Genomic DNA, 72,089 nt, shown 5'->3' with positions numbered 1-72,089 from the left:
AACGAAAAAGCAGAATATTTGGGCCCATTTTTTTTTGCGAAATTTACTGCTCAGTTGAACTTATGATCCACACATACAATTGAAAAATAGAAATAATATTGCATGCAATATCTTCGAATGTGTCAATTACTTGTTTACGTATAAAGTAAAAATCTCTCAGCGTAATGAGAGCAATAGATATGTGATATGACATTGACCAACCTTTATTTTTCTCGGTAACATCTGAAGATAAAGTGACTCTGGAAAAGGCAACATGAATGGGCGGGGAAGGAGCCTCAGTATATCGGTCGGTATCAACAGAGCATGTTTTCCAGATATACCATCACAACCGGAGTCAATCTTTATCTGCTCATATCTCAGTGACCATTCGCGGAGATTCAAGTCAATCTTTTGACAGCTGAGAAATTTTGTACTCGAAAACGGAACGGCAACATTTGTTTTGGTTTTCTTCGATATTAAGGTCAGCATCTGCTGTATATTTTGTCGGGAAGATATCCGCATAGAATCAGGAATGAACAGAACATACTTCGTCTTTATATATGTCAAAGGATCCAACTCTCTCGAGTTTGCTAGTAGATTAACCTCCAAATTTACAACTTTTACATTTTTCAGTGTTGTATTAGGAACTGTAAATTCAAACGTAGGATACGGCGGGTTTTCGGAGATTATTACAATTTGTATATTGGGTATCAGCGATAAAATAGACTGTAAAGTCAAAGCTACGTCATTTTCAAAACTTTCAAATTGTCTCATGACTATTGTTATCATTTTCGTTATATGTCTGTTGGGAACCTTGCTCGGTTGAGCTGGCGGCATCATAGTTATTGGTGTTATCGGTTTCTCTTGCCATGGGTAGTAAAGTCTCCACAGGATACATATTATTGTAATATTTAAAATAGCAATTATCAAAGCGTAGCGACGGCGGCACTTTGTTACTCGAAGTCGCATTCTTGAAATGACTCGATGGCGATATCATTTGATTTCAATTAAAAACAAGATTCTCCTACAAATATAAACTCAAATAAATTTATAAACTTTATAAACAACAGTCTGAAACAATATAATAAACGCTAGTCTCGGCTTTTGACATTATCATAGATATACAGATAATATTTTGACAGTTCATCGAAATGTTGCCATTTTTTCTATGTTGATTAGTACAACAACGTTGAAAAAATATAGTACATAATACGTACTGAAAAGATAACTAAAATAAGATCCATTTACCTGGAACACCCAATGTTAAAACTCTGACTTTTTGGGTGCGTTCGTTTGTGCAAAATTAGTGCACGTTTGTGGACGATTTTTTTTCGTTTGTGCACCTATAATAACCGAAAAATTCCAATTTCAAATTGGGTGTTCCAGCTAAACGTTGGATCACCCAATTTTTTTTGACTGCGTTCGTTTATGCACGCGTTTTCTTCATTTGTGCACACACATTATTTAACTTTGACATTTGTGAATCTCTAGGTACCTACATTAATCTACATTTTTTTAACATTTTTACCAATGTGTGTAGTTACTAAACTACTCTCCAGATGTTTTTTTTTAAATTTATTATAGGTGGTTGGGCCATTTATATTCCCATTCCACTCCTTATCTCTTCACCTACCTCTTAATCCCCAGTGTTATTGTTACCAGACAATGAAAAATCAATTACGGGTCATGAGAGACGATGTTACAAAGAACATTCAGTTACATCTCGATAGCGGGCTTCTAATAGCTTTCCTTCGCTTAAGTGATTGACTCAATAGATACAGACTCATTCAGAATCTATCATCATCATTCATACACCCCAACATATAATCCATAAAACTGTGTCACAAAGTGCGTGAGTGTACGAACCGGGTGACCCAAAACAACAATACCGCGCGAGCGAAAGTTGAAACCAGACCACGGAGCCATCATACATCGTCACAAAGGTCAGTGTCTGGCATTCTGTTCCATCGCCCCCACCCCTAGATCCGATCTCTCCGGTCTGCGTACTATGTACGATATAGTACACCCAGAATACTATAATTTGGAATATCGGAAAAAATATGTAAAAAGTACTAAAATTTCAATAAATTGGTGGAAAGTACTAGGTATAATTCCGCAATATAAGAAGATTTGGAGAACTTGGAAAAAAAAAATTCTCGAAAAATGTGAAAAAACCCCATGGCTGGTTTAAAATGAAATTTCTTGAATTCTTCGTTATGGATTTTTGATTGAAAGAGGTACCTAAATAAAAAGAGGCTCGGACTTTCTCAAATTCTCCATTTTTTTTCTGAGACACATAAAACCGATACATTTTCAACAAATGACATCGCGTACTATATTTTGTCCCCAATAATATTGGAGGCTCTGTACTATAACTCCACTTTGGAAATATGGTAACACTGATGCAATACAATAATAATTATAGTCGATAGTACAGCATTTTACCAAACGTCAGTTGTCTGTGTCAACAATAAATAATAGTAAAATCGGGAAACTAAACTACGATAATATTAATGATATTATCATCATTGACTCACGTTTTACGTAACTATTTCACTGGACAGCTTAATATATTGGTTACGTTTATGTAGTATGCTTGCACCTAAGGGCGGTTTGCACTAAGTTTGCGGATTCATAAAGTTAACCAACAATACCACAATGGCATCGATACAAGAGCGTTTACAAATGAAGCGCGTGCCTTTAGACACCTGGAGTACGCGCGAGCAATTATGCCTTGCCTCTTCAGTGGTAAGAAGCGGTGATCAAAACTGGATGTCGGTTTCCAGGGCTCTAAAATCCCTCGGCGATCCCAGCAGGCCAGCGGATTGGTTTTCTCAGAAGAATTGCGCCATACAGTACGGATCTCTGCTAGAGCATGTCGAGACACCCAAAAGGAAGAAGCGAACTACTGAAGGAGTGGCTGAAACTCCTCAAGAGAGCATTTTGAAAAAATTAACACAGGAGCGAATAGCGGAGCTGCAGAAACTTATGACAGAAGCCAGTCATAACTACGCGAAAATTAAGGTTTGTTTTTAATAGAAGTATTTCTTGTATTACTATTACTACATTGTACGAATTCAAGATTATATAGTAACAGCCTCCTTTTATGACAGCACCCATCTGGACATTCTCCGCGCAGTATTGGTTTTAAAACCGACTCGCTGCGCATTTTGGTTTACGTTTACGCCGGATTCTTAGAATTCATTCCTCTACCTTATATACGAGGGTAGTCCCAGAAGTACCCGACTTGATGTATAGATGGCAGTTGTTTCAAAATAATGACTATCCTAGAAAGTACCAAGCTTAAGTTTGAAGTTTGACAACGCCACGTTGTTCAGTATTTGTTTGACAGCCATCAATAGTGAATACTCTCAGTGAATTTGTAAACATGGAAAAAAATTGGTCATCGTTATGTGATACAATACTTTCATTAGAAAGGTTTCAGTCCAACCAATATCAAAGCGGAGCTAGATTCTACTTTGGGGGTGTCTGCTCCTTCGTTTACAACAGTAAAATATTGGGTTTGTTTGTAAAGTTTGAACGAGGCCGTATGAACTGCCAAGACGAACATCGCAGTGGTTGACCAAATGAGGTGACCACGCCAGAAATGGTGAAGAAAATCCACAAAATGGTATTGGTCAACTGAAAGTGCGCGAGCTAGCAGACATGATAGGCATTTCAAAAAGTATTGTACATCGCATATTGACTGAAAATTTGGACATGAGAAAACTGTGCGCAAGATAGGTGCCGCGATTACTCACAATGGAACAAAAAAAGAGTCGTGAGGATGTTTCAATCGAGTGTTTGGCGAAGGTTCACCAGTTTTTGCGTTGATTCATAACCATGGATGAAACATGGGTCCATCACTTCACATCTGAGACGAAGGAACAGTTAAAACAATGGACTGAAAGGGGAGAATTGGCTTCAAAGAAGGCGAGGACAGTTCCATCTGCAGGCAAGGTCATGGCATCAGTTTTTTGGGATGCACGTGGGGTAATTTTCATTGATTATCTTCAGAAAGGAAAAACAATCCGTGTATTATGCGAACTTATTGCAGCGTTTGGGTCATGGCGTCAGTTTTTTGGGATGCGCGTGAGGTAATTTTCATTGACTATCTTCAGAAAGGAAAACAATCAACAGCGTATTATGCAAACTTATTGCAGCGTTTGAGTGATGAAATCAAGAATAAACGGCCGCTTTTAGCGAAAAAGGAAGTTTTGTTTCAAGACAATGCACCAGTTCACGCACCATATTCGCCAGATTTAGTCCCCTCGGATTATTTTCTGTTTCCAAACTTGAAAAAATGGCTCGATGGTTACACATTTGCCAACAATGAAGAGGTGGAGTCTGCGGTTGATGGCTAATTTGAGGAGCTCGACGATTCTCACTATAAACAGGGTATCGAAGCTATTGAACGTCGCTGGGAAAAGTGTATCAAACTAAAAGGAGACTATGTAGAGAAATAAATATATTTTTTCCCAAATTTTTTGTATTTTCTTTGTTAGGTCAGTACTTCTGGGACTACCCTCGTATATGCCATGCTAGCATGAGGGTAATTTAATTTTGAATCCCATTCAAGATCTTTGTCTACCGATATATCATTTTTTCAAATTCCGCTTGTGGTCGGCATCTTAGCCTAATGATTATTTCGAAAAATGAATGTCTCGAGATTCGACATTGGCGAGACGAGATTTCTCGATATTGTGATATATTATAGCAGTTAAACCTCTTTATTACAAATTCTTCATATATTATAGTCTATATATTCAGGAAGAAGTGAAAGAACTGCTGTCATATGATAACACACCCACAAGCGAGGTTAGACTAAGAGCAATGGGCACCGCTCTAGAGACAGAGAGAAGAGGGAGGGAGAGAGAGGCTGCTAAGAGGGCGCACTGGCTGAAAGAGAGAGAAGAAAGACGAGCTCTGCTGGAGAGAGCATGGAGGCGTCCGGACACTGAATCCCCTCACCCTTCACCTCTGCTCACTTCTCTGCTGCAGAGTCCTGCCCCAATGCATCATATACCCACCCCGGGTGAGTGCCTAATCAAACCTGAGTTTGTTTATATTTTAATTCTTTTTGAGATAATTAAAAGCAAAAATTTGAGAAAATAATACTACACTATGGAGTGTGATATAGAAAAAAAAATAATTAAAGATATATCTCATGGCCGAGTAGTCTCCCTAGGTAGTGCTATTGTGATTCAGGAAACCAATTTAGGATAAATGTGGACATGGTGAAATTATCCACCACGGTATTGTACCTCTTACTTTAAATTATGTCATTTGCCTCTGGCTGTACGTTGGTAATATTCCTAATCATTTGAAAGCGGTACAAGGCTCCGAGAATGACACGATCTCTGATCGTTCAATACCACACGGGTTGGTCATGGTTTGACTTGTAACAGATTTAAAATCAGAAATAGGTTTTGTGCATGCGCTAAACGTCAGCAGGCCATCCACAACAGTGGGAACAAGCACTTTATTGTATGTATTGAAAATTAAAAATAAATAAATGAATTTAATGCCAATCCTATGGTTTCAATAAACCCCCTTAAAAAAGTTCATTAGTCTCATTTTATTTTGCCCAAATGACACCCTTATGTTGCATTGGATTTTTCAGAAGCCACAAGTCCTTCATCAGGTGCCCCGACCCTTTCCCTGTTGCTAGAAAAATCAACACCGCCAATACTGACACCCAGCGACGAACCGCCTCTCCTCACGCCCATCTCCAAAAAGAAAGTCTCCAAAAAGTCAGAACTTCAGCTGATAGAGAAGATCAAGTCAGATCTGGTTCAAGAGTTGGAGCAGAAATTCAACGGAGGAGCAATGCCTTCCGAGTCCAACATGTTGGGTATTATTCCAACTCTTCATAATCCTTCAACGCCAGCCATGCATTCAGTCAAAGATGCTCCCAATGAGAACCCCAAATCGGCAGACAAAGGAGATTTCTACGATATCGAATTCAAACAAGAAGACGTTTACGCTTTCTCAGATATTGATTTAGATATTCCACCTGTATCTTCAATGCACAAATCTTCCCTCGGCAGAGCACTTCATGCTGATAAGAATCTATTTAACAAACGAGAGCTGGCATCAAATATTTCTTCTCTGGACGATGTCGCGTCACCGCCTGCCGCCGATTCTGAAGTTTTGAATTCCTTGCTTTCTCTTCTGAGCCCAGCGGAGAACTTAAACCCTGAGGCAGCTATAGCCATTGAGAATGTGAATGAAGCAGGTCAAATTGGCGATGTTAACCTTCGTATGGATGAAATAGCGGCAGTAACATCCTCAACAAATGAAAGGTTAGTAAATGATTTCATTTGGTTATTTCTTATATATCAGGAAAAGATCCTCACTGATCGAATCACATGGTAACTAGACAAAACAGAACGCGAATAAACAGAACATGAAGAAACAGAACAGCCATGGGAAAAATAAAACATTTATTTTTGCCGTATCTATTTATTAATTAAATACTTATAAACCTAAGTTTATAAATGAAATATATGATATACATATTTAATATATATTATAATCGCTGCATGTTGACCATTCGGCGTAAAAACCTCAATTTATCTGCTTGCTTTTGGTAATCATCCACAACTCCACAGAATTAATAAACTCATTATTTCGTTATACCTAGTCTCCCAAGCATTTTTAACATATTAGATTGTTTAAGATGAGATATACCTAGCTTGCCGGCAACACCCGTTTAATTGTGGCTTTCCAGCTGTCACCGGCTATATTGCGCTATATGCAATATTGCTAGCCAAACGACATTGACAAAGGCCAAGTGGGTGGTGGACAAAAACATAGTAGGACAGTTTTACACAATATTTATTTAGCAGCAAAAAGTACATACAACACATATAAGTCAATAGTCACAAAAAAAATAAAGAAAGGTCAAGGCGAAAAGTCAATACAAAATAGCCGCACAAACTTTATGAGAATACCTCTCCCTGACACTAAAGTTATACCAGCGGTAACTGACTGTGGTATAACCATAGATAACAGACGTATATATATGTTACACCGAATGTGCGAAATTGACTATTACATGAAATGGGCAAAATTTTGGCTAATTCATGTAATAGTCAAGCCTGTTGCCTTATTCATGAATTAGGTAATTTTTCTGCTGAGTACATGAATTCGCCACGGTATGGAATTCTTGAACTGTCAACATGACAAGAAAAAGTAAATTTAATACGGATGGTTTTATTAGTTATAATTGGACATAATATAATATTATTATTATTAGGTTAGGTTAGGTTTTGTAATTCTGAATGAAATTATTCAACTGAATGTCCATTTTGAGGCTAGCTATCAAGTGTCAACAAACTATCACAAACATTCAATCGACCATTGCACAATTGATACCCAAGCACGAATCAAATTGCGAAAATACTTTTCAATAAAATTCTTCCGTTATCATATTATTGATTGGTATATTTTTATATTATAATCAATCTCATTTGACACATTTGTTTAGTTGCAAAAAACACCACGGAGCGCGATCATCTATTTTGACCATAGATAATATAAATGTACATTTTGACCAATGCATGAGAATTGATACATTTAGTTTCTTTGCAAAAAATACCACCGTAGCGCTACTATCTAATTTGTCCAAGACATGAAGTAGGCAGAAAAATTACTGCCGATTTCACGCACTCTCCAGATATTTTGTCTAATTCATGAATAAGGCAACGGGCTTGCATTTTTCATGATTTAGGCAAAATTTTGCCCATTTCATGTAAGATTCGTAATTTCCATACAAGAAGATGCCCCTTATAATTGGCACCATCTATTGGCGTGACTAGAAGTTTTGACTATGACAGAACCATAGATCCGAACCCAAAAAAGTATTAAATACTTTTAATAATACTTAAAATAATTTAATACAATTTCGTGTATATAATTATAAATTTTATAATTATAAAAACGAAATTGTGACAAATATGAATAAAAGTCGATATTTCAATTCAGATAGGTACATTTTATTGCAATGATAATCATATTGACAAATTATGAACAATAATATAAATTTATGAGGACATAATTATGTAATAATAATAATAATAATAGTAACGCACTCCCACCATGGAAATTATTTGTCAGCACTTCCTGTCAGATTGATGACTTCATTAATTATTTCATTTTGTGTTTCATTATAAATTTTCATCGTTTGCTGTTATTCTCGCATTCAAAACCCCATGATCGACAACATATTGATGTAGATTCTGAAACAATAAGTTTAAAATGTACTTAAATATAAAATGACAATGGTCGCCATTTACACTTTTGTAAGAATGCGCAAATATAATATAGATATTTTATATAGGTAGGTACGTAATTTACTCAAACTTAATCTTTTTTATATACCTATTCATTTTTTATGTAAATTACAATAGGTGGGTACTATCATTATTTCGATGCCACGACTGCAAAGAAATTTCAAGGGGCATACAAGCGTATAATACCTATAAACATAATATAATAAAAGTAGACTTACCCATTAACTTATTTTATCAGCCATCGGATTGCAAAACCTTTTTATCAATACGGTTTAAAAACGCCGAACAGCAATATTATTCTGACAGTTGACATTATGTCAACTCAAAAAATAATGCAAGACTGCTTTTGTTTTGAAAATATCATGTAGAATTGACATGAAATTTGAAAAGATTGATGGAAAGCTCGAATGTTGATAGGCTGGACCATGGGTGAGCTCTGATTGGTCATTGAAATGGCCTCGTATCATGCGACTTCGTGTGTGACCGTGCTATCATCTATTCTGAAAACTGAGTATTAGGTGGTCACGTTCGCTGTATGGAACTTTCACCCCCCTGGGTATAACGCAACACTGATTCTAACTAATCAAGAAAACTGTCAGCGTCAAAGGTCAGTTTGTGATTGAATTGAGAATGAGACAAAAACAAGCCAGTGTTGTTAAATGAAGTCATTTTTTTTAAATCATTAGGTAATAAATTATTAATCTTTTAACCTTGCCTTTGCGTCTCATAATAATGGTCAGCATGTCATTAAGTGATATGCACGTCATAGGTTCACCATCCTTGCTTCGGTTAAATGCTATTTCTCTCAGCCATGTAATGGCATAGGTTACATATACGTCTTGATTAAATAGGTAACATTTTTATAACCAAAATAAATGAATTGCTGATATCCATAATATATTACAGTGACAATCCTGCTCAATCCTATGACAGCAAGGAAAATATCCTCACTGAGATTCAAATACAGAATCAGCTAATTGATATCAAAGTGGAAAATCCTGAGCCCACCGGGGAAGAGGAAGACAGTGACGGAGAGATGAATCAAAAGGTTTCCGATCTCAAGAAAGATCTGGAAGCCAAGAAATCACATGAAAATCTCTATTTACCTGAAAGTGAAGAAGGATTCCAAAAGCCTGTGGAAGCTGCAACCCTTCATACAAACACCCAGGTCAGTAACTGCTATTATTGATACTGAAAATAATCAACCTCTAATCTGTTTTATTTTTTATTGGCTCTACAATCCAATGTGAATCTTGGCCGCCCTGACAGATCTTTTTGTACAAGAAATGAATGTCAGCCACTTGCTTAACCTATTAGGTCCATGCTCCAGATCCAACCACATATTTAAAAACAACATGTTACTCATGTCTATCAGCGGACACTTTACTATTCCGTATATCGTCGCTTAAGAAACAACACCGCGGAAGTCAATTAATTAAAATTTTCAGGGGCAAACAAAAACCGTCTCAAAAAATTGAAAATTGATACCTTTTAACTTATTTTTTTTTTGTGTTTAGTTAAAAAAATGTTTTTTTTTTTACTTAACTGGTAAAAATTTTAATTAATTGACTTCCGCGGTGTTGTTTCTTAAGCGACGATATCATGTTCCACTAGTCTATTTTTTTACAACGTTTTTATTAGCTCGTATTCTTGTTTGTTCGGTGGTTGTTTATCCAGTACAAATCTTGCAATTGATTTTTAACTAACTTCCCGACTAGTTAGACATTTGAAACTTTTAGAATATAATATCTATATATATATACGATGCCAATCCATTCTTTTAATACTTTTAGCCATCTTTAAGTAGAATTGAATTCATTTTCATTTAATTCTGTTTTGTACGAAAAGTTATTTCAGAAAAAATTCGTAATCCAATCCACTATTATTGGTTGCTAAGGGGGTGGTCCTAGCAACTAAATTATTAATATATACGTGCGTTACTATGGAAATCAAAATGAAATGTCAAAATGACATTTCAGTATTCTATATTTGTTTGTTTGTTTGTTTTTTATTTACTTCATATCAAGTACAAGTTTGAGCATATTGAGCATAATAATTCAACAGAAAATTTTAAAACGTTGTATATCAAAAGTTCTTTTTATCTTGTGATTATTTTCTTATTATGTTACATAGATAAATGATTCAGTTACCTCCAACTTAATTTAATTTTGTAGGAATTCGAAAAACTTGACAGCAAAAACAACCAAGAACTTGTGGAAAAACAAAGTACAGCCCCTGTACAAGTTACGACAGAGCAAAACGCCACTGTAGGTAACGCAGAAATTTACGACGACACTCCAATTGAAGTGATCAAAGAAGATAAGCCTGGGAAGACCAAACGTGACTATTCTCGTAAGAAAACAGAAAAGGACGACAGAGCTCCGTCTCCGCCTAGTGAGGTGGAAGGTGTCGTGTCAAATAAATCGGAATGCAGTGATGAAATCGGGTCTGACAATTCACAAGGGTCCGCTGACAAAAAAGTCCTGAGTAGAAGATTTCGAAATGAAGGTATTGTAGTGGCTAATGTCATAGACAATACATTGCCACAAGTTTATATTTCAACTACATTTATTAGAGAATTCTTTAAATTCTTTATTCAGCAGATGTTTATCATTACAATGCCTATTTTATCATTGAAATAAATATCAACCACAATTAAACGATAGTAGAACTTCAATGACACCCAAAATAGTCTTCTAGATCTAATGCCACACTATGCCAAATGTGATTTAGCATACAAGATGCTACTCAAAACAAAAATAGTAACTTTGTAACATTGTTCTGGAAAAAATATTTTAGATTGCAATGCTCAATTTTCCTCTTTTCTGGTGGATCTCAATCTCTAAATCTGGATAATAATGCTGTGATTACATTATGATGCACGTCTCGTACTGTCACAGTAAGCTGCCGCGCCGCTATGGGATAATAGTGTGTAATGTCGTTTTTCTTGGTATTTAAAATGTTATCAGATTGATGCTCCCATCCCATAACACATTTTGAACCTTCAAACGAACATTGTCAGTAACCAAAATCTGCAGAAATCATCAGAACAACAATGAGGTCACCTCACGCGTACCACACTGCATCGAATGTTTTTTTATAATTTCTTACATGCTTACACATTTTGGACTCGTGTCAAAATCGCGTGTTTTTAGTGGTTGGTACTATGTATTTTCTGTAAGAATGTTGTCTATTATCTATGGTCTGCAGGTTGGGTTCTTTTCAAAATATTATCTATGGATGTCATGTCGCGTGTAATTTTAATGTACGCACACGTAGAAACAGTTAAATTAATTGAAATTAGCATGAATGATTAATGATAATTTAAATTACTAATACATTATAGTTGGCACTCTTCATAAGTGTCATTCTTCAGTGAATTTACAGAGATGGTGATGGTTCAAAATATTCTGCAAAATGACGAAACCATAGACTAAATTTGTCGCACTTTAGAGTCTTTCTGTATTATGATTATAATATCAAATATACAGAACTATGTACATAGTTTTCTTATGTTTTTATGCTGTAGATTAGACTTTACAAGAGAAATATATTTAAAAAAAACATGATTTTGAAAAACCTAACAAACATACTTGCATATTAGAAAAAAAGTTGAATCTAGTGGGACTCATACTCACATCTTTCATTTTCCGGGTGAGTGCTTCCGCCTCTAAGCTAGCAATCCATCTATGATTAATGTGAACTATTTTTTATAAATACGTTTTAATTGAGGTACCTACTTCAAATTCAACCAATCCACTCCGTGATAAAGTGAATGAAATGAGTTTCTGAGGTTTCTCAAAATTAAGAAATATAATATAAAATAATAATTATTGTTTCAGTCAGCGGGTCTCGCTCAGAAAGCCCTGCAACTCCTTTGGACTCACTTCCGGGAAGCCCTGCCCCTCCATCGACACCTCCCCTCATTGCCCTGAACTCTTCCCTCGCTCCTTCTACATCTACTCCCTCCAACCCCTCGCCAGCCCCTACCGAACAGGAACGAGAACATCGTTTATGGAAGAAATCTATTATTCTGGCCTATAACAGGTGAACATATCATTTGCTCATTCATAAAATCGATTAACAACATATGACAATAAGGCGACAACTATAAATTGAGGTGCGGCAGTGGTACAATGTGAGTATTGTGAGATATTAGTACTCCAAACCATTGCACCACAAGTTATAGTTGTTGGTCTCTGTCATAATATTTTTAATGGGGATGATAAAGTATGTATGATCAGTAATTTTACATAGAGAAATAGAAATTATTGTAATCGAGCGTTCTAAAATTGAATTCTTAATGGTGATTATAATTAATACATATTAATGATATGTAATAAAAACTGATTTGAAAGTTTAACTGCACGGTAGCCAATCAAAAATGGCTTTTCTGATGATACGAGGTAGGTCTCGTAGGTCTTGTGTACCAAGCAAAGATGTTGAAAAAATAACTCATATTCATACATAATAATATGCAGATACAACTCTTATATTTTGAAAGTAAAGCTGTAGAAGGCTGATGGTTAAGTTGTTAAAATCATTTGAAGCAAGATTCACACTTGTACTATATAATATATTTGCCAGGGCCACAGTGAGATAAAAATGGTGTGCATTAACGTTTGAAGCCTAAAAAAAGTTCATTATAAAATGACCATTATTATTTCGATCAACAATCACTTCCTGTATCACCCCCGGGTGTAGGATATAATGTACTCAGAATAAGTCGCTCTGTATCAAAGCGGGGGTCGTGAACCTTTTTATGCTGAGGTGCTATAAAACTAAAAAATTATTTGTAATGGGGTGGCGTGCCAAGGGTTTTTTCAAATTAGAAAAAGCATTTTTAGTTTCAACCAAATGCTTTCCATTCAGAATCTCTCCTGAGTAAAAACCAAAAAAAAGGTTTCACTCCGTAAAATTTATTTTTACCTCTGAATTGTTTCTGTTTGGAATGTTCGTTTTCAGCTTTCTTTCAGAAAAGATCAGTTTTTTCACCAGAAATAAATATGTGTCCTGAATCCAAGTTGACTATGCATACACTTTTGCCTTGTGCGAGTCTCATTGGTTCCCTTTAAAATTCCGGTTAAAATTGTAGAATTCTTTAGCATGCCAAACATGCCACACGTGCCATAGGTTGGCCACCACTGTAAAATAGACCGACGCATTCTTAATTATTTATACATATTATTTCCTGTATTATAATAAGTAAATTCTATTTCAGTATAAAAAAAAACGGTACAGTTCGGTTATGAGGAATTCAGCGGAAAACACATTTTTAAAATACCCGATATACTGGATTATTTGTTAGTTTGGGTTGGTTTAGGTTAGGTTAGGTTTACCTAACAAATAATCCAGTATATCGGCTATTTTCAAAATGTGTTTGCCGCTGTATTCCTCATAACCGAACTGTACCAAAAAAACATAGCTGTGATTAGTACTCATTTTTCCCGCATACCTGCGAGTAGTAAAAGGCTTGAAACTCAAGGCTTGGCGTTTGCTGAATCTATTCAGTGTATAAAATCTGCCGAATGAACTCCGCATTGCCAGAGGTATTCCGGCGTAAACTTAGAGAAAAGTTTGAAAACATTTTGAACAATAACGCAGGCTTTGAACTTTTGTGTCAAATTGATAGTTTTATTAATGGAACTTTTGCCAGAAACAATAAGTGCTAACATAGCACCCAAATTCAAATACTGCTCAGTTACCTCAGTGGATGTGGAACGGTCCTTTTCCACTTATAAAAATATTAGTGATCGGAGACACAATCTTACTATCAAACATTTGGAACAGTACCTGATTGTTAACATTTACAAGAGCAACAGAATGTTAAATAATTGTTAATTAATAATTATCGTCGATTTGATTTTGATTATAATTATAATATACTCTTAACTCTCAATTTGTGTCACTTGTTTTCGTCATGTAATGTGTTTTGTTTTATTTATTTTGGTCATCAGGTTGAACACTTTGAAGTATGCCTCGCTCTTCCACCGCCCAATCACCGATGACCAAGCGCCAGGATATAGTGAAGCCGTTCGGAAGCCCATTGACCTATCGACCATACGAAGAAATATTGACCAGGGATCCATCAGGTATGAAATTTTTCATTTACTGAACACGTGTGCTTGTACGTACCCGAATAATGACCGCACTGCTAGATTCATGAACTCACGGGGTGTTTTACGTGGGCGAAGTCGCGCGAAGCATTCGTTGATAAAGGTCTTTAATTTTTGGACAGTACTCGTACATGCAGTTTTGTAAATCTTTCGACGTAATCGGTTTTTTATTTAGCACTAAACTTAAAATTCTGAAGAAAAATTGACAAAAGTATATTTTGTTTATTGAAATTTGAACCTCTCTGTCTCGCTTTAAATATTCTGGTTTTCTTTTCTGTCTTTTAAATCATATAAAGCATCTTTTTTTATATATGTTCAAAAAATCAAATGATTTAAACATATACTTTTTGAGTTATCAGTATTTGATCATTGGAAGTCAATTTAGTATTTTATATACAAAAATTAAGTCAGTCACCAATGGGTTAAGAGAGTGATATCTTATATATGTATGTAAAAATATAATAAAGGCATGTTGAGTGATGTTTTAAAACAATGCAAGTAGTACAGAGTTCACTTGCATGTTATCAAGAGTAGCTGCCACTACTAGTTGTACTATTTTTCAATCCGTATCTTCTCTATTTACAGAACTACTTCGGAGTTTCAGCATGACGTACTCCTCATGTTCTCCAATGCGTTGATGTACAACAGAACCGATCACCGAGTGTACACCATGGCGCAGGACACAATGCGTGACGCCTGCCAGCAACTGGACCTCCTGCTGCAAGCGCAAGGCTACGCCACCAATCAGAACATGGGCATGGGCCTGGGGCTCTCCACTTCGCGAGGCGCCCGCCCTCTCAGACCTCTGGTTCCATCGGCAGGCAGCGCGACGGCCACTAAACGGAAGCGGGGCGGTGGTGCTTCTAGCGGAGATACTCCTGCCTCTAAAAAACGAAAGCCTGACGACGTATGATTTGATTCGTATGCCCAAAGTTTACAATGAATAAGTTTTTACCAATAAATATTTTAAAACTATGTTCGGTTTTTTATTATTGTAATAATAATAATGTAATGTCATTATAGCAAATGAATTGGTGGGACGGGGCTACTTGACTGTGAATGGTGAGTCATATTGCTAAATTTCAGTAGAGACTAATTAATTAGTGACGGAAACAAATTTTTGACAAAATTGTCACACTTTCTAAGAAGTTTGACCGTATTATGGATGGTAGATTGATACAGAGGTAATAGTTAATATTTAGAAGCTATTCACTGTATTAATGCTATTTATTATTAATTTTTAAACATATTAATTAAATTCATTATACGGCAATTGGCAAATAAAAATATTCGGTCTGAGAAATTATTGTACACCCGATCCTCTTTTTGCACGGGGAAGAACGTTCCAAAGATTACCGTGTAAAAAAAGATAAGGTGCCCATACAAAAATAGTAGATAGATTCCATTACTTAAAATCAACTCAAAATACGAAATTCTTGAAACCAAAAGTAAATATACTTACATACAAATAAAAATACATAGTTTTCGATTTAAATTAAATTTAGCATAGAGAAATATATTCATTCAGTGTCGCTACTTGACAATAAACATGCCCGTTTACTGCTGACGTTGACGCCGAAGCACGCGGCGCGTGTCTTGTATCGAACCCGAAGTGACTGACTTGTGGCATCATGTGTGTATGTTTGGGTGGCATCCGGTGACAACAAATGTATGCACCAGTGGCGTGCGGTCCATTGCAACGCAATTTTTTGATAAATATATACAGACATACTTATTTTTATTATTTTTTTTTTTTAAACCGTGTTAAGGCAAAAAAATCAGTGTAAATAAAAAATAATCGGTACTTTTTTAAACAGTGTTATTTCGAAATCTTGCAAAAAGAGGATCGGGTGTATTTCAACAAAAATTAGAGTCCGCATAGTATTTTGTTGTAAATATTATGTTTATATAAAAAATCCAATGAATTCTTAAAATATTTTTGGCCATGTATTTGAGAATTTCAGATCGGAGTCGAAAGCTTTTTTATTTACCATTTACAGTGTAAAAAAATTTGCCCGAAATGTAACAAAATATTAGGTAGGTACCTCTTCCGACTAAAATTTTTCTTGGCTCGCCAATTTTATAGTCTAATTCTAAATTACAGTATTTCACACCAAATTATAATTAATAAGTACTTTTATTAGTGCACTATGTATACCTTTTTTATATCATACGATGAACATAATAGGCATTTGAACAGTATCTTCAAAAGTGACTTCCTATTGTGTCCTATTGAGCATAAATTACTTAACCAATATGTGCTACCGTGCTATGTATGTATATAAAACATGGACCCTTAATAAATGTAAGAGTTAGAATTACGTGACATGAAAAGGTTTATGTTGGGCATAATGCGGAAAGACCACAAAAGAAACAGATAGATAAGTAGACAGACAAGAGTAGGTACGCAATATGTTAGAGGTCATTAAGCAGATGAAATGGCAATGGCAAATGCCATCGTACAGTGGTACCTACCCAAGTGATACTAAACAACCACAGGAACGCCCTAAAACCTGCTGTATAAACAGACTCATAAAGTTTGATGGATATAGGTGGCAGCGAAGAACTAGAGACAGAAGATTGGAAGAAGCTATAGGGAGGTCAATTCAGCAATGGATTGACCCCGACTGATGATAATGATGAGATAATAAGTGCGCAGACCAAAATTATAGTAAAAAATACCATACAGAACGGCAGGCAGCATTGGGCCAAGGTTCAATTTGTTGAAGAATTAGTATGATTTTAAGCAGGCATATGACAGCATAGATCGAGGAAAACTATTCACTGTCCTTCTGGACTTTGAAATCCCACCGAAACTAGTCAGGCTTGTTAGAATTGCACTGCAGGTCATACTCCCAGGTGAAGGTGAATGGCCAACTGACGGAGGGCTTTGAAGTATCTCGGGGTCTAAAACAAGGAGACGGATTGGCTCCCATGCTGTTAATTATATACAATATTACAAAAGAGAACGAGGAACTGGAAGAAATAAAAGCCCGAATAACCACTGCAAATAAATCGTACTTCTCATTGCTGCCCATATTCAAATCCAGAAATGTCCACAGAAAAACTAAGATCCGGCTCTATAAAACCGTCATACGCACAGTCGTTGCATACGGGTGTGAGTCATGGATGCTAAATATGAAGCGCCTAGTTTCAAAAGCCCCTAAGACGGTTTTCATAAAATTTTCAGTTAGATATATATTTTAGAGATATGTTTTTGTCCACTATATCGTCGCTATAGGATTTGTTTCCCGAATAGACCAAATGTCAATTTTACAGGAGACGAAAAACAAATTTCATTGTCGTACATTTAAATATCAGTATATGTATCAATCATTTTTTCTACACTGTATGATTGCAACATTATCTAAGACTAGATTCCAAGAATAATATACTGGTATAAATCATTAAATGCACAGAAAATGCATTTTATTTACAAGTACTCACTGTGGATATTCGGGAATTTTTTAGTGCTCTCTCAGAATAATGGATATTCCGGACAAAACAAGGACGTTCGGGATTTAAGACCGTAGTGTATTGCTGCACGGCCAGCGGATTACTGAGTGGTCAAAAAGTACGCGCCTCAAATGTTATATTTATTTACACAATAATTGTTAATAGTTACTTCTACTATTTAAATACTTAATGATCGTAATTACCCATGTTCGTATGTAATAATAACATACGGCAATCGCTTTTTCGGTTTTTTTCGGATTAAGTAATAAAATAGTTTTTAAGTACTTAATAAACAATTTTTTTATTGAACGAATAATTCACAAGATTTAAGAATGTACCATTCTAATAATTGAACACACATAAAAAATCACTTCTGAGAAAATATATGATAACCAATAGAAAATATCTTTTTGAAAAAAATAAGACACCTGGCAGGAATCGACCCTGCATCTCCTGGGTTTACGCCCCAGTCCACGAATTATCCACTATGCTACGAGGTGACATACTTATGACGACAAACTTTAACTATTGGCCTTTTAATACCTGCTCATCAGCATTCTTCAAAATCAAGCGACTATCGGCGATCGGTGTTTTTTTATTAAATAAAAGTAGGTACCTACTACTTCAATTACTAACCGACGTCACAGATTTCTCCAATATTTTATGATGGTACTTACTCATACTTGCTAACAATTTTATATTAATACTTTTTCCAAAAAAAATCTATGTATAAATATTTGTATATTATTATATCTATATATCTCTATAATTAACAATTAAACTTTTTACAAACCACCAAATAATACTATATATTTACTATTGTAAGGAATAACAACACAAAATAATAGCATGTATAAATTAATTACCATTGGATGCTAATATTGGGTAGGTACCAATATCCAAAGTAAGTATACCTAAATATTCACCAAATAAATAGTTACTAACATACATATTAAATTAAATTAACTATCAACGCATTCAAAAATAAATAATAGCATCGCCTTTATTTTCATAGAAATACCTAGATTAAAAGTGAAGATCTTGGCATAAAAACAGCAAATGTCACAAAACACTTTTTTTTCAGGAGAGGGTAAAAACATAATATCTTGGTTGTCAAAAGAAATTTTATTAATTTGACAATGAGAAATTATAGAGAAACCGTATATGCACTATATAAATGTAAAAAAAATATTAAATTTATTTCGGTTAAATAGATATTTAAAAAAGGCGTGTATTTTTGAAGTAAGTATTAATAGACAATTTTGAAAAGTTTTTAAATTTCAAGTGTCAGAATTTTTAATCATTGGTAAGTATTTATTTCGAAGTGTCAGAATAAGGACGCCAGTTTTAATGTGAAGGGTAAAATAATGTTTAAGCAAGTAATAATATTAAAATATCGGTTGTAAAACTAAATAATCATTATTTAAATTACGCGTGTCAGTAGATAAAACATATATTCATTATAATTATGATAATTTGACAAGTAAACAATTTTATATGGGACGCATAGCAATTTAGGGTTACCATCCTTGCACGTAAAGGATGTTTGTCTATGCTCGCACGCAAAATTCATGAATATTCGGAACAAATAACCATTATTTTGATTATTAAAAGAACACCAACTAAGAAGTAATCGAAGTGCTGCAAAAAGAGCTATAATTATATGAGCGCATCACACATAGAGGACAGAAGATAACCTCAATTCTGATAACTTTAAATCCAAAATATAATAATTTAGTGATGTTTGACGGTTTATAAATATTATGAAAATTAAAAATATACCTATTAAACTATTATTATCTAATTGAAATAACCTGTTTTATAAACTAATTCTATTATGAATAATTTGTCTTCAGTTGAAAATACGTGCAAAATAACTAAGTAGGTAGGTAGTAGCTTAAAGTTAATTGATAGTTAATGGACTATTTCAACCTATATCAATATACTTACTTAAATATTTTTAAAGAAAGTGATATAGAAAAAAATACCTCACTTTAAGGTTAAATTTGATTAAAATGTTATACGGTGAAATATTATTCATTCAACCAAATTTTTCATACCTTTTGAATAAGATTAAAATAGGTAAGTACTTAATATGATTGATCAAACTAAATCGATAATCGAATGAGTTAATGTGATATTAGTATTAATTCAAAAAAAAATATAACCACTTTCGGGTTTGTATGTCGATTATACAATAATTTTATTACTAAAAATCTTTTAGGTAACGAACCTATTTATTGTCGAGACAATGGAGACATACCTATTACCTATTCCATCAAAATTATGGAAATCGATAAATTATACTAAATAATTTTATTTACAAAATACAAGGAATGTTCATTGATCGACAATGGCTAGGCATTTTTTGCTGTGGGGAAATATTGATATATTTTTATAAAATTTACAATAACCTGGTCACACCGTTCACCGTTGACATGTTTACAAGACAAGTGTCCCTTCAAGTTGCCGTGTATTTTTTTTTCGTAAACAACTGAAGTCTGCCGTATTCTTTACTCTTATGTCAAAAATAAGCCTTTAATAAACACATCTGGTGTACCTACCTACCTGTTTTCTAATTTTTTTTTAAATGTTGAAAAATATAATATAATACACACTTACTAGGCATACAACATAATTCTATAATGAAGCATGTATTTTCAATAGTCTTTAACCCAGTGTAGATACCTACTGAAAACAGTTTCTAATAAACATTAATAATTGATTACAAACTAATTTTGTTGTACCCAGAACATAGAACCAACAGTTACAGCTGATGGCTAGAACGATTTTTTTAAGAAACCTGCTCAGAAGATCCATATTGAATTGCGGAGCCACTTCTTTAGATACATTCATTATAATATACTTAAAGAAAAAATACTATTCTAGATTTTTAGTGCTGAGAAGTCAATTGTCATCTGTCAAGGTACTACATAATCGTAGACGATTATGGTTTTAGTCTATGATACAGCATCAACTCGAATATTAGTCTATACTCTATGGTATAACCCTGGTTGGAATGACAGAGAAGAATACTATCTTATTAAATTAAAAAAACGGCCAATTAAATTATTTCTGCCCAAATTTTAATCTATTCTGACACACAAATATGTATACTTAACATTAAACATTTTAATAATTCCCTGTGCTTATTTAAATACTTTCTCATAAATTATTTGAATACTTACCATTGAGCATTTTTTACTTCCTACTGATTTTAAATTATTCCCAAAAATTTATAAAATACTTTTATTATGATACTTCCTATTTTTGAATATTTATACTTACCGAATAATTAGAAGCCTTTAAAAAAGAATGAGTGTGACATTTGCTGTTTTTACACAATTTTTGGACATTTGTTGTTTTTATTGCAAAATTGAAAAGATCGAAATGTAAATAGTATGACTAAAACTATAATTTTATTAAATAAAATAAAGAATATATATTTCTGTTATTTTTTAATCATAATACAACTTTTAATAAGGTTTGGACATATTATTTACCTATTAACAAACGACTTCAATGTTTCTAAAAAATCAAGAATTAAATATTTGAAAAAATGTTTTAATCATGTGCGGGTTAATAAGCTTCATATTATTATTATTGATTTAATTTAATAAAACACATTTTTTAGTATCTACTTATTCCACCTTTAATAAATAAATCTGGACCGGTTTCGTCCGCCTCTATTTTTCTGCCAACTGTTTTCAACAGTTGAAAATGTCCTTCTAAGGCGGATGAAACCTATCCAGTGGGTCTATTCTATACTTATCGAACACTTAAGTAATAAATAGTATCAAACTTAGGGTAGGTTTGTATCAAAATATTAGCACTTATTGTAACAATTACACGAAGCTGGTTTTTATTGTTGCAATAAGTGCGATATTTTAACAGCAGCAAGATAGGTGCTGTTAAAATATAGCACTTATTGCAACAATAAAAACCAGCTTCGTGTAATTGTTACAATAAGTGCTAATATTTTGATACAAACCTACCCTAAGTTTGATAATATTTATCACTTTATCACTTTAGCGGTCGATAAGTATAGAATAGACCCACAGATTTATTTATTGAAAGTGGAATAAGTACTAAAAAAATGTGTTATATTAAATTAAATCATTAAAATGGATTTCCACCATGAATTGATAGTTAACACGAAAAAAGAAAACCGATTAGCTTCGTCTGACACCTTCACTATCAGCAAATTAAACGATACATTTATTGGGTTTTGTAAATATTTAGCTAATTTTAAAATATTTTTTTATTTAGCTCCTTTCAATGGAACTAATCCACCATAATATGTTGTTTTAAATACAATCGTGACTTGCATTTGATTTTTATTCACTAGGTACCTACCTACATTGAATCTATCCCACATCCTAGAGAGAAACTGAAATGTTCGCAAAGCACTTCTTCCTTACTAGCCTGGTCTATTTTGTACATTATAACTAGCCAACAAATTTTTAACCTATATTTCATATTAAAAAAATCTTTTTCTCCGGTCTCTTTAGATTTTATAGTGAAGGGCCCGGAATTTTCCTTATTACATCCAACTGAACAATAATGAAAGTCATCGTTATTTGGTAAAAACTTGCATGGTTTTGTTAATTTTTCTCTTTCGAGACGTTTCAGATGTCTATGCTAGTAATATCCATGATAAAATATAAAAACAATTATAAGAAAATGTTATAAAAAGCAATAATTAAACGAATCAAGGATAATTTGACAGCTCAGACACTAAATTGTATGGAATGTATACTAACATTACTAACGCTGCCTGGTGATAAAAGTGTAGAACTACTGGACCTTTGCTGTTTTCACACAAAATTGCCTGGACTATTGCGGTTTTTAGAAAAGTGGCATATTTTTGAGAGCAGATTTGAGGGACTTATGTTTTTTTTTTTAAATATATCTGTGCACAGTTGTATGTAATCATACACAGGGAATATAGAAATGCAATAAAATGAAAATGTAAAAAAGTGGACATTTGATGTTTTTATGCCAAGATCTCAAGTAAAATAAAGACAAACAAAGTTTGATCAAAAAATAATTTCAAATAATAATTATTTTTTACGTCATAGTAGTTGCTGGGTCACACTGTAGAATTCATATAACCGTTGCGATTTTGTGTCATTTATCAAAATAAAATGCAGTTATTTAGGTTAAAATACTCACTTCCATAACTCTACTGTAAGTTCAGGTTGAAATGGTGATGTATCAGCTATGAATGATCTCTTCAAATTTGATGAATTCACTATTAAAACAATAGTAACTTTACAAACAATATCAATAACACGAAATTTAAAAGAGGACTCCGGACGGCCGAAAAATATGAAAGTGGGCGTGATTGTTTTAGAGCTAGACAGCGTGAATGTGGGAGCGAGATGCACGGCGTCAGCGCGGTTTGATTGGCTAAAAGTCATATTCGGGAAATAAAAACTCAGCCAGAGATCTATTTCGACCGAAATTAACTTGGATATTCAGGTACGAATAGTTGGACATTCGGGAGAACCCCACGGAGTAACTGTAACTTAACATGGCGTATTCGGGTTTTTTTAAAATATCTCTGTTCCTAGATAAAAATAAATTGTTTTTATAAATGATTTCGGTAGAGTGTGATAAAAGAAATTGAACTGCATTAAAATGTCGATTTCGACAAAAATGGATATTCGGGAAACAAATCCTATAGCGACGATATGTTGGACAAAGTTATAGTTTCAAAAAAAAACCTAAGACCCTCAATATTTATTATCAAAAATTAGGCTTAATTTCAAAACCCCCTAAACAGTTTTTGTGTGACTTTCAAATCCCCCTAAAATGAATAAACCAATCAGCGGCTGCTCTGATGGTCATGTGATACGGATTTCAATATGTCTGCCTGAACAAAATTAAAGTGACTTCGTGTTGCTCGCTCTGTAGGTTAATAGTATTTTTCGATATTTATAATGAATGTTGAACTGATTAATGATTCGAAACGTAAGCCAAAAAGGTCAAAGAAGCGTTTAGAAAGTAAATAAATATGGGAAGTCAATATCGAACGCCAAAAACGGCAAGTGAATATTGACAATTTCTGCGTGTTATTTGTCCAATAATACAGTGGTGTCTCATCATATTGTCCTTATTGTTGATTATAAAATTACTTGATTTAAAATAATTACAGTTTACCATTGAAAACGTTAAATATGTACCTATTGACTAAATACTTTTTTCACATATTTTATTAATTATCAGTACCGGTTTTACCAACTTATTATTTTCTATACAAATATTTAAAAATGCATAATAACAAAATATAAAGTAGGGACGGGACAGCCACAAACTAGAATATAAACAGTTACATGTACACTATACCTATACCATTCATCCGATTACGATAAAACTTTGGTGAGTTATTGTGTGCACATCTGCCAAGGTTTCTGAATTAGAAAAATCAGCTTCTTCTTCTTCATTCTATTTTCTTTTATTCGTATGGTTCCTATACCATTCATCCGATTGCAATGAAACTTTCGTCAGTTGTTGTGTGCACACCCGCAAAGATTTTTGAATTAGTACAACCATCTTCTTCTTTTATTCTATCTCCTTCTATTCGTATGCATTGCTATACCATTCATCCGATTGCGATGAAACTTTCGTCAGTTGCTGTGCTCACACCCGCGAAGGTTTATGAATTAGTACAACCATCTTCTTCTTCTATTTTATCTTCTTCTATTTGTATGCGTTTCTATACCATTCATCCGATTGCAGTAAAACTTTCGTCAGTTTCTGTGCTCACACCCGCGAAGGTTTCTGAATGATGGTTGTACTAATTCAGAAACCTTTGCGGGCGTCCGCACAACAAGTCACCAAAGTTTCACTGAAATCGGATTAATGGTATAAGAACGAATACAAATAGAAGAAGGTAGAATAAAAGAAGAATAAGAAAAAGATGATAATTGTGACGTTAAAAAACAAACGTGGCCATCTCCAGTCACTGACTTTTTTGAGATTTTTGGTTGGTATGACTGCTTGTGTTGTTTTATATAATAATATTCACTTCAGACATGTCTATCTTCTTATTTTCTGCTTAAAAAATCAAAATAAAAGTTGTGATTTTTTTCAAACTTAGTCATCTCCATTGACTTTTTATATCAAACGTGGTCACATTCGTCTTAGCCAATCACGACGTAGCACTTTTTCAGAATGGCCAATCATGTCGTGGCATTTTATCAATATGGCTCCCATCAGCAAAAAGTTTTCTCTGTATATAAGATGTGCTCTTCAAGTTTTTAAGCGAAATAATTGTCAAAGAATGGAAAATAATCCAAATAAAGTTTGAAATAGTGTCTCCAGATAATGCACGAAAGTTTACCAGATCAAATTATATCATTAAACGTACAAAGAAGACTGAAAAACGGTAAGTAAATTTTGATTTTCAAACGTTTTACGACAGTTAGCATCTTAGAACCTCAGGGCTGTGCCTTGGCTGTTCATATTTTAAGTTCAGTTTTAAAGCTGCATAATATCGTGGTAACTGGTTCAGTCATCTATATTTTTTTATATATTTTTATTCAAAAATATTGTTATGTTTGCTTAGTTACCTATTTAATTCTAATATCATAAAACTCAAAATAAATTCATAAACACAATTATTATTTTCAAATTATTAAGTGTTAGTTGTAAATATGAAATAAGTTATACATTTATATTGTTGTTTTTTTCGGGTGCCGGACGAAATCCCGAAGGCCGAAATCCCGAAAAATAAAAATATATAAACAGTAATAATTTTCAACCAGCGGCACCCCAATAGGCGGCGCTTTTCCTCGATTGTATAATTTAACAAGATAATTAAAATAGTTATATAAAAACTATTATTAATTATAAAATGAAGCAAGAAAATAATTTTCAACCAGCGGCACCCCAATAGGCGGCGCTTTTTCTAGAGTGTGTAATTTAACAAGATAATTAGAATAGTTATATAAAAACTATTATTAATTATGGAATGATGCAACAAAATAATTTTCAACCAGCGGCACCCCAAAAGGCGGCGCTTTTTCTCGATTGTATATTTTAACTAGATAATTAAAATAGTAGTATTTAAAACTATTATTAATTATAGAATAAAGCAATAAAATAATTTTCAACCAGCGGCACCCCAAAAGTCGGCGCTTTTTCTCGATTGTATATTTTAACTAGATAATTAAAATAGTAGTATTTAAAACTATTATTAATTATGAAATGAAGCAAGAAAATAATTTTCAACCAGCGGTACCCCAATAGGCGGCGCTTTTTCTTGAGTAAGTAATTTAACAAGATAATTAAAATAGTTATATAAAAACTGTTATTAATTATGAAATGAAGCAACAAAATAATTTTCAACCAGCTGCACCCCAATAGGCGGCGCTTTTCCTCGATTGTATAATTTAACAAGATAATTAAAATAGTTATATAAGAAGAATTATTAATTATGGAATGAAGTAAGAAAATAATTATCTTGTTTAATTACACACTCTAGAAAAAGAGCCGCCTATTGGGGTACCGCTGGTTGAAAATTATTTTTTTGCATTTCATAATTAATAATAGTTTTATATAACTATTTTAATTATCTTGTTAAATTATACAATCGAGAAAAAGCGTCTCCTTTTGGGGTGCCGCTGGTTGAAAATTATTTTCTTGCTTGATTCCATAATTATGAATAGTTTTTTTATAACTATTTTAATTATCTTGTTAAATTACACATTCATGAAAAAGCGCCGCCTATTGGGGTTCCGCTGGTTGAAAATTATTTTTTTGCTTCATTCTATAATTAATAATAGTTTTTAATACTACTATTTTAATTATCTAGATAAATTATACAATCGAGAAAAAGCGCCGCCTTTTGGGGTGCCGCTGGTTGAAAATTATTTTGTTGCTTGATTCCATAATTATGAATAGTTTTTATTATAACTATTTTAATTATCTAGATAAATTATACAATCGAAAAAAAGCGCCGCCTTTTGGGGTGCTGCTGGTTGAAAATTATTTTGTTGCTTCATTCCATAATTAATAACAGTTTTTATATAACTATTTTAATTATCTTGTTAAATTACACACCCAAGAAAAAGCGCCGCCTATTGGGGAACCGCTGGTTGAAAATTAATACTGTTTATATTTTTTTATTTTTCGGGATTTTGGCCTTCGGGATTCCGGCCATTCGGAATTTCGGCCATTCGGGATTTTGGCTTTCGGGATTTCGGCTTTCGGGATGTCGGCATTCGGGATTTCAGCATTCGGGATTTCGTCCGGCACCCATTTTAACACAACCCTGTTTGTTAGAATACAAAACAAACCAATCGAATACAAAACAAAACTGTCCATCTCCAATAGTATTTATTTCAAACCTGGTCAAATCCAGATGATACAAAACAAACATAGCCATCTCCATCATAACATCGTAAATATCTTGTTTGTTAAAGATTCGCGATTATTGAGCATTGTTTAAATCGTATCTTTTAAATAAAATATAATCATAAATTAGGAAATTATTAACTTACGGGTTCAAATTAACCACAAAAACAAAAAAGTTGATTTACTCAGTTTCACTTGTGATGGAGATGGCTACGTTTGTTTTTTAGCGTCACAATTGTACTAATTCAGAAACCTTCGCGGGTGTGCGCACAGCAACTGACGAAAGTTTCATCGCAATCGGATGAAAGGTATAGGAACGCCCACGCATACAAGAAGATAGAATAAAAGAAGAAGGTGGTTGTAATAATTCAGAAACCTTCGCGGGTGTGCGCACAGCAACTGACGAAAGTTTCATCGCAATCGGATGAATGGTATAGGAACCATATGAATAAGAGAAGATAGAATGAAGAAGAATGTGTTTGTACTAATTCAGAAACCTTCCCGGTTGCGCGCACAACAACTGACGAAAGTTTCACTGCAATTGGATGAATGGTATAGGAACGTATACAAATAGAAGAAGATAAAATAGAAGAAGAAGAAGATGGATGTACTAATTCAGAAACCTTCACGGGTGTGCGCACAACAACTGATGAAAGTTTCATCGCAATCGGATGAAAGGTATAGGAACGCCCACGCATACAAGAAGATAGAATAAAAGAAGAAGGTGGTTGTAATAATTCAGAAACCTTCGCGGGTGTGCGCACAGCAACTGACGAAAGTTTCATCGCAATCGGATGAATGGTATAGGAACCATATGAATAAGAGAAGATAGAATGAAGAAGAATGTGTTTGTACTAATTCAGAAACCTTCCCGGTTGCGCGCACAACAACTGACGAAAGTTTCACTGCAATTGGATGAATGGTATAGGAACGCATACAAATAGAAGAAGATAAAATAGAAGAAGAAGAAGATGGACGTACTAATTCAGAAACCTTCACGGGTGTGCGCACAACAACTGATGAAAGTTTCATCGCAATCGGATGAATGATATAGGAACGCACACGCATACAATAAGATAAAATAGAAGAAGAAGAAGAAGATGGTTGTAATAGTTCAGAAACCTTCACGGGTGTGCGCACGACAACTGAAGAAAGTTTCACTGCAACCGGATGAATGGTATAGGAACGCATTCAAATAGAATAAGATAGAATAAAAGAAGAAGAAGAAGATAGTTGTACAAATTCAGAAACCTTCGCCGGTGCGCGCTCACCAACTGACAAAAGTTTCATCGCAATCGAATGAACGGTATAAGACACTTATTTTTTTGCAAGTTCATACATCTTATGTTAATACGGTTAAGGTTAACGCATTCAGACCCCGTGTGCAGAATTATGCACACTTATTTTAAACCTTCGTAAAATATTAATTTTTCGTTTATTAAAACTTTACCATCTATGTGATTTTCGATCAACTAATAATCTTTGTTATAAATGGAACAAGTAACTCCATCTATGAATGATAAACTGACAATGATCGAATATGAAACCTATTCTGCACTGATATTGAACAGCGTTCCAGGTTAGTACATTTTATTATGATAAACTCAAGTTAAAGCATCGTTAAGCATTAGATATCAATTAACACATGGAGTAATATATGTAAACGACATGTTGAAAACATAAAATAAACAAAATATAAGTAAATTAATATTTCACAGACCTTTGAATTTGCATGTGCATAATTATGCACAATTGGTCTGAACGTCACTGTATAATATGCCGAATGCAGAAGTGTTATATATTTCTATATCGGTATAAAACACCTTATTTCAGCAAAAATGAATGATCCTAACAATGAAGAAGACATGGAGAAAGAAGAAGTTGGACAAAAGTTCTTCTTATTCTTCTTCGGCCATATCCGCCCCTTAGTTGGAGCAAATGGACATCACGCGGCGCCTCCAAGAATCACTGTCGCTCGCCAGTCTTCTTGCTTCATTCCAGGTCAAACCAGCATCCCGTAGCTCCGCCGTATACACTCTATAGATAGTATTTAACGGCCTTCCAGGATGCCGGAATCCGGTCGGCTTGAAGAACAGGCAGGCCAGGTTGGGGTTCTCTTCTGGCACCCGCAGCACGTGGCCGAGCCAGGTCCAACGTCGCCTCTTCACTCTCGGTATGATGAGAGGCTGCTTGATTTGTCTGATGATGAACTGACAGATATCCCAACACATGTGGTACTTTCGAGAAGTTGTGTACAAACCGACAAAGAGTTTTCAAGGTTTGTCCGATCTATAATGCCATTAGAAAGCGATGGCGAGGACGAGATGGATTTGTACTGCTTCCGCACGAGGCTGTCACGGTCAATTGTAAAGGCCAATAAAACTATAAATAAAAAAAACCTGACCGCCCTAGTGATATTAGTTATAGTGAGCCTCGAAAAAAGGCTAGGAAACCAAACGAAGAGGTACAACCGATTCCTGAAGTCCAGTATGACCGCATTGATCATATGCTACATCTGGACCAGAGTAGAGAAGCGAAAAGATGTAAAAATAATATACCTATGTAATAAAAAAAAAAAATTTTTTTTACTATGATAAGAGTAATGTTCATTTATGCATAAAGAAGGAGAGAAATTGTTTTGTAACATATCACAGAAAAACATAAATAATTGTCAACATTTATGTCTCTAGATCTTAAATTTCAATAAAATATAATATGTGAAGTATTAAATGTGCTTTTTATTTCTTGAATATGTTTAATTTAATTATAAATAACCTTAAAATTAACAAAACAGGCAAAATTTTAAATGCTGTTGCAATACTTTCGAGTACCAATTTTGCAGCGCTTGAGACCAAATGTGCATAATTATGCCCATGCTGGAAAACTAGGAAAATTCAATGAAAAAAATAAAATAAAAATATTTTTGTCTTATTTGGGTCACTATCACACGGAATCAACATAGAGATAATTTTTCTACCTCTCAGAATTAATTCAGGTCTGAACGGGTTAAGGTACATGTCTAAATATAGTGAGTTAATAACGTAATAGTTATAATGCACACTGCAACTTTTAAATTTTTAAATGAAACACATTAAATACATATATTATCTTTACTGTATAAATGACATAATTAATTTGTTAAATATTGCACAAAAATAACATAGTAAAAATAGTGTGAATAAAACTACGTGCCCTACCTAAGTATCTACCGAGATAAGTATACTATATCTGTCCTACCGAGGGTTGAAATTCTTGAGCACGTTTATGATCAATACGGCAGTGGTAGGCAATTGTTTTTTGTAATGAAACTTTAAATTTTGTATCGAGACAACCATAATTGACCGAATTGTCCATTTATAATATTATTATGCTAGCGAAATTTACATGGGTTTGACGCGTTCATAGTTTTTGTATTTCATAATGCAATCGGAGTCGTTCATTGGTCGTTTATCAATATTAAGTTGTATGCAGCCAATGATAAGCGTTTTCATCAGGGGAAGCGACAAAATTAGACTCCTTATTTTTCCAAATTTAATCATTTTAAGTTGTGTTTTTTTGGTTTCTCATTACCTAACCCCAATGCTTTGCTGCTCTACACTAATTTATTTTTTATATTTCTTACATTATTGATGAATTGATGAAGTTCAGCGGAAATACTTTGCAGTGAAAAACTAAGTAGGTACCGAGAGAGATGGAATAAAATAAGGGAAGCCTTCATCCAGCACTGGATCGACCAAGGTTGATGGGTTGGGTTCTAAATAATTATTATTGCATACTTCAAAAAACCTAACTATTGCAGCTGCTTTGCTAAATTTTTAAATTTAGGAAAAACTTGTGCTCTGATATCATTTAAAAACTCTATCTAGGTACTTAATAGCTTAAATTGTTGTTTAATAATTTCTAAGGGGGTCTAATATTTCATATTAAATAGTAAATACAGTCATGCTTTTCCTTGTGACCAGAACATACGTATTTGCTGTTTTACCTACCTACTCAACGTTACGGAATCGCCAGATAATAATTATTTATCCTAATCTATTATAATATTTTACATTGAGTGACAAAAAAAATAAATATCATTTCTTCATATATTTTTATTGTTTTAATTTTATATGGATATTTTTCGGGTTGAATGAACTCTGTTTTTGATGGTTAAACTAATATAATAATATATTTAATAACTTAAATCAAATAATTCCATAATTAATATAGATACATATTCGTGAACATCGTATGCATGTTATTTTTTTTGTATTGTTTAAGGTACAATACGAAATAAAAATATTTAAATAAATCAATCAGAATCCAATGGGATAAATTATATGAAAAATTTCTCTGTATATAACAATTTCTATAACATTGGAAACCTATTCGAATAAATTATCCTACATGTTCACATGATGTAAATATTTTTTTTCTAATAATACCTACACTTCTGAGGTTGTTTAAAATGATTCATATTTAATAAGGAATGCTACATTTGTAAATCTTGCGTGTTACATACTTTTTTAATTAATTTATTAAAAACCATGCCCTTGCTTTTTCGTATACGATGGATTTTAATTTGATTAAAAAATAGTTTACCATAATCAAAATATTTCGAATTTACGAAAAATCAGAGCTTTGCAAAAAGCGGCATGTATTTTTTTTAAGCCGAAGTATCTTCATTCATATTTCTATCCACTCTTAGTTGCATATTTTTATTCGAACTACTAACGAAACCAATGGGAAATTGTGATTAGTTTGTCTATTATTTCATGTATTTTAATAATGTTTCCCACTCCAATTAGATTCATATACGTTTAGTTATTTATATTTGTATAATTATTAATGTATTTTTTAGAAAACGATTTCGTAAACTAAAATGACTCTTTATTTGTATGTTACCACTAATTGTTATAGCCGATAGCGTATTGGGCGAAGATGATGATGAAAAAAGTACATCATGTAAAACTAAAAGATATTTTTATGTTACAGATATTATTATATCTAATATCACACATTTTTGGAAAATTGTCGAGCGTTCCTGTTCGTGAAATTTTCCATTTCGAGCACTGAATGAAAGCCGCTGAAATGGTGGACTGCTTTGAGAGAAAGATCCTGAGGCGGATATATGGACCCATGAATAATGGTGGGGAGTGAAAAATTAGGTACAACACGGAACTATACCGCTTATACCAATATTCAAAACTCTCCACCTTCATAAAACTCCAGAGGCTAAACTGGGCAGGCCATGTCCAGCGCATGCCTGAGTGACGGATACCGAAGAAGATCCTCGAAGGAAGCCCAGGGGGGAAAACCAGTTGGAAAGCCACACACACGATGGGGTGATAACATTACAAAAGATGCCAACCAGCTGCAAAAAAATCTTCTTCTTTCTTTGGCCATATCCGCCCCTTAACTGGAGCATATGGACACCACGCGGCGCCTCCAAGAATCCCTGTCGCTCGCCAGTCTTCTTGCTTCGTTCCAGGTCAAACCAGCATCCCGTAGCTCCGCCGTATACACTCTGTAGATTGTATTTAGCGGCATCCGCAGGACGTGGCCGAGCCAGGTCCAATGTCGCCTCTTCACTTTCAGCGTGATGAGAGGCTGCTTGGTGCGTTCTCTTATCTCCTCGTTGCTCCTAAAGTCATACCACCGCACACCCAGTATTCGTCGCAAACATCTGTTTTCGAAGCTCAGTATACAGCTGCTCTGAGCCTTCATAAGGTGCCATGATTCGCTACCGTAAAGCAGCACCGCCAGAATGCAAGCGTCGAATAGGCGGCATTTGGTTTTGACCGAGTACAATCGTGAGTCCCAGACATTTCGCATCGAGTTGAATGTTGCTCCAGCCATTCCCATTCGGATAGCGAACTCTTTCCACAAAATGCCATCTCCCGTGATGTGTACCCCCAGGTACTTGAAGCTGTCGACGCTCTCGATGTTTTGTCCGTCGCTAATCAGAGGGAAATCTGGATCAGGACAGGTGGTATTGCACAAGACGTTGGTTTTCTTCACGTTGATTTTCAAATCAACGCGAGAGGAGTTGTTATGCAACCTGTCGATTGTCTCTTGAATGCCCTCGATTGAGTTGTCAAATAGGACAGCATCATCGGCGTATTCTAGGTCGCATAGTTTCACCGTGAGGGTAACAGGTATGCCTCGGTCGGGTGGTATTGACTTCCGTAGTATGAAGTCAAAGAGAATGATAAAGAGAAATGGTGCAAGGACACAACCCTGTCTGACTCCAGTCGTGACCCCGAACCATTCCGTGACAGTGTCTCCAATTCTGACACAGCATTCGCTATTCTCGTGCAGGCTTTTGATTATGGCAAAGATCTTGGGAGGGATCCCGTATGCTCCCAGTATCATCCAGAGGGAGGGGCGGTGCGGACTGTCGAAAGCCTTCTCATAATCCACAAAGCAGCAAGCCATCGGACTGTTCAGCTCATGGCTCTGCTGGAGAAGACATCGAAGGTTGTGGATTCGGTCTGCACACGCTCGACCAGGTAGAAACCCGGCTTGGTTTTTCCTGAGGACGTGCATTATTGGGCCTCTTATTCTCATCAAAATGATGTTTGCCAAAATCTTTCCCGGAACACTGAGTAGCGTAATGCCTCGGTAATTGTCGCAGCTTAGAGGGTCACCTTTTTTAAGAAGTGCGATGATTTCACCGTTCACCTAGTCCCTTGGGCAGCGCTCTTCTTCCCACACCTTTGTCATCAGATGAAACATAGGGTGCAGGATTGCGCTCAAGCTGTACTTGAGGAATTCAGGATGAATCCCGTCTCCCCCCGGTACCTTTCCGTTCTTGAGCCTTTTCAAAGCCGATTTTATCTCGGTGTGCGTGGGCGGGCAATCGGAAATATCGGTCGCTCGGGGAATGTCCAAAAGTAAAGCTTCCGCAGATATGTTAACGGGATCCAAAGGGGGTGGCGGTTCAGCACTCCGCTGAAATGATTCTTCCAAATCTTCTTGACGCATTCTGCGTCAGACTCAATTGCTCCACTGGGACCACGAATGGCTCCGGGAGTCGGTGGTCGCCTGCCGCAGACTTCACGGGTATTTCGGAAGAGTTTCCTGGTGTCATTTCTGCTTGCTGCCTCCTCTGCCGCTTCAATTTGCCGGTTTATAAAATTGCGCTTGTCCAACCCCACGGATCGTTTGACTACCCTGTCTTGGGTCTGGTAGTCAGTCCGGCGGTCGTCGGTTCGGTCGGGGTCTGTCTCCTCGTCTCTCAGGGCTTTCAGCCTGGCTCGTTCACCAATTTCAACCCACGTTTCGTCAGATATCCACTTTGGCTGCTCACTTCTTCTGGTACCAAGGATGGTACGAGCCGACGACACAATCGCACTCTTTATGAGGCTCCAGTCCGCCTCGATGAGGTCGGATTCAGATTTGTGCCGCTCGTAGATACGATCTACACTATCTCGTACAGCAGTTTCAAAGTCGATCCGAATTTTTCGGCGTCGGAGCTTCTCAACATCAATTCGTTCGCGCTTTGGAGGCCTCGCCTGGCGACTCAGTTTTACTCGGATGTTTCCAATAAGTAACTCATGATCGCTATGGATATCGGTGCCTCTGTAAGTACGCACGTCGAGAAGTTCCTTTCGGTGCTTCAAGCTGTACAAGAAGTAGTGTTCAATCTGCGTTCTCGTGCGTCCATCAGGAGACGTCTACGTATATTTGTGAATGTCTTTGTGGGGAAAAACAGTGCCTCCGATTGCGAGCTCGTTCAGAGTGGCGAATTCTACGAGCCGCTCACCATTATCGTTGGGGTTACCGAGGCCGTGTCGTCCCATCACCGGGTCTGCTCCTACTCTCGCATTATAATCCCCCATTACAATCACGCAATCTCTTCGGGGGATGGCGGAGACTGCCGCGTGGAGAGAATCGTGAAAAGCATCCTTTATCTGCGCGTCGGCATCCTCAGTGGGGGCGTAGCACTGAAAGACGGTCAAGGAGCTATCAGGCGTCTTGAAGGAGGCATGTATCAGTCTCTCCGAGATTGGTTCCCATTTCACGAGGCAACGGGCCGCTCTCTTTGATATCAATACTGCCACTCCTTGGCGATGGTATTGCTCTTGAGCTGAGTAGACAATAGAGTAACCCTCAATCAACTTTCTCCCGGCTCCTTTCCAGCACACTTCGCTCAGCCCTAGGATGTCCACACCGTAGGTGTGCATGATGCGTGTGGCGTGCAGGTCCTTTCCGGGGGTACGCAGGGTGCGAACATTATATGTCCCAATGCGCATACTCAAGTTGTTGGAGAGGATTACTTTACCTGTTTCATTGTCCATTTCCATGCAAGGTCGTCGTTTTACAGAGCCGGTTGTCGTCCGAGGCTGATGTGTAGGTGTTTTGTTAATCTGTTTCGTTTTTAGGAGGCAAGGTGATTAGCCCAGCGCTCCCGAGGCCTGAGCCACGAGGGCCCTGAGGGTCGGCTCGACCAGGTTTTTCTGTCTGGGATTTCCTACCCATAGCCAGAAGGCCAGTTTTATGGCGCCGATCACTCGCCCTTCGCCCCCTGCTGTTAGCTATAGCTTACACTGTATTGTCCGGAGGTCGCCGCGGGGAGACCAGCAGATGGGACTTGCTGGCAGTTTGGCATTTCCCAACCTTTGCTATGAACACACCTACTGGCGTCAATGTGTCCATTTGGGGCCGACCAGGCGTTGACCACCGAGACCAGCAAAAAATCAGGAACTGGAAAAGACGTGCGGAGGACCGTTCCGACTGGAGGACGGGGGTGGAGGAGGCCAGGGCTCGACTTGAGCTGTAGCGCCATCGAAGAAGAATTAGTATGGATGCAGAAAAAAATCCTCTCATTTGTATGTAATACAAAAAGAGGTGTTTTCAATATTTTTGGTAATACAGGACTGTGATTAATTCTTTTCCGAAGAGGTTTCAATATTAATTGATTTTTACAAAAATAGTTGGCAACATTCTACAAAGCCAAAACCAAACGAAACGACTGAACGAGCTGTCACATTTTTGTTTTGGCGGTTAGTTCTGCGGCCAAATCAAATTAGCGGCCGATAGCAAAATAACGCGCTTTGTGCGCAAGAAAGTGATTCAATTTTAATTAGACAACGTTGCAACAGATTGATCAGTCAAAAAATGTATGATTTAAAAATATCTTATGTCAAAATTTTGGTTTTTAATCATACTGCCAGCTGTAGGGTGCTTGCGACTAGTTGCTTGGAATCAGATGAAATTTAATTTGTTACCTGTGTGATTTAACCGAAGACATTCTCGAACTAGCTGTTTAATGTGTATTAGCAATATTTATGCAGTATATATAAATTTAACCTCAAATTTTTCTAACTTCAAACATAGTTTTTAAAATGTTGGTAAAAGTATTTTTATTTCACTGATGCTTGTTCCCACTGCGCTAATCGCTCGCGCAGGTTAGCTTCTCGTTTAAATCTTTCATTCGTGAGATAAATATACTATAGATACCTACTTACTGTGGGATTCATTCTAAAATGAAAGTTAGAAGCGCCAAGACTTTCCAGTACTGGGAGTCCTCGTTATCCAAGGGTAGTTGGGACCCGTAGCGGCAGCTTACTGTGACAGCACATAACGTGATGATAATGTATTTGAGGCATTACTGTCAAAATCTTTCGATACTGATACTTACAAGTATGGATCCTTTTTTTCGATTCAGAATGAAGTGGTGAACCACGTACTTCCAAGATGAATAAATTGAATGGTCATCTGAAATACATTCCTATGTGTGCTACGATCATATACACAGGCCATCAGCCACGATTTCAAACAAAACACCCGGTAAGCCATGATTATAGAGTACATAAGGAATGTATTCCAGATGGCCAATCAAAATTAAACCGAATTACATATGCACCAGGAGTTAACACTGATAACTCTAATTAATATTTTTACGAAACATGAAATACTGTCCTAGAACATAACAAATCTGCGTTGTCTTTCTGCAGTGTAACTATAATTATCAGTGTTTTTTTTTCAGGAATTCCCATAAACAACCGTCAATTATGTCTAAAACTCTAGAATTGCAGTATAAAAGCCATAAAAAAAATTATGCCTTAAAGTGGGGCACAGTGAATGCTGCAGTATTTGCAATTATAGCTTATGATTTGTAAGTAATATATTTTGTTTTTATATCGGTCGATATTTATCGATATTCACCATTTTTTTGCCATTAAATAATATTTTTATTTAATCTGTCGTGTATTTTATTATTTTATAGTATTTTAGCCACTATTATTATTGACTTGGCATATTAGAGTCAGTCAAGCCGGATTTCCACTGCCAACGAAGAGTCATGAGCTAAATGAGATGAGCTCAGCGAAGCAAGCTAAATGCTAAGGCAGTAATAAGTTAAAATTTCCACCAGAAAATGGCTTTATGAGCTACCACAGCGTATTCCCATATCTCAGTAGTCATTTAACACAATTTTATATAAACAAGGAAATTGCGAAACAATCTCAATAAATTTTTCCATGACCGTTGCCTTCGAGTGACGAAACAACACTACATTCAGACGAGATAGCAGCAGAGTGCGGGAGGTGGAAGCTAGCTTAGTTACATTTAAAACTCGCAACTGATCGGGTGAGACAGCGAATTCGCTCGACCTCGGATTAGTTCTCTTCATTTGTGGTGAAGGCAAAATTATGAAAAAGACCCTTTGCTATGTGAGCGAAGCTAAACTAAGTCAGTACTAACTTAGGTTTGTTCGCGGTGTAGATCCAACTTCATGCTTGTATGTCACAATGTCAGTTGAGAGGAATCAGACTGCATCCAATTTCTAGTTGGTCCGGTCTGCTTGGATTCTACGAAGGATTGTTACTTTGGAAAGTTTGTAGTGTCTTACTGCGATCGAGAATTTGTTCTCATATGGACTCATTTGAAGAACACTTCACATTTATTACACACTGTTTGGCCGAAATTAATGTGGAGAGTATTCCACACAAGGACAGGTATCAAATAAACTATCAATTATTTTACTACATAGTCTATGAATGAGCCCGCTATAATTAATATTCATTATTTCAGGAATTACAAATGCCCATACTATACGACGACTCTGCATTACGTGGAGTATTTTTTAGCAATTGTTTTTGCATTAAATACATTGACTCACTGCGTATGTTACGTTTATCATACATTCAATATGTCGCCTATCGAAATCACTCTGAACCAGAAAAAACTACTGGGATTCAAGGACAATGGTAAGAAAGCATTTTTTGTCAATTTTATTTTACAATTTTTTATTTATTCAATATCACCCTTGTTGTTGCATTGTTTTAAAAATATAAAAACATCCTGATAAGTAGGTATATAATATACTGAACATTGTATGGTCTAATTTATGGTTGACCGCTTACTATGCAAATACAGTGGAACCCTAATTATATGTGACCGGAATTCACATTTTCCCACTTTTTGTGTGTAGTTTCTGCAGTTCCGTTTCATTTCGGTACATTTAATACCCGGTTTTATGTTTTTATTTCCCGCAATTTACCTCTGTATTCAAAATTCAATTAAACTTTAATTTCTTTAACGCATTCAATTAATTATTTATTTATATAAATGCATGGCAATCGTGGAAATTGTAAGTTGCAGACGTGTAAGGGCATTTCTTTTTACAAATATGGCTGCAGTGTTTAACAAATCTAGAGCATAGTTGGTGAGCGATCTTTTACTTTAGCCAGGGCATTTTTGTCATCCATTTTGGCTTGAATGCTGCGATTGCTTGTTGTTGACATGTTTCGTTTTTATTGTTTACATCATTTTTATGTGTTAACTTGTTTTGTATAGGGATTCGAACCGTTATTTTTTTTCGTTCCGGTTCAAGTAAAAAAATATATATCGATTCGGTTCTAGTTTTCGTTCCGAAAACGGTTTTCGGTTCAGCTTCGAGTGATTAATTTCTAAATGTTTTTATTTGAATTAAAAATTTATTTTTTACCATAATTTAGAACATGTATGGATAGCCCGGTGCCACATTCCGAAACTAATGGTTATGGTGCACCGCACGGCCTTAGCCATAATTTTTAAAAATAACATTATAAATTATGTCGAGATGCGTCACATGATCATGAATGATTTCTTTGCGACTCAAATTTGACACACATATTTCAAATGAAAAATATGTATTATGCTTGTCGAATTGGTGTTTCTGTCAATGACTAACTAGACGTCGACTAGTGGCGCAATTGTTACGTCGCAGTGCAGCATAACTGGGGAGTAATATCATGTTAACGCGCATGTTTTAACATGTACCGAACAGAAAAAACCGATTATTTTTTTTCGGTTCGGTTCCGGTTTTCGTACCATTAAAAATAACGATTTTTCCAGTTTTCGGTTCAGTTCTGGTTCGAAGCCCTGGTTTTATTTGAACAAAAATGATTCTATGAGGTAAATTAAGGGCCTAAACGATATTTACTAGCATTGATAATGTACAAGAAGAAACCTTCAAATCAATTTATAATATTGAAAAAGTTTTATATGAACACACCAAAAATATGCACCATAATTTTAATAAAAATTTTATTTAATTTTTCAATACCACCATTTATATTTTTTTCTTCAGTCCCTTGAGAATGTACAGAAAGTTAAATAATTGCTGCATAGTAATTTTATTAACCCTGCATAACCAATGTACTTACATAATATTCTTTACATAAGTGCATTGGTAATGCAAAAGTTTTGTGCTTGCACTCTACATACAATCTTTATGGACTTGAAAGTGGAATCAATGATTCCAGAATCTAGGCATCATCACCACAATTAAAATAAAATTTGGTCCATTGAAAGCTACATGCTATTTGGCTCATATAAAAATATGGGACCATATTATTACAGATAGTACATTCAAGATAAAATCGCCAACGGTGGCTACAAGATCGGTATCTACAGATCGCTCGCCTGTATCACCCTGCATCAACTTGTCAGCAAAGAGTTGGCTCTCAAACTCCACCAACAATGACAGTATGAACCAGTCACTATCATCACCATCGTGGGTCTACACTAGAGGTTCTCCTTCCATGACGAACTACCGGCCGCATCATTTGGAGTTTGACAGTTTATCCGACTCGATAGTTGACGAGCAGTCTCTGCAGAAATATTTGAGGTATATAAATCATCAACTTAAACACCATATAATCTGATCGCCGAGGTAGACGCTTCTTTAAAGCAGAGATCTAAAAACAATCTGGGCATGTAAACATGTCCAAACAAATCGAGTCTATCCTGCGATGAGCATTAAAACATGTCTGATGTTAATAAAAATCTAATTTTGCCACAGTTAATTACTACAATATAAAAGAATTGATGTACGTTGAAAGGATTAAATTAGTGTTTTGTATTCAATGAACAATACGCAACATTTTTAACATACATAATTTAGATCAACCTCATAGAGAAAAAATCCCACAATTAATATTGTTAATACCTTAATTTAAAATTACAAAATGTACAAAATTACCAAATTAACAGAAGAACATAATTATTATGGAAATTTCTACATGATTAATAATTGTGTCAGTAGTGTAATCAGTAAAGCTCACTGCCCACGATATCATTGATGTGGGTTCAAGTCAGATTCGGTACATTTTTTTCTAGGTATGTTTTCGAAGTTGAAAACTGTTAAATAGTTATTATTATTAATCCAGGCCGCAGATTTTTAACGACACGTTGAATGACGAGCAAAGCTCTTACTACAATCGCTGTAATACTGATAATTTGTGGCTTAGTATTTCATAATTATTCAAACAGATGTCATTGTGTGTTTATTTTTTTAGATTATGCAATTCAATCGACAGTGACTAGTTTGAGTTTAAAGTCATACTAGATAACTCACGAAATTTGTGTGTGCGGCTTGTCGATCACGGCCTCATAGAGAGAGAATACTCGTTGAAGGCATAAACCGGTTAACAACCCTCAGATTTTCAGTTCTTACTTTCTGTTTCAGGAACGTTGAAGAGAAAGAAAAAAATGCCGCTTTGTACGAAACCTTGGAAAATAGTCCAAAAAATATGAGCGTATTCTGGAACCACCCCTCCACTAGAACCGCCAATGACGTTTCACCCATGATCAAAAAATACCAATATCAACTGGCTCCCCTTAACAGTGGTAATTGAAAAATAATAAAAATTTTAAATTCAAGATTTGAAGTTAATGGTTAATCATTATTACAGTAAAACCTCGTTTACAAATTCCACAGGACCGAAAATTGAAAAAAAATTCGAATTACGAAATATATGGGGGAAAAATATTAAATTTTGAAAAAAAAGTAATTTTGATTTTCCTTAAATTACAGTGTGCCTACAAAATTGAAATTTCCGGTTCCGTGTGTGTTAATGAGTCATAAAATGTCAGGATTATTTATATTACCTTCTTAAAATAAGTAATTTATGATGTTTTAAGAAAATCTGTCACAATTTTCAATGACTGGCTCATGAAATAGAGTACTTTATTACGATTTATTGAATATTTTTGTATGCGAGGACTCTGAAATCATTTGGAATTATGAAATTCGAATTAACGGTATAGTTTTATGTGAAAATAATGTTCAAGGGACTTTTTTTTTGCGAAAATTTCGAATTGCAGCGAATTTCGAATTATCCGTGTTCTTATTAACGAGGTTTTACTGTAACACTTTACCAACCGCACAACATTATACAAAGTAACACCAAATATCAGCTAATTTCAATCGCTAAATAATGATGTTGTTTTTAAACCTACCAATATATTTTTAATTTTCTGAAAATATTTTAAATACAACCAATATAAGGAAAACAGTATTTCAATGTCTATCACACTGTGGTTGAAGTCTATTGAATGAATTTTGTAATTTATATTATTGATTTATTTAAATATTTAAAAAGATTCAACTTATTACATACTAATGCATGAAGCATATTGTTATGACTTATAGGCCCTGTACACGTTCATGGATTTATTTGCACCAATAGTGCGTATTTTAAACTATCGTGATAATGACTGTTTACACGTAAAAGTGCTGACTGTCTCGTCAATCTCATTCTTCAAGAGTAAGCGAGACGCGATGTTATCATTGTATAGTACTATTTGACAGGTCGTGAAAATCGGTTAACCTAAAAATGAGTTTGTGAGGTGTTGTTCTTTTTTTACCAGCAAGTTTCACCACTATCGTTCTAGTGCGCGGCGCAGATATCGCCCAGTCCAATTATTGTCACGTGAAAATTCAGAAGCTTCTGAACTTTGTTGATCCATACATGCATTCTTGCAATTTGCACGATAATACCTGTTTACACGTGCATTTTTTTGGATATGGTCGTGATAATACATACTGTCAGCAGTAAATCCATGCACATGGAAATGGGGGTATACGTTCTATTGCGTGAAGCTGATAATAATCTTACTAAGGCTAATGATTAGAAGTCAATTCGTGTTGGAGGTTCATTTATAGCAAATTTAACATTTGTGATGAGATTTATTTACCAGGACCGCACTAAGATAAAAACACCTTACATTATAACTGTACAACATTATGAGTAAGGTCTGATATAGGCAGGGAAAAAGGAAGAGTGGGGGAGGCGCCGAGTGAGACGATGTGATTCAGTAGGCGCAATGAAAACATGTATCGGCGATTATGACCATAGCCAGTAAACACAGAATCTAATTGTGGAGTGGTACCACTATAGTGTCAAAAGGCTAACTGAAAATGTTACCTTTTCAATAGTTCCTAATTTAGCCGCTATACTTTTGACACATACCTGTTATCAACAGGCTTTTGTTGGTTTCTGTAAATATTAAATAAAAAACGGGCCGAACCGCAACCCTGATCTCTGTAAACAATTGAATAAAACACCTGATCTGGTTCCCTGCTCAACTACGTTAATATTTTATTTATGAGTAAAGGCCTTCGTCCGGTGCGTAAAAATCACTTTCTGGGCGGAGGTGTAATTAAGATAAATTTTAAAGCATAAATGATGACAGATGAAAGAGATAATTTTAAGACTAAATATAATATATAAAATATAAGTATTCAAATCTAGTAAATTTTGCCGCGCATTGCGCAACGTTAAAATTTCCGCACGCCTCCGTCGAGGTGATCCTCGTGATTCGCCAAATCAAAAAGATCATCCGATCGAATATGGCCAATCACGAGAGTCCATTTTACTGGTCAGCGTGGGTCCAGGGAATTTCAAAAGAAAAAAAAGTTAGTAAGCGTCCCTTAAAAAATGTGTACGGACCTGCGACTCTAATTGTAAAAACTAAATATATAAAACTGTAAAAAAGACTACAAAACAACCTTGTCCAACTAAATATTAAAATATATAACACTAAGACCCGCACAAGAAAGACTTTGTGGTTTTATTTAATTTAAAAAACATAAATATATCCTTTTTTTTGTAAATCCGGGGTTCGATGGACACCTGAGCTAGCCGCCGGAACCCCGGGCCACTTTCTTATAATACAAAGAATATGGTAGTCTCCGCTTTATTCATCCGTAGTATTTGACAATACTTTTTTACAAGGTTTTAATTCGATTGTCAATATTTTGCTTTATAGAAATGGCGCACACATCTGGCGTAAATGAGGAAGGCTCACCTAAATCTTTGCAAAACTCACCGCAAGTTTGGCACAAACTGCAACTCGATCCGCAACATCTCACCCAGTGGAATGCCAATTTGAGAATGGTAACAATACTTATATTTGTCTCAGAACTATTGGGACTATTGGGGCCTCTAGACTGTAATATTTACACTGATGCAGTGACAATACAGTAGAACCACGATAATTCGAAATCCAAAAGACCCTGAAAATTTGATTTCGAATTAGCAAAAATCGCTATAAATCGAATTTTCTATCATTTTATCTTTTCTTCTACGTTAATATCACTACAAATTTTTAAAGTTAATAAAATATATTTAAACATCCGAGAACTTTTCCAGCCCAGTTTTAAACCCACCAGAATGCTAGTATTTAGCAGTAAACAGCTACCATAAGACAATAATTAAAATTGTTAGTTTTGGTCAATACTGTCATTAAAAAACTTCTCTTTTCAGTGGATATCGACAACCATTTTAGATCGTGTTGTAAAAGAAATTAAAGCAATAGACGACAGCCTGTTGAAGCACGGCTTGACTGACATTAGAATCGGCCATGTTGGCTTGGACCGATTGAAAAAGACCGCCCAAACGTTGCAGATGAAGCAGCACATTCCTACTCTGGGCATTTTGCTCCCATTTATGGAGATATCAAATAATCAGGAATATCTGGTTCAAAGAATAAAAGGTGAGCTTTGATGAAAACTTATAATATGTAGCTGTTGTGTAGAAATCATACCAGCAACGAGTACTCACCATATTGGATGTTTGCATACCAGGTGGTCACCCATCTGATGTGTAGTCTGGCATAAGCTATTCTGCCGAAAAGATATATAAGTAACTACATGACATATGTTATGAATCAATAACAACAATCCAATTGGTACCTGAATTGTCGAGATTGATGATCGGTGTATTTAGATCAGTGATCGCCAAACGGTATCTCGCAGCGGCATTTTCATTGGCTCGCGTAGGTTATTCCTTTATCATGTATAAATTTATCTCTCAAATTTTATTATTGGACTCCGAAATGAAATATTATGCGGCTGTATCGTCGACACTTTTCAAAAAGATGGCCCTTCATCAGATATGGAATTGATAGAATTTCAATGTGATTTGTCGCATATGAGTGTTGCCTCAACTGTAGAATCTGTATGGCTTTTCGTTCTAACAGAAAAGTATCCAATTTTAGTTCGAATAGCGCTCAAAATGAAGGCATTGTTTTGTTCTAACTACTTATGTGAATCAACGTTTTCAACTATGAAGGTGGTTAAAAGTAAATATAGAAACATACTCACAGATGTAAATCTTGATAATTATTGCATTCGGATGGGGATGACAAGGTACTCACCGAAAATTGAAAAAAATGTGGACAGTGAATCCCATTCTTTTCTCTAATTAGTTTTACTTTTACTCACACTTATTCAAGATATTTTTCAATTATTTAGTTTATAAATGAATAATTAAAGTATGCATTTTATGTTTTATTGGAAGTTCGATTTCCTAATTCATTTTAAGTAATATAATAATATTATTATGTATGGTACGATAAAGGACGATGATAAAAAAATATAAAGGAGAAATATGTATAAGTAGCTCGCCAGACAATTTCAATTTCTGAAACTAGCTCACATCCTTGTTGAATTTGGGGACCACTGATTTAGATCATTACAACGGTTTTAACAAAAAACAAAAGGTTTATTTTACAAAAAATGATTCAAAACTAAATATAAAACTTATTGCTAAATATGATATACATGTCATGTAGAAGCATGGTAATTCTATAAAATATTATATTGGCCTTGAGCTATATATTTCTGCCTTCTCAAATATGTTTGAAATTTTGCAGAATTGTCTAGTGGCGGCTGCATGAGTGACTTCAGATGGAATGGGGGAGGAAACCTTCACGGGAAGAGTTGGGATGAGACTTTGCCTACTGACTCAGCGGTAAGTTGAATTAGAATTTACATTGTCATCATTCATGTGCAAGGCCGGCCGGCCCGTGATTCTTTGGTGCCCTGGGTAAACGGTGTTTTGATCCCATCACCACTTCATAGGCTACTGTATATGTTCGTTTACAATGGGACGCTTGGCAGAAGGATTACCAGCAGCCCTAGCTCATGTGCATAATTTTCTTTTTAATTTCCGGATTAAAATAGTTACATTTGCATTTTGGAGAATCATTTTTCATAAAAAATAGTTTATTCTTTTAAATGCATAAAGGTTAAAATTCAAAACACAAACTACGTAATTGAAAGAAGTCTTCTGTGTTGGGAGTCAAAGTGATAATTTACATTCATGCTTATATTTCAGATTATAATGCATTTTTTCGCCACGTATTTGGATACTCAACTTCTTCCCGTCGCGCAAAATCCTGAGGGATTACCATTCACATCACAGCACTTCCGAAAGGTTCCAGACAAGCCGCAGAAATGCGAAGGTTCTCTGGTCATCCATCAAACATCTGTGAATCCACCTCATTTCCTTATGATCATCGGGGAGGAGACTTGCGAAATATCAAAGGTCTAATTACTTAATTATTATTTTATTTAATGAATAGGAATTGTGTCTAGCTTATTTGGTAAAGAAGAATACTGTGTTAAGTCGGTTTTCTCCTACACTAATTTAGTATGAGATATGACAGTACCAGTGGTGTAGCACTTCTACCAAGCAGTTATCATCAATATTATATTACACGCAATAGTTATGAGTCATGTGAGTAGGGCGGTCAAAAAAATATACCTTTTAAGCGGAAACAATTAGTCAATTCAACTCCTACGTGATTATGAGCAAATGTAATGATCTTTAGCATCATGTCGCTTTGATTTTTTTTTGTCCATCGATAATTGTCGTTGTGTTTTTTAGTATGTATCTGTCGAAATATTAAAACTTGTGCTTTAGAAGGGGGGTATTGGGGAATTATTATGTTTTAAAACTGCAACCTGACACTATTACACTATGCCATGGCACCAGTGGACAATACCTATTTTAATAAAATAGTAAAAAAAAAAAAAACCCAAACCCAACCATATCCATAGCTACCATAAAATGACTATAGGGATACGATATAGTATTTTTAAATGTACATAGACACAAAATAAAGAACGTCATTTTGCATCTATACTGCTCCCATCAAAAAGGCAGTTATTAGCCAAAGTCACATTTTGAGATAATGAGACATTCACGTTTTTTCAACTTTTCTTAAGAAAATTTTGAATAATGTGAATTTTTTGATTTATGGTATAAGCAAAAACCAGTATATTTTCAATCGATGCTGTGTTTTTGATTATGAATCTCTTTATCTGTCTTTTTATTTGTAATAACTACCGTTTTCACAAAAAAAAAATGAAAAATAATATGTTGATTTTTATGCTGAAATAAATTTTATACTGCTTTTGACTTTATGTCAAATGGTTCAGAATTTCACGTAGAGCATTATCCGTACATTATTTGTGATTTTTATCAAAAAGCTATTGGTACAAGACTCCATATTGCATTATTATTATAAGAGGTTCTTTACCCTAAAAAGATTACATTACCCTTTCTGTATTCAAGAGGGTGCAAATGGTACGGATTCTGCAGCAGACATTTTCAAGTGTCAGATAGTAATTTTAAATACTAAATAATTATGACTTAAAAACTTTATTCTTCCAAAAAATAGAACAATCCAATGTAATATATTTTATTCTAACATGAAAATACTAACAGGAACCCACAGTATGAATATATTTAGCCAATGAAAAATCATGATTAAGAAATTACAAAGTTTTACATTGCGTACGTTTCCATCACCGGATCACTTCGTGACCAATGTATGTACTAACACAAATATGGAGCTTCCAAACCAACCTGCCTCGCACCACACTCAGTCTTAATTGATCATATCAAGAGGTCCTATGTTTGAATATGAAGCATCAGCAGTTTACGCCTGAGAATATCTCAGCAACAGATACCCAAGATTGAGGTTGCCACGCTGTCAAGTGAGCTTTAACCGAGTTTAATGAAAAACATAGTTTAATAAGAAGTGTCTTGGGAGAGGAAGACACGGGAGACTTTGTAAAAATAAATGAATTTAATGATTTTATATAAGATACAAAAAGCAAAGTTATAACAATACAGACAATGTACGTACAGCCTTGATTATTGATATTCATGTACTTTGTGTTTCAGGGGCGTAATAATCTCATCCACACATTATTATTATTTCTTCACACAGTCGCCACCAAACATCACGGAATGCTGGGCAGAGTAAATCTGGGAAAATCTGGAGTGAATGTTTTGTGGGTCGTTGACCAGTGATAATTTTAAAAACACTTAATAGTATTATTTTTCTATCAATAAATGAAAGACGGTCAATCGTGAGAAATGTGTTTTATTATTGGGGAAATTAGAAGTTAAGGAAGTTGCCTCATTTACAGCGGCAACATTAGTTAGAACAATAATAAGTCTCCTTAAGGGGGGACATGCTCGTCGAAGGTCAAAATTGAGTTTTTATTGTATTTTCAAACCATGATCCTGGACACTCCTTAAACGTTGTAGATAATCTATTTATATAATATTGAAGCCTTATTATCCTTTATAGTTATTTTAAACATTTGATGACTGCATAAAGTATTTTTGTTACATAAAATAGTATTCTTTTAAACCTCTCGCTCTAATGTTTTAGAATATAGTCATATTTCGGTACATATCTGTACAGCGGTGTTAAGATTTTTTACATTTATTAATTTTTAAACGCATTTATGAAACCATTAGTATAATTTATTATGAGATAATTTTTGTAAAATATTCGCGATAAAAAATTATATTGATAATCTCTGTGATCCCAAATTTGACAAGAATTAGGCATTTTATTATTCAAAAATCGGCAAGATTAACACATTTTAAGATGATTTTAAAGATATTTATTATAAGCTATATCTTTGACCATTCAAGTGTGATAAACATCTCATGAATAATGATTGCTTTATAATAATTATTGACCTAAAAATAAGGTAGTGTTTTTTTGAAATACGCCATTTCTTTTGTCATTCCCTAGTGGTTAAGCTACAACATACGGCCGTAGCCATAAATTGACAAACTATAATAGTACTATTAATATAACTAAAATGATATTAACGCGCGTGTTTGAACATGTACTGTTTAAAAAAAAAATTTTAAAAATTCTGTTAGGTACATGTTCAAACACGCGCGTTAACATAATTTTACTCCCTACCTCAATTATAGTTTGTCAATTTATGGCTACGGCCGTATGTTGTAGCTTAAGCACTAGGGAATGACAAAAAAAAATGGCGTATTTCAAAAAATCACTACCTTATTCTTAGGTCAATAATTATTATAAAGCAATCATTATTCATAAGATGTTTATCACACTTGAATGGTCAAAGATATAGCTTATAATAAGTATCTTTAGAATCATCTTCAAATGTGTTAATCTTGCCGATTTTTTGAATAATAAAATGCCTAATTCTTGTCAAATTTGGGATCACAGAGATTATCAATATAATTTTTTATCGTGAATATTTTACAAAAATTATCTCGTAATAAATTATACTAATGGTTTCATAAATGCGTTTAAAAATTAATAAATGTAAAAAATCTTAACACTACTGCACAGTTATGTACCGAAATATGACTATATTCTAAAACATTAGAGCGAGAGGTTTAAAAGAATATTATTTTATGTAATAAAAATACTTTACGCAGTCATCAAATGTTTAAAATAAATATAAAGGATAATAAGGCTTCAAAATTATACAAATAGATTATCTACAACGTTTAAGGGGTGTCCAGGATCATGGTTTGAAAATACAATAAAAACTCAATTTTGACCTACGACGGGCACGTGGGCCGTTAAACAATATATTCATTATTTGGTCAAGTCCTATATGTACATTGAAATACACAAATGCAAAATACACTGAAGTCACGATTTTATGTTTACAAAATTGAAAAAAAATTATTTATTTTGTATTACAAAATCATACAGATTGATTTGGTTACAGATGGAATTTGGTTTCACCTTTTCGAGAATGTCCCCTTTCTCTTGAACTGACAATAATTTTTATTTGCCGAGACATTTGAATGGGTGAAAACAAAAAATACAGAATATGCAAATTATAAACAATAAGAACGAAAAATATAAACAAGTGACAGTAAAATTTAAAACAAAAAGCAGAATGACAAACAATAACCATTCTTAATTGGCTAAAATAAAAGATCACGGTGTTGTGTAATCTTGGGCATGGGCCACTGCAAATGTGTATATGTTACGCCAAATTGACTATTACATGAAATGGGCTAAATTTTGGCTATTTCATGTAATAGTCAAGCCTGTTGCCTTATTCATGAATTAGGTAAATTTTCTGCCGAGTACATGAATTCGCTAGGGCATGGAATTCTTAAACTGTCAACATGACAGTAAAAAAAGTAAATTTAATACGGATGGTTTTATTAGTTATAATTGGACATAATATAATGTTATTATTATTAGGTTAGGTTTTGCAATTCTGAATTATTCAACTGAATGTCCATTTTGAGGTTAGCTAACAAGTGTCAAAAAACTATCAAAAACATACAATTGACCACTGCACGATCGATACCCAAGCACGAATCAAATCGCGAAAATACCTTTTAATAAAATTCATCCGTTATCATATTATAGTTCTAGTTTTTTCGCGCATAGTAAATGGATATGAACGTCATTGTAGTTATTGATTGGTATATTTTTATATTATAATCAATGACATTTAACACATTTAGTTAGTTTGATTAGTTGCAAAAAACACCACCGTAGCGCGACCATCTATTTTGACCATAGATAATAAACGTACATTTTGACCAATCCACGAGCATTTCACAGATTTAGTTTAGTTGCAAAAAATACCACCGTAGCGCTACTATCTAATTTGTCCAATACATGAACAAGGCAGAAAAATTACTGCCGAATTCACGCACTCACCAGATATTTTGTCTAATTCATGAATAAGGCAACGGGCTTGCATTTTTCATGATTTAGGCAAAATTTAGCCCATTTCATGTAATAGTCAATTTCGCACATTCGGCGTAACATATATAAATAGAAACACATGTATGCCTACACATTTTAATTGTATTTTGAATATTTCAGGCGTAAATCGCTGGATATAAAAACGTAAACCAGTAATTAAATGTATATACAGGACTACAGAAACCATGTACACGCAAATTATAAACTAAGCTAAATATCTAACTAAATAACTGGATAGTTAAACAAACAAGGTGACAATTATTGTAAGAGAGCATTGCCCACCGTAATGGTGATATTGTTATGTATTCTATCTTGTAAAACTCATAAAACTCGTTTTAGTCAAAAGAGATTATACTAGTAATATCGAATACCTATCAGTGTAAGATATTTGCAATCATAACATAAGTACATGTCTAATCATTTAAAAAACTAATCCACAAATACACCAGGAATCAATCGTCTGTCATTTTGTGTAAAGAGTTAGTTTTATATTTTCATTTTTTAAATTACAAACTTATATTTAAAATGAGAAGTTTTTACTGTCACCAGAAAAAACAGTTGTGCTGGATTTATGAGGATTATAAGATAGAAAACGATAATATAGAGAACAATATCTGGCAGTGTTATTCGAGTTTTGCCGAAACCTGTATTGGATAACTTATTTTAATTTATTAAAGTAACAATGCGCTAGTTATTAAAGATAGGTATGGTAAAAAACGACACTACAAAATTTATTTATTTCATAGTGTCAAAAATTTCACTTGAAAATTAAATACAGTTGAACTTGGTTATTACGAGGAAGATGGGACCGACTGAATATGCTCGTAATAAGTGTTACTCGTTATATCAGAGAATAGGTATTTTTAAACAAGCGGTCGCATTACACAAAAAGTTGAAAATAAATAATCTGAAAACGATTGTAAAAATCACTGAAATAAGCATGGCATTCATAAACTACAAAAGAAGTTGTTTATTGTAATGAACGCTGGTAGGTACCTACGGACTTCACAAACCTTGGATTTTTCAACCATATGCGTGGATACTTTTTTATTGTCAGCGAAACACCAATTAGGTAGGTACTTAGACACTTAACTAGTGTCATAAACGTAATCCGACCCTGGCGGCATCCTGTCCGATCCGATTTTATTGCTTAGGGTCGAAATGTTTTTAAACGATCAACACATTAACAGTATTTTAGCTCGGTATATCCGATAAGTTGCTCGTTATAAGTGAATAAATGTATGGAGAAAATCATAAACCAAAATGTCAACGAATGTTTCCTCATTACATCCGAGATCTGGCTATGTTCGAGATCATAATAACCGAGTTCGACTGTAGTTACATAAATATTCAACAATGTTGCAAAGGATCACTTAACAAAAGTGATTTTCAATGACTTTTTTTAAATAAAATGATACATTATCTTTAAGGATTTTACAGTATTTTGATGGGCGAACTTTTAGTCTATACATTAAGTATAGACTAAAGAGTTAATCAAATATCAATATACAGCAAATTACGAAAATCTTTTTAAATACTTTTTAAGCTAAATCGATATTACGATAAATCAGATTCAATTTAAAGACAGTTCAAAACTCATTACAGAATAGGTACATACATAATAAATACACAAAGTAGGACTGGATTATAACATACACTTTATACAGTTTCTTTGTATTTATTGTACACCAGCTATACCTACCTATATAATAATGATGTCAGTTGTTTATATAATATTATAATTGAGCAGAAACTTTACTTATAAAAATAATTTATAAATAGTTAGACTTATTATCAATTATTTTTAAATAACCAAACATACATAGATGTATAAGCACATATTTAAATATAGGTATGTATTATATCTATTTCATTGGGTATAACTTTTTATGTTTATCATATATTATGAATAAAATCACCAAATTTAATAGTGTCCAGACGCATATAATGTAACGCGAATTGTATGGGCACATGATCTCGACGCGAATCCTGTTTAAGTTCGAGCACCTTTGTGTTTGTGTTAAAAATCGACAGCCGGTGGATAAGCGCAAACGTTGCCACGAGCATTATATGTAATGATCGTTCCTATGTCCATATGATAAATTCGCGTTACATTACGTTACACATTACAAGTGTCTGGACGCGGCCTAATATCACATCCACGGTAATCAGTTTGACCTGCATATATACAGATACTTAGTCATAGGAGACAGAAATTGGGCGTTCGGTGATTAGCGACACCATTAAATAGTGGCAGAATTGAGAAATAGCTGTCAAAATAATCAATATATATATTTAATATTCGTGTAAAAAAAAAAAAAAGCATCAGAATAAGAGCATTATATTCTTACATATTCATAAGTATTATGTAAAACTTTGCGATCGGTTTGTTAGCTCCAGATTTCACTATGATCATCAGAAAAAGACATGGGTAATGATATTTTCAAATAATATTGCAAAAACTAGTTTACTCCGAAAACACATTTATCGGCCGAATTTGGATTAACTTTTTTTTTTATATTGCTCTAGATGCGATTGTCATTGATGGCATACTCAGCTCAATTTTAACCAAGATACCATCTTATAACAGGATCGACCATATTCTAGTTTTATCAATAAATTCATGGCATTGTTTTAAATTATTGACAAGATGAAAGATAGTAATAATAAAAATAACAAAATACAGTAAACTCTCGATTATCCGTGCATGAATTTAATTTTTTAAAAAATCGCTAGCTTTCGTAAACATGAACCTTGCATAGGAAAATTCGAACTAATACTAGATTCCTGCAAACCAAAATCACAGATTTTCTTAATAAATAATGAGTCTATTATTTATATGCTAAAATATTTGTCTGCTTTAGAATTGTAGTAGGTATTTTAAAAAGAAAAAAACCATAGTTGGGATTATCCATGTTTTTCGTTTATCTGTGTGGCCTCTCCCCACCTCAGTCCGGATAATCGGAAGTCTACCGTGTGTAACTAAGTATAGTTAAAAATTACTTTATACACATTATATTGGCTAGAATGGCTAGATGATACCACAAATAGCAGAGCTCTTATACAATACCATTTTCCTTTATTTTCATTCCACCCATTTCCTGAGAAAAGGCATCACTATCAGCTAAATGCTTTTTAACAGCTGATCTCATTGCTATAAGAAATGACCTGAGATCGATAGACGCGGAGCTTATAAACAGGGCATGTGCTAAAAATGGTATTTTTCTAAGCATTCTACCGCTAAGACCTACGCTAAAATTTGCTAAGTTCCACAGCTCCAAACTGCTCTCCGTTGATTCGTTCCTGTCGAACTGACACATTTGCAGGATTTTATAAGAAAACAATTCTTCTTTGGGCACGACAATGCCTGCCCTCATTAGTTCCTTTATACAAGAATGGTAAATTTGGTAAATAGCTATGGGAGAAGGCGGCCCGATATATTGTTTTATATCAGCTCTATCAACAAAAGCCAGGTCGATAGCTCCAGTCATGTTTGAAGTAGTCAAGATAAGCACATTAGGAAACTTACGGATTTGATCCAATTGTGTTAATATCGCATTTACAACTCTAATAGAGTCAGACGGTTCCATCCCAGAAAACGCTGCCTTCCTAGCGTGTGTGAGCGATTCTACTTCATCGATAAGCACGCACACTAACACATCGGGGTCTTCTATTATTTCACGTATTTTCATAAATAGTTTCATAACGAGTTTGCCGCTTTCAGAAAAATATTTGGAAAACAAACTATGACTGTTAATTTCGACTAATTGTCCTCGAGAGTATCGATTATTGAGTCTGATAGACAGCTTTTGAGCGAGCGCTTTGCACAAGCTTGTTTTTCCTGTCCCTGGAGGTCCGTGAAGAAGAATTACCCGGTTCCAATTGATAATATTCGAGTCGATGCGCTGGTCGCAGAATAGCATAGTAGTTTCGACGAAGTTTAATGTGTCTTCCTTGACTGTAGAGTCATATATTAAGTTCTCCCAGAGGCCGCAGAATTCTTCCGAGGGCAATTGCCAATGATTCGCGGCAGGTAATTCGTTTTCATTATTATCGTCTACCATGTTTTCAACTTCGCAGCCCATCGCGCTAAGTCTGTAAATGTGGAACCTCATGTCCACGGCGTTGATATTCACGTTGTTGGTTTTCTGATTGATGTCACAAAACGTTATTGCGGTTACGTGTTCTCGGACATTTGGAAAATCATCAAAATCCTTCTTTTCTAACGTTGCACCAGGACTAACGGACACAAGACTTCCTAGAAATTGATGTACGATCGTTTTAATCGAATCTTTAGAAAGTCGGGAGGTCTTTTTATGAACAACTTCTACGTGAAGAGGAGGATCCATTATATATATTTTTAGTGAATATAGTACGAACTAAATTGTAAATGAACGTTATGGTACGTTTACATTTGACACTAATATCGTCATATTTATGTATGACACCATATTCACTTAAGTGTAAACAGTAAGTATATTTGTATCTGCCACTTATTTTGCGTGTGTCGACTCTCACCTACCACTTATTCAATCTACTTATATACGCAAATGTAAACACCGCGTTTTCGACAAGTTCGAACTTGGAGCGATATATCACCGAAGTTGGACCACCGTCTACTTTTATGTCAAGTACCTGACACAATATTCGTAGTTTGACAGGTACCTAGTGAATTGCATATGTATATTTCTAAAACAACGGACAATCAATAATCATAGGTACACCATGAATGTATGCCCAACGTTTACGTTAATAAATGTACTGTAGCGATCTGTCAAAAATCATAGACAATGAGAAATAAATCGGATGTGCCGTGTTCTATGGATTTTGTTCGAAAATAAAATATCGCTTGTTCTCGGCACATACGATTAATTCTGATGCACTCTGTGAAGAAAAAATGCGCTTCAAATGGTATTACCTAATTATTCATTTTGGCCCACACCTGCACTCGTATTAGGTACGATAATATTATATTGAATATGCAATGACGATCAAGTGCTAGATATCGCAATGTTACTGTTAATCGTTCTTCTACGCATTTCTGAATTGTGTGTCTTGTTTTTTGGCAAAAGGTCCAATCTTGCAAACTAAAGTTCACAAATTGAGTTGGATCTTCGATTTTAAACTCTGACATTAAACGGAAGGCACCTAGTTCTTCTCGTCGCTGAATCCATTCCCGCACCCATCTAGACCATTTTTTCCTCCTTTTTGTTGCCAAAAGACTTAAAATAATAACACTCGCTGCTTTCTTTTTTAACATTCCCATATTGACAACTGACATAACGTTTTTGAGAAGTATACAAAATAAGTGTCCGAATAAATTACAATATCATATGTAAACACCGCATATATTTATTCCAATGTTGCCATTGAATAAAGTGTCGAGACTTTATTTCAACGAGAAGTATACCAGAATTTTATGTCAGATCCATGCAGGTGTAAACAGTAAATGAAATTTTATGTCCGACACATAAAATAAGTATAACGGTATAAGTGTCAGATGTAAACGTACCATTAGTATTCAAAGATTTGAAGTTTCAGTAAACCAAACTTGTTTAGGAAAGTATTAGTCTATGGCATAGTCTATGGTATTTATACTTTGGTATGGTCTATGGTTTCGGCTTTTGTATCATAGACAGTGTTGCCATATTTTTCTATGCCGATTATAGTACAAGGGCGTAAAAATTATAGTATTTCTGTAAAAAATATAGTACAGGAACATTTTTAAGCTCGAATCAGTGATGCCAACCGTACTATAATTATAGTACAATACTACAATTTTGATTTCGCGAAAAATGTAAAATACTATAATTTTAAAGGATTCAAGACGAAAAATGTTCCTGTACTATATATTTTTAAGAAATACTATATTTTTTACGCCTTTGTACTATAATCAGCATAGAAAAATATGGCAACACTGGCTCGAATCCTTTAAAATTATAGTATTTTGGCATATTCGGCGTAAAATTATAGTATTTTACATTTTTTGCAGAATCAGAGTTATAGTATTGTACTATAATTATAGTACGGTTGGCAGCACTGATCATAGATAAAACACGTTATCACGGACACAGCTCATCAATATCTCATCAATAGCACATCAATACCTACAAAAATTTACGTTTTCAAGGATTATAAATAATTATTTGATAAAGTAGGTAGGTATAAAAAATTGAGCATAATTAAAAAAATGAAGAAAATATTTTTTGCACAGATGACTCGCAAACACGCAACAAAAGTAGAATAACTAGGTACCTACCATAATTTTGGTCCGCCTGAGAAAGTACCTACCAGTCAAGAGAAAAAATATTTGCATGATTTTTTGTTAAATGAATAATATTATAAAATCACAAAAGAAATATTTTTTTATTAGATATTAACTAAAATCTACTACATACGTCCAGCGGCGGCTCCTCTAATACTATGCAAGTGCTACGCACTGCCTGCATTTTTGAAGACATCGCTCAACTTTTCATTGTTATTCATACGTGTATCACTCACTTCGCGAAGTAGAAATGTAGCAGTATTATAAACAATACTGCGTTCATGAGCGCAAAGCGATTGCGTCCAAATAGATTTTCAGTTTGCATAGGATTACGGTGAGGTCATTGTATACTACTTAAACGGTGGTCGAATGTTCCTATGATGGCGTTTTGTGTAGATTTTTTACACACTTTTAGATCGGCGCACGAAACAAAGGACTATAGAAACAAAAACGCCAGTTTCTGTTTTATAACAATGTTGGCGAGTTAATTTTTAACAATTTTACAGTTAACATATTTAACGAATCGCCACATTTTACGAAAATACAAACTGCCGCGTTTATTTCTAAACCACTCAAATACATTCAAAATAATAAAAAAACACATCAGCGGTTATTTATTTGGCCGAAGCATTGTTGCTGCGAGCGTAAAGCCATAAACTGTGACATTTATATTTCTTTTGATATTAAATCATTCTTAAGAATTCTAATAAGAAGATCTTCTCTTTATAGAAGGTAAACCATTGCGCACTACCAGAAAATGCTATTCTGAAGACCACCGGCCGCCACTGCCTACGTCCACATGCGTGCACCTCAAGTTACAATATAAATTATTATTGGATACAGTACAAACAAGGAAATGAAAGAAAAACAATGTGATATCCATAAATTAATGATACAATTTTATTAGAAAATTCGGTGATGGTAAAATGAGATGTCCGGGGTTCCAGCGGCTGCTCAGGTGTCCATGGGACCCCGGATTCACAAAAAAAGGATATATTTATGTTTGTTAAATTAAATAAAACCACGAAGTCTTTCTTGTGCGGGTCTTAGTGTTATATATTTTAATCTTTAGTTGGACAAGGTTATTTTGTAGTCTTTTTTTACAGTTTTATATATTTAGTTTTTACAATAAGGGTCGCAGGTCCGCACACATTTTTTTAAGGGACGATTACTGACTTTTTTTTCTTTGAAATTCCCTGGGGCCACGCCGACCAGTAAAAAGAACTCTCGTGATTGGCCAAATCCGATCGGATGATCTTTTTGATTTGGCGAATCACGAGGATCACCTCAACGCAGGCGCGCGGAAATTTTAACGTTGCGCAATGCACGGCAAAATTTACTAGATTTGAATACTTATATTTTATATATTATATTTAGTATAACTATTCTAACATAAGACTCTATACAACTAACTTTACGTATTGTTTCTATATTTATTTTAATAACTATTTTCCTGTTTCCTGCAATGCTTTGCAATGCTCCTGAAGAAGTCAGAGTTTGATTTATTTTCCTTTCTTATTATCATTTGTCATTAATGTATTATTATTTTATTTTTCTCTTGTAATGTTGGGCGTTTATTTTGTTTTCGTAATGATTTGTTATTTTATTCGTTCTTTTATACTAGTCAGCGGAGGGGTCGCGGAGCTGCAGTCTTCGACTCTTGGGCTGTCCAGTTTTTATGTATTCCGAGGAGCTACATTCGTAGACTTTTGGCCCTCGTTTGGAATTATTATTTCGTTACGCACTTCTTTTTTTTCTGGCGCTATAGGAGCGTACATAGCCGGGCGTTACCACTCGTCCCGAGATATCTTTCTGTGGAAAGTTTCCCACTCGTCTGCTGGTCTTTGCAGCATCACCTCGTGGGCAGATACTGTGCTTCCACCCGTTCCTACCACTGTGGGAAAAGCATCGTTTAGCGGTACAACTGCTAGGCTCGTTGACGGCATGGCTTTCTCACCGGTAGTAGAATGGTTTTTAGCCGCAAGTATCCTTTTCCATTTCTTCTTCTTCACTCCCTTTATGATTGGTAGTACTTCGGGAGCATTGCTAGGCGTGTCACGAAGTTCTTCAGGCATTACGTCCGTAGATTCACTGCTGGCCGGCGACGAGAGCGGGGAGTGATCAATTCCCTCTTCACCGAGTCGTCGCTATAGGATTTGTTTCCCGAATATCCATTTTTGTCGAAATCGACATTTTAATGCAGTTCAATTTCTTTTATCGAACTCTACCGAAATCATTTATAAAAACAATATATTTTTATCTAGGAACAGAGATATTTTTTTAAAAAACCCGAATACGCCATGTTAAGTTACAATTACTCCGTGGTTTTCTCCCGAATGTCCAACTATTCGTACCTGAATATCCAAGTTAATTTTGGTCGAAAAATATCTCTGGCTGAGTTTTTATTTCCCGAATATGACTTTTAGCCAATCAAACCGCGCTGACGCCGTGCATCTTGCTCCCACATTCACTCTGTCTAGCTCTAAAACAATCACGCCCACTTTCATATTTTTTGGCCGTCCGGAGTGCTCTTTCAAATTTCGTCTTATTGATATTGTTTTTAAAGTTACTATTGTTTTAATAGTGAATTCATCAAATTTGAAGAGATCATTCATAGCTGATACATCACCAGTTCGTCCTGAACTTACAGTAGAGTTATGGAAGTGAGTAATTTAACCTAAATAACTGCATTTTGTTTTGATAAATGACACAAAATACCAACAGTTATATGAATTCTATAGTGTGACCCGAAAACTACTATGACGTAAAAAATAATTATTATTTCAAATTATTATTAATCAAACATTGTTTGTCTTTATTTTACTTTTAATCTAGGTATTTCTACGAAAATAAAGGCGATGCTATTATTTATTTTTCAATGCGCTGATAGTTAATTTAATTTAATGTGTATGTTAGTAACTATTTATTTGGTGAATATTATATACTTGGATATTGGTACCTACCTAATATTAGCAGCCAATGGTAATTAATTTATACACGCTATTATTTTGTGTTGTTATTCCTTACAATATAATATAATATTATTTGGTGGTTTGTAATAAGTTTAATTGTTAATAATAGAAATATATAGATATAATTATATATAGATATATATACATAGATTTTTTTTTTGGAAAATGTATAAATATAAAATTGTAAGCCAGTAAGAGTTAGTACCATCATAAAATATTGGAGAAATCTGTGACGTCGGTTAGTAATTGAAGTAGTAGATACCTACTTTTATTTAATAAACAAAAACCGATCGCCGATAGTTGCTTGATTATGAAGAATGCTGATGAGCAGGTATTAAAAGGCTAATAGTTAAAGTTTGTCGTCATAAGTATGTCACCTCGTAACATATTGGATAATTCGTGGACTGGGGCGTAAACCCAGGAGATGCAGGGTCGATTCCTGCCGGGTGTCTTACTTTTTTCAAAAAGATATTTTCTCAGAAGTGATTTTAAAAATTATGTTTATTCAATTATTAGAATGGTACATTCTTAAATCTTGTGAATTATTCGTTCAATAAAAAAATAGTTAATTACTTAAAAACTATTTTATTACTTAATCCGAAAAAACCCGAAAAAGCGATTGCCGCATTTTATTATTACATACGAACTTGGGTAATTATGATCATTAAGTATTTAAATAGTAGAAGTAATTACTAACAATTATCGTGTAAATAAATATAACATTTGACGCGCGTACTTTTTGACCACTCAGTAATCCGTGGGCCGTGCAGCAATACGCTACGGTCTTAAATCCCGAATGTCCGTGTTTTGTCCCGAATATCCATTATTCTGAACGAGCGCTAAAAAATTCCCGAATATCCACAGTGAGTACTTATAAATAAAACGCATTTTCTGTGCATTTAATGATTTATACCAGTATATTATTCTTGGAATCTATTCTTAGATAATTTTGCAATCATACAATGTAGAAAGAATGATTGATACATATACTGATATTTAAATATACGACAATGAAATTTGTTTTTCGTCTCCTGTAAAATTGACATTTGGTCTATTCGGGAAACAAATCCTATAGCGACGGTCAGTGCTGGCGTCACAAATTGTCCAGTTACGCCTTCAGGGTCGTTTACTTCAAGGGGCGACCCCCTCGGTACATCCAAATCATCTTCGTCTTCGTTATAGACATCCTCTTCTTCTTCAATCTCCACAGGAGGATGATGTTTCCGAATCTGGTCCACGTGGAATTTGTAAAGACGGCCACGTCGTTCCACGTAATACAATGTTCTACCAACTTTCCAAATAATCTTGTGAGGCCCTGTCCATTTTGGATGTAATCCCGCACAGGCATCTGGTCTGGTTTTAGGGTATTCCTTTGTGTAGACAGAGTCCCCCACTTGATAAGTTGGTGCTTCGGTTGTTTGATTTCGCCTTCTTCGCTCGAAATAAGTTTCTTGGTTGGCTAGAACAGCAGCGTTCATTTGGTCACGGTTTCGCTCAATTACGTTAGTCTCTCTAGATCTCAATGGCTTCGACCAATATCCGGGCCTACACATTTTTGACCCCCAAAGTACTTCAGCAGGGGTGAATCCCGTGGCTGCATTGCGTCGGCATCGTAAATCACCCATTATGTCCGCGAGATGTTCATCCCACGTGTTTTGCTCAAGGCCTGCCAACCGAATACGCAACCCCTTTTTAATCTCCTGGTTACGGCACTCAGTTGGATTTTGTCTGGGGCAGTAAATAGCGGTTGTCCACTGCAAACAGTCCCATTCCTCCAAAGTTGCGAGCCATGCCGGGTGACTAAATTGAGTTCCATTATCCGAGCACGTGGGCTTCCATAACGTAGGATGATTTGATCGCGCACTAGAGGGATGATATTCGATACCACCGCCGATCGCAACGGAAAGGCTTCAGTCCACCGCGAAAATAGGTCGGTGATCACCAAAATGAATCGGTTTTTCAAACGCGTGGTCGGGAAAGGTCCCATTAGGTCCAATGCCGGGATCTCCCACGGCCGCTTAGCTTCCACATGGGAAGTTTCAGCTGCCCTAAGTTGCAACGCACCACGCTTCCGGGTGGCACATATGCCACAGGCCCGTACGTAAGCTTCCACTTCACGTCTACGCCTGCGCTACACGAATTCATCACGGATAGCGTAGTTGGTTTCCAATGATCCTGGGTGACCGTTTTCGTCGTGAAAAATCTTCATAACCTTCTTTTTAAGCGAGGCCGGCACTACGATTTGTTGCGCTTGACTTTCGCTTACTCGTACCAATATACTATTTTTCACAATCAGGCCGGCGAGTCCTCTACTCGGCCTGGCATTCGAATTTATACGTCGTATTAAGTCTCGTATCGTCGCATCCGTTTGTTGTTTATCAATAATTCTCTGTCGCAGCGCAACCGTTGTGAGCAACATTGCTGTCACTGGTGCGGGTTTCCGCGTGGGTGCTTCCATTCGTTTGTTTATTTACTCTACGTCCTCAGCGCTAGCTGCTGGTCCCTGAGGAAATCTTGAAAGGTGATCGGCCAGGTGGTTTTTTAACGCCTGGGCAATGTTCCGTATCAAAATGAAACTCGCTCAAGAGCATCGCTCACCGGGCTAATTTACCCTTATGATTTTTCACCGTATTTAGCCAAGTGAGTGCTCGGTTATTGTTAATCAGCGTGAACTTTCGATCCTCGAGGTATCCCCGATATTTTGTAATACCGAAAACCGCCGCCAGGGTTTTAAGTTCATTGCTGTGATACCTACTCTCGTATTCATTCACGCGTCTACTCACATAGGCTATGACATCGCGTCCACCGTCCTGTTTCCATTGGAACAGCACGGCCACAATCCCACGTCCCGAAGCGTCCGTCTGTAGGCAAAAGGGCCTTTCGAAATCCGGTCTGGCCAGCTTTAGTAGTTGTTTCATGGCCTCATTTATTTTTTTGAAAGCGTCCGTGGCTTCATTAGTCCAGTGAAATTTGACCGTTGTTCTAAATAATTGTGGTAGATGGACAGCTATTTCAGCAAATCTAGGTATGTACTCCCGTAACCACCCGCATAATCCTTAGTTGTGGGCTGGGTTGCCGCTTCTACTTCTTGCAAGTGATGCAACAGTGGTTCATTTCCGGTAGCTGTCATGTGGTGCCCAAGGTAGTGTCGCGCACTGAATTTTCCGCCCCTGTGGGGGGCGCTCCCATAAGGAGTAGTGCCTCCCAGCCGCTCGGTCCTAGTAGTCAATGTGCCACCGGTGGAATAATCACGACCCTCGACAAAGCATAACAATATTTAATATAAGTATGTAGAAGTCCCGCAGTTTGCTCTGGCAGGTCCCACCACTTCTCAGGGTGAACTGTGGAAGAATAAGTCGGTCGCAGACCATGTAAATATAAGGTAATAGGATTAAATTTAGATTAAATACATATTTGGATAAAGGGTTAATTAAGTTAGATTAAATGTAAGATAAGATTTGATTTATAATTGTAATGTGTAATGTAAATTGTAATATAATAGGTAAATTTAATATAAACATGCAATGGGTTAGCGAAATAATAAAGGGGGACATATGGATGAGCGATTGAAGTATATAGTAGTTAAGGGATTAAGGTAATTAAGGTATAATTAATGTTAATAACAGGTAAATCGATGTCGCTACATGTCACGCGTACATGGCATAGTAATTGTAAACATATGCTCATAGCCTGCTGCGAAGGCTCCCATTTGCGCATTTTTGTACAATCACAAAGCGTAGCAACACATATGCAATCATCGAGCCGATTTTAATCGCGATTCCCGCGTAATCAAATTCATTTGATAACCGATCGACAAACCACGGCTGTTCTGCGAACGGCGTTTTCAAATCGGTATTCGGGCAGCTTTCCTGCTCTAGGATACGATGGCGTCTCTGTCGAGTGTGTTGGAACCGATTTCGCGATCGCAAAATACCCCCTCTGTAGAGACAGAGTCCCTCTCCCTCGCGTGTATGACCGCGTCACGCTCACGCACGCCGAGCAGGGGGGCGGGAAGTCGGATCGATGATTTCGGTCGATCAAGGAGACCACGTACCAGAATAAAGTGCGGGAAATCCTTGATTGATGGAGTATGAGTATGTAATAAGCAATTATTAATGCCTAGATGTGTGGTTGACGGAATAACATCCGTCAACTAGACGTAAGTACGTGCCTGTGGCGACATCGATCGAAAATAATTAGGCACGTAGAAAAGTTAACACGACGGGCACAAATATAAATTCAGATAGATCAACGTTCCCAGTTAGTAATCATAAATATTATGTTTTTATTTAGTAGAGAGGTTCAGGCCGTCAGAGGGCCTCAAAGTTGGCTCGAAGGATTGGTATGCGCTATTGTAGGCCTGGTGCCGCAAATATGCCAATTTGACCACTGGGATATGGGGCCATACCCTCCAGGCTAACTCGTGAGCATTCTTGTTTCTGGGTAAGAGGTACTGTCGCGCCTCTAAGGCCTGCAGTACGGCCGACCTTGTAAATGGCTCTCCCTCAGCCATGAGCAACGTCACCATACGGAAGATATACTGTATCGACGGGAAATTAAAATACAAATCCGTTGATGCCAAATACTTCTTCGTACGTGCATTTTCTCGTGGCTGAGTCAGAAACAAGATATAGCTGCTTCATAGAGTACACATTCTCTGTACTAACAAGTACACGCAATACGCAAGGCAAGTAAATTTTGGCCCGAGAAAATCGAGGCGGTACACGGCGCCTAACGCTGAGTACCAATTTTTTGTACGTGGTTTTATTGTGAGAATAGTTACAGACCGTTTTCTGGCAATTATCATAAGGAAACCGTTATGCAAATTTTACGACCATCAAACGTTGGACAAAGAACTACGAACAGCCCTAATTAGATAAAAAGGGCGGATTTTTAATCTCGATATCCAGTCTGCTAGCGTCTTCAGAGCCTGTCCCTGCGATAATCTGAGGCGTGATTTTCTTGTTAAATCTCATACAAAGTTTCAAGTCGCGCGTTGTGAATTCTGCCGGGCAGAATCGCCACCCGCTTGGTCTCAAATACCTTTTGGACACGTCCATTTGGAAAGGGCGTGATACCTACCGTCGCGGAATACCTAACTGTCACTCTGACAGTTGAGGTCGTGTGTTTGTAAACAACGGCTTGAGCATCTAAAATTTTTTTGGACCCGGCTCCCAACCTTTTGCTTATGTGCCCCGGGACTCGTGCGAACTCGTCTACATAATAATAATAATAAATAATTTAATAATAAATAATAAGTGTGATAATTTTAATAATTACTACTATATAATAATTTGACTTTTTATAATATTTTGTGGATTTTCGGTTTCGAACTTTAATAAATGGAACTCTTATAACATTTTGGTGGTTGCGGAAATTAATAAATCAACTTTAATACAGTGAACATTTTTTTATTTGGACTGTAATATTGTGACTGCCTGCTCTTCCATATTGATGTACCTCCACTCCTGGCATCGAGCTAGCTGAGAATTCGGAGACCTACAGTAGTCGACCTCTCTGAGACCAATTTGGCACTTCTTCGGTACCACTCTTAGTTCATGGTATTGTAGTCTTTCAAATACCATTCGTAAATGGTTCACGTGGTCCTCCCACGACCGACTATACACAATAATATCGTCCAAATAGACTTAGCATAATATATTGTTTATGAGTCCGACCAGCACCTCTTGGCTCATGAGTCTCTGATATGCGCCGCAGGCGCCTTGCAAACCAAATGGTAAGACGATGAAGTGATAGCAACTACCATCAGCCGTAGCACAGGATCACGAGGCCTCCTCGAGAGCCCAAGGCGGCTTCTCGGTTCTGCGGCGCCCCTTCAATGTTCTTGCTCCGTTTCCATCGGTCTCCATTCCTGATTTCGTTTCCACGCAGGGTAGTTTGGACACGTGTGATTCTGGTGATACCAGCGATAACTAGCGACGCCGGCTCGGCGGAGTTAATTGAGACCATGCGGGCCACAGGCTTGTCTCTGGCGCTGGTGCAGGAACCGCACCACTGGGGCTCTAAAAGGGGCCCCAAGGCCACTGAAAAGGGACTCGGGTGCGCGGGCCTTGTCGTCAGCGCCAGGGGTGCAGAGCCAAAGGCCTGCGTCTTCGCTCTTGACCATCGCCTTGGCGTGCTTTCGCTCTCGCACCTGTCAACTGAGCTAGTCGCATGTGCAGACATAAGCTTTCCCGGAGGAGGCAGTGTGGTGGTTATCTCCGCCTACTTCAGCTTTAAGAGCACAAAGGAACACGTGGCATCAGTGCTCGACGGCATCCTACGCGCAGTTGGTGGCAGGGATGTCATCATCTGTGCGGATGCAAACTCGCAATCCCCCCTCTGGGCGCCCGTGGATATCCCCCTATGCGACGCGGACGTCATCGAGGAGCTGGTTCACCAGCACAACCTGGTCGTCCTCAACGACCCCAACAGCTTGCCGACTTTCGTGTCGCACGCAAACTCCGGAAGCACCCACATCGACATCACCCTGGCCACTGAGTCCGTCGCGAGACGAATCAGCGGCTGGAAAGTCCATGAGAGCGCTTCCATGAGTGATCACCGGCTGATCACTTTTGAGCTGGCCACTGTCTCCTCGCACGATGGCGTCTCTGACGTATCCCCAACCCCGCCCACGCGATTTAGAACGCGCGACGGGAATTGGGAAAAGTTTGAAGAGGTGCTCTCCAAAAAGCTTGACAGGACATCTAGAACCCGATTTCCGGACCTGCACTCAGCCGCCTCACGACTGACTGCAGACATCACCGGATCAGCCGAAGCTTCACTTGGACGCTGCAAGCCCAAGCCACCAAGCCAGTCGCCGTGACCTTTTCAGAAAAGCGCGCAAGGCCCATCAACGTGCACGCCTGCGCAAGCAACCACCTGCCTCCATCGATCCCCTTGCAACCATGACCAAATCCACCCGAATGGAATACAAGAAAGCGATTACTCAAGCCAAGAAAGACTACTGGCGTAACTTCGTCACCATTGAGGGAGGTTCGGACCCCTGGGGTCCTCCATACCGCGCATTGAGGCTGGGACTCAGACCGACGAGCCTCCTGTGCGGCATCGAGAAACCGGGTGGCGGATTCACCAGTACCGAGTCTGAAACGGCTGCGGTCCTACTCGAGGCCCTCATCCCCCTGGATGACGAATCCAGGGATGATGACGCCATGAGGATGGCCCGCTTTGAGGCTTCTCTTCCCATCGACACGGATCACTCATCGTTGCCTTCCGAACAGGAGATCAACCACATCATACGCACGTTGATTGCTGGCAAGGCCCCGGGCCCGGACTGCATTGACAATTTACTTGTCAAACGCACATGGGCCATCGCCGCGCCAGAGATTACAGCCCTCCTCAGTGACTGCATCAGAAGCGGCACGTTCCCCGACTGCTGGAAGAGGGGCTTACTTAAGGTAATCCCCAAAACTGGCAGCCGAGAACCGTCTAGCCCCAAAGCCTACCGCCCTCTAACACTTCTGCCCGCTCTGGGCAAAGTGCTGGAGAAGCTACTGTGCCACAGGATTGAAGCCCACCTGGAGACACACTCGCCGCTTTCCGATAAGCAATTTGGATTCAGAAGAGGCAAATCAACAGTCGACGCCATAAGGAACGTGATTGCCATTGCTGAAAATTCTCGCCGTAAATACGTCCTAGGAGTTTTCCTGGACATTGCAGGTGCGTTTGATAGTGCGTCTTGGCCTCTTATACTTCGAAAGCTCCGGCTGAAGAGACTACCAGGAAATTTGTTCGCGTCAATTCAAAGTTATTTCACCAATAGATCGATCGAGTTTCGAGTTGGTTCAACCACAATAAAGAGGAACACCAGCATGGGATGTCCCCAGGGCTCAGTCCTCGGGCCCCTTCTCTGGAACGTACTCTTCGACGATCTCTTTAGAATTCCGCTTCCAACCGACTGTACTGTCATTGCCTACGCAGACGATGCGCTGCTGCTGGTCGAGGCCGACAGCAGGGCGAAGATTGAGAGCACCGTTGGCGAAGCTTTAGCATCAATTGAGGCTTGGGGTAGATTAACTAGACTATCATTCGCACCTTCCAAGACAGAAGCCATTGTCCTTAAAGGACCGAGACGACTTAGCTGTTCGAGACTACCCACAGTCCGATTCGGTGACACGAGAGTGAAAGTGTCGAAGATCGTCACCTATCTAGGCGTCAAAATGGACACAATGTTAAATTTCCTACACCATGCCGAAACCCAAGTCCACAAGGCTGGGGTGGCCTTCCAGAGGATCGGCCGCATGGCTGGTGAAGGATGGGGCTTAAAAGTAAGGGCGCTCAAGATCGCCTACGGCGCCATTTTTATGGGAATCGCGGCTTATGCCGCCAGTGCTTGGTGCCCGCGCATTCCCAAAAGTGTCAAACTTAGAATCTCTCTTTTAAGAGGACAGCGCATCGCGCTTCTGTCCATTACCAAAGCCTACCGTACTACCTCAACTGACGCGCTCCCGGTCCTGGCCGGCATTCTCCCACTTGACCTGCATATTCAGGTCAGCGGCGCTTCAATATTGCTCCTCAAGGGCGAGGAGGCCGACGTTGGTGATTTTCACCTCGTCCCTCCCCCTCGGCTAGCTGGCGAAGGAGTAGCATTATTGAGGCGCAGAATTAGACTCATGTCGCTCAACGCGGCCATTATGACCTGGCAGCGAAAGTGGGACGAATCGACCAAGGGCCGGCACACATATACGTTTTTTCCAAACATACAGTGGCGAATGGAGATAACCAAATATCTGACTCCAGACCATTACACCAGTCAATTTGTGACTGGTCATGGTGGATTCGCTGGCAAGCTCTTCGAGCTTGGACTTGTAAGCCGTCCGACATGTCCATGCGGAGGGGAAATACAGGATGCCAACCACATCCTATGGGAGTGTCTGAGTATGTGCTCCGAACGGGAGGAAATGCTCAGGTCGGTCCAACCAGCTGTTGGACCCATCGGCCCGTCCGACCTGGTTGCTACTAAGGCCAATTATCTTGCTTTCAAAAAATTTGCGGCGTCTTACTACGGGCGTGAAGATCTCTTCACATAAATTTTGCTGCCTGTATGATTAGCTTCGTTCTTTAATTTAATAAACAAGTAGGTTCATTTTCTTTTTAGTAATTTCCATGTGCTTTTTCTCTCCCTGGCACTTTGCATTAGAGTAAACTCAGTAAACTCAGTCAGAGCTCACTTTGAGCGTAGCAATCTAAGTCTTGGGCATCTTCTCCCAGGACACTCCCAGGCCAATTCTTAGATGCTTCACATCACCAATTGATGGGTCCCGTGATACTCTCGATTAAGACCGAGGGTGGTACGGGGCGGGTTTGGTGGAGGGACTTTAACTTCAATGGTGATACCCAAACTCGCAGTATTGGCATTTACGCACGCCATTCGCATCGTAGAGTGGTGTGCGATTTGCGCCATGGAAATTACCTCTCCGCTGTTGTTCTCCTCGAGCTAGAAATGCTCCGTTAGGGGACCTGGCTTGATTGTCGTCAGCCGGTTCTGGCGTTCGGAGATGCGGTTCTGGACGTGCTCGGCTTTGGGCATTTGATAACGCGTCTCTGAGCGCGTACTTGATTGTTCAGGGTACTCTCTTCGCTCTTCTGCAGGGCGTGGTTTAGTGCGTACATTAGTCTGTTCCTGCCGCAGTGGTTGGATGCATCGGCATATACAGCCGCAGTCCTTTTGGGCTGGTCTCTGGACTAGAGCGGCCGTTGTCAATATGACTTGCTAGCTTATTTGTATTGGCCGGAGGCGCTTCGTCGCCTCTAGCAGTCCTTCGAGGGTCTCCCAGCCGCTCTGGCCAACCCTCAGCTTGTCGAGTGGGTTTAACAATTCAAAGAAGATTTCCGCCACATCAGTACTGCTGGCGTTCGCCATTAACACGGCAGCCAGTGCCCGCTTATTTAGCAAGAAGGCGAAAACGTCTTCATCTGCCTTTTGTTCCACCCTTCGGTGAGCTGGTGACTCAAAGTGCCTTGTGATCCGCTGTCGGAAACTCTTCCAGTCATCATCCGCAATAAAATTTCGAGCCCAAGCTTTGGCCTCTCCGTGTAGTTGGTTCAAAGCTATCCTGGTCCAATTTTCGACGGGGATCTTTGCCGTTGCGTAATACTCCTCACAGCCGCTAAGAAATCTCTCCACTCTCTGTTTCGGGGTTCCAGCGTAAACCACTAGCAGTTCGGGCTTATATGCCCATTCCTTGAACGGGGGACGTGTTAAGTTCATGGTTTCCGACGCGACGCTGGGCGTAGTTACCTCCGTACGTGGGCTATCTTCGAACACTAGAGGTCTGACATTTTCTGGCACGAAACTATTTTCTGGCGGCGTAGCCACGAACTCTTCGATAGGGTTCAGCATTGTCACTATCTTCCGCTCTTCTATGGTGGTAGCGAAAATCCGAGCCTTGGATCGTGTCAGCATTGACAAGACTTGGCACTTGTGTCACGATTTCGCCACATACTTCGTATTCACTAGTTTTTTTTTAAATTATTGTTATTATTATGTATTATTTATATTTTTATCTCATGGATTCGGAAGAATCAATGCAGTTCTTCGAGCTTCATGTTGCCAGGGCGCCATTTGAGATGTCCGGGGTTCCAGCGGCTAGCTCAGGTGTCCATCGAACCCCGGATTCACAAAAAAAGGATAAATTTATGTTTGTTAAATTAAATAAAACCACGAAGTCTTTCTTGTGCGGGTCTTAGTGTTATATATTTTAATCTTTAGTTGTACAATGTTATTTTGTAGTCTTTTTTTTTACAGTTTTATATATTTAGTTTCTACAATTAGAGTCGCAGGTCCGTACACATTTTTTTAAAGGACGCTTACTGACTTTTTTTTCTTTGAAATTCGCTGGACCCACGCCGACCAGTAAAAAGGACTCTCGTGATTGGCCAAATCCGATCGGATGATCTTTTTGATTTGGCGAATCACGAGGATCACCTCGACGCAGGCGTACTGACATTTTAACGTTGCGCAATGCGCGGCAAAATTTACTAGATTTGAATAAGGTAAGTCGGGGCAAGATCGTCAACGGGTCTAGTTCATCCAGTGCCTTCATTTTCTTATTGCAGCGATGTGGGTGAGTGCCGCTTCGTATCCGTGTTAGCAAAATTCATACTCAACGTCTTCCACATTTGCAATTAAGTTAGCTTCAGTCTAGCTTACGTGGCAGAGGAGAGAAGTTTTGTCGTGATTCAGCTTTTATATTATAAATGGGGTTAGTTCGCCAAATCGTAAAATATCTCGATAATCCAATGCCCAAATCAACTGATTTTTGTTATGTACCTAATTTACATATACCGCTTTCTATTTTAGCTTTTATTTTTTATTTTTACATGTGCTTTCAATTATTTTTGACTGCTGACGGACTAACCCCACTAGCTTGGTTAACAGCAGATAAGTTCGTCACATGTATGACGATCTATACCCGTATTTTTTTAAACATGGGGTTAGTTCGTACGAGTATACCTACTTAGATGAAATATATTTATTTTTACCAATAAAAACTCAGTTTTAAAAACCTAATAACAATGTCTGGTTTGTTACAGATAAAAAAGCAATTGCACAAAAGAGCAATTGAATCATGCTGTTGATGAAGTGTTATCAAAAAGAATGAGTGGATATCAAGCATATAAACTATTTAAAATTCCACGAATGACACTTATGGACCACGTCAATGGAACACATGGGCATAAATCCTCATCGATGGGCAAACCAACTGCTTTATCCCTTGATCTAGAACAGAATTTGGCAGAAAATCTACACGTAATGGAGCGAAATGGTTTGGGATTATCGAGGAAGGAAGTTATGGAGTTAGTTGGGCATTATGTTCAAATAAATAAAATAAAAACTCCATTTAAAAATGGCATTCCAAAGAGTGATTCGTTTACAGCCTTCGCCAAGCGAAAAAACTATATTCAACGTCAAGCTCTGAAGATGACGAATACTTCACTTCAGCATCATCTGATACTGGAAATATATCTGACTTGTTGCCAGACACCAATGAAGAGAATTTTAATGACCCTTTAGAAATAGATGATGTAACTGTAGTACAAGTTG

The 72,089-nt window shown here is 36.5% G+C and overlaps 4 protein-coding genes across 4 annotated transcripts in view; 2 read left to right on the top strand and 2 right to left on the bottom strand.

The window, feature by feature from the left end:
• Positions 1-850, bottom strand: part of LOC147074492 (ribitol 5-phosphate transferase FKRP) — a 6,356-nt gene extending 5,506 nt beyond the window's left edge. The window contains 2 exon segments of the mRNA XM_085943967.1: positions 202-784; positions 786-850. Coding sequence (XP_085800093.1) covers positions 202-784; positions 786-850 — 648 coding nt within the window.
• Positions 851-2,400: 1,550 nt separating this feature from the next.
• Positions 2,401-15,392, top strand: Brd8 (Bromodomain containing 8). Its single transcript, XM_085943363.1, has 8 exons — positions 2,401-3,003; positions 4,750-5,014; positions 5,603-6,284; positions 9,183-9,444; positions 10,451-10,784; positions 12,119-12,323; positions 14,234-14,368; positions 14,978-15,392. The coding sequence occupies exons 1-8, from the start codon at positions 2,638-2,640 to the stop codon at positions 15,303-15,305; spliced, it is 2,577 nt and encodes an 858-aa protein (XP_085799489.1). The 5' UTR covers positions 2,401-2,637; the 3' UTR covers positions 15,306-15,392.
• A 20,789-nt stretch (positions 15,393-36,181) lies between these two features.
• Positions 36,182-48,138, top strand: LOC147074490 (transmembrane protein 209). Its single transcript, XM_085944098.1, has 10 exons — positions 36,182-36,318; positions 37,188-37,316; positions 38,234-38,409; positions 40,046-40,313; positions 41,154-41,314; positions 43,739-43,866; positions 44,236-44,464; positions 45,626-45,723; positions 46,090-46,299; positions 47,947-48,138. Coding segments are annotated over exons 1-10 (1,530 nt in total). The 5' UTR covers positions 36,182-36,316; the 3' UTR covers positions 48,076-48,138.
• Positions 48,139-53,308: 5,170 nt separating this feature from the next.
• pch2 (pachytene checkpoint 2 protein) lies at positions 53,309-55,179 on the bottom strand. The gene has a single exon (XM_085943818.1). The coding sequence runs from the start codon at positions 55,132-55,134 to the stop codon at positions 53,845-53,847; it is 1,290 nt and encodes a 429-aa protein (XP_085799944.1). The 5' UTR covers positions 55,135-55,179; the 3' UTR covers positions 53,309-53,844.
• Positions 55,180-72,089: the final 16,910 nt, after the last annotated feature.

This window comes from Rhyacophila brunnea, unplaced genomic scaffold (assembly GCF_057557595.1).
Source record: "Rhyacophila brunnea isolate RB1 unplaced genomic scaffold, BYU_Rbru_1.0 scaffold_16, whole genome shotgun sequence".
Taxonomy (NCBI): domain Eukaryota; kingdom Metazoa; phylum Arthropoda; class Insecta; order Trichoptera; family Rhyacophilidae; genus Rhyacophila; species Rhyacophila brunnea.
This window is presented reverse-complemented; position numbering and strand designations above follow the sequence as displayed.

What these genes read in the sequence shown, in the direction of transcription:
- pch2 (XM_085943818.1), bottom strand. Translation starts at nt 55,134, where the DNA reads ATGGATCCTCCTCTTCACGTAGAAGTTGTTCATAAAAAGACCTCCCGA.
- LOC147074490 (XM_085944098.1), top strand. An exon ending in TCTCTGCAGAAATATTTGAG is followed by an intron (nt 40,314 to 41,153) that starts GTATATAAATCA and finishes TTTCTGTTTCAG; the next exon opens with GAACGTTGAAGAGAAAGAAA. An exon ending in GGAATGCCAATTTGAGAATG is followed by an intron (nt 43,867 to 44,235) that starts GTAACAATACTT and finishes TTCTCTTTTCAG; the next exon opens with TGGATATCGACAACCATTTT.
- Brd8 (XM_085943363.1), top strand. Translation starts at nt 2,638, where the DNA reads ATGGCATCGATACAAGAGCGTTTACAAATGAAGCGCGTGCCTTTAGAC. An exon ending in TAGAAGATTTCGAAATGAAG is followed by an intron (nt 10,785 to 12,118) that starts GTATTGTAGTGG and finishes TTATTGTTTCAG; the next exon opens with TCAGCGGGTCTCGCTCAGAA. An exon ending in ATTATTCTGGCCTATAACAG is followed by an intron (nt 12,324 to 14,233) that starts GTGAACATATCA and finishes TTTGGTCATCAG; the next exon opens with GTTGAACACTTTGAAGTATG.